This window comes from Ostrea edulis, chromosome 8, assembly GCF_947568905.1.
Source record: "Ostrea edulis chromosome 8, xbOstEdul1.1, whole genome shotgun sequence".
NCBI lineage: Eukaryota > Metazoa > Mollusca > Bivalvia > Ostreida > Ostreidae > Ostrea > Ostrea edulis.
In genome coordinates, this window is record NC_079171.1 from 45,811,432 (window position 1) to 45,883,520 (window position 72,089).

A 72,089-nucleotide genomic window follows, 5' to 3' on the forward strand; every position below is an offset into this window, starting at 1 on the left:
TACATGCATCCGCTACGGAAAAAAGTCCGGAAAACATGACCTGGGATGGACGGACTGACAACCAGCCAGCCGGATAGACGCACGGACAGCGCCATGACACAATACGTCCCGTCTAATGACAGGCGTATAGAAAGGAAAATATTAAATTGGAATCTCAGTCGCCGTGTTATAACATTTCACTTGAAATGGAGGAATGACGAAGCTCAATATGCACTTTACCTATTAAAACTTGTTGTTGGACTGCATTCTGTAAATCTTGAGTAAAACGTTATGGTGAACTTCTGACACCACTGTTTCAATTCTAGATATTGAAGACGTTAGCACAAGTAAGTGGCTCTCACCCTACTAAGCACCCGATACCAGAAAGAAAAACCACGGGTCTATCGGATGTGATCCTAGAAAAACGAGGGTCCCATATCACGTTACGTTTTGATATGAAATAAACTACCACAATGTCAGTAACACTGTATAAAGGCACATGATCCCATCTCTGGTGTGCCCAGGGGTCTGTGATTGTCCTACTCTTAATTTCATAATCTTTATAGGATTTATTACAGCTTAGATCTCGTGTAAGTAGATGCCGTCCGCGGTGGTCTAGAGGTAGAACATTCGCCCCACATACGGAAGGTCAGGGTTCGAATCCTAGCCACGACAGTCCATCGCCAAACGCTCGATATCAGGTATGAATATCACGGGTCCTCAGTTGCCCCGTGTCATAGTAGGTATACCAGAGATGGGATAATGCGCCTTTATACTGTCTAACTGACAATGAAGTATTTTTATTTTTTTTTATTTTTATTTTATTTCATGCCAAAGCGTAACGTGATATAGGACCTCCGAATTTGGTTTACATATTTTATTAGAATAATTTAACTTTAGTGAAACTTAATGCACGTGTCCACTTATTTCGTAACATCATATGAAATTTCAAAATCTTAAGTTGAAAAAAGTGCGGAAAACTACATTCCATAAATCTCTCGTAATCTTGAAAAGTCCACTTTTATGAAACTTAAAATTGATATGCAAACAAATGTTACTAAATTACAAAGTTTCAGCTTCAACATTCAAAAGATGGTGAAGAAACTCTTGGAAAACGAAAAGTTAAAGAAGTTAATTTCACCACAAAATTAAGGTTAACCAAATTTTTTGGTAGAATAGATCTACCGTTACAAAAGTGAAACTTCATTTGTATGATTGCATCTACTCATAACGTCAAATTTAAGATTTCTAAGTTGAGACATACTGGAGAAAAATCCGGAACACTGTATGTTGCATTCGTTTGGTCGGGTGGAGAGCTGCAAGAATGATTCCAATTTGTTCGTTTGCTGCTCGGAGATTTCCGGTAGAGCTTTATTATCTACTTCGCTAATAGTAATTAGAAACTGGAGAATGCTGGTGGTATCCTGGACCAGTTATGGACATGGGAAATGAATAGACTCTATTAGACTAACCACATAATGCCATATATCTCGTAAAAATTACTCGACGATAATGAAACGTAAATATGATGTGTAAACATACAGTAGTAAACCACATCAGAAAATTTCAGTTTTCCATGTTGAAAATAAAATAGACCAGACTGACTAACAGTCAATGATGAATTTCTAGTCGCCGTCGGTTTCAATAAAAGGGACATATTTAATGCCAGAACTATTACATTATGGTTATAGCGGGATATGAATATATTCTTTTTAAAAGTATGAAAATGCAAATGCCTTTTTTTTAAGGAATAAAAATACTCTACATGAGTTAGTTTTCGTTCGTAAGAGAAAGAGATGCTTCATCTGACTATAGATTAAAATAATATTACGGGTATAATTGACGATTCACACTGTCCGCGTCAGGTGACAGATACGTGTATTTATTGCGGTAATTAAATGTCAAAAGTAGAGAATATCTAATGCAGGGGTAAATCACATATAATATCCTGAGATATCCTCGCAACGCGATGTAACAGTGGTGATGTTTGCTTAGAGTACACTTGACATTGATGTAATAAAACTTTGGTAAATTTGATTTTGTGATTGTCAGCAAAGTAGTCCAATATTTCTGATTTATTACCACATGGTTAAAAATGAAATCTCAGTATAGAACAAAGTAAATGGCCTATTTTATTGTGTTGAAAAGAGTATCGTTTTATTTGTAATTAAATCAAGAAAATGTCTATTATAATTACAAATGGGGTAATTCATGGCTTAACCTCATGTGATGGGCGAGTTTTTGAAAACATAAATTTCTTTCTTAAATGCTGATAAAATATCCGAATGAGTATCTTCCTGATACAGTGGAACTGAACTGGGGTAAAATTTTGATTGCTATTATTTTCTTTATCTAGCACATATGTTTAGAAAAAAAGTGCTGCTCTACTACAAAATGGAATGCAAAGGTATGCTGAAAATCTTATCTTTTTATGAAAACTATTTCAAAATATGTCGGATTCCAGATTTAGATTTATGTGTATTAGCAATTAAAGGTCTTCAGGCCAGGTTTGAAAAGTCTAAAACTAAATGTGATATAAAGGTCGGTTGTAAACCCCGGTCATGGATGACCAGAAAAAAAATGTTTTTTTCATCAGGTGGATCTTTTAAAAGGATTTTACCAGCTGTGATAGGTCATAGTATGGTGTTCTTATACGAATAAACATAGATAGCGGTAGTTCCGTTAACCGCTGCGGTGGCTGAGAAGTTAGAGCATTCGCCCCGGTTGCGGAAGGCCGGGGTTCGAATCCCAGGTAGTGACAGTAGTTAAACAGGTAGTGACAGTGTTAAAACAGGTAGTGATAGTTCCATGGCCAAATACTCGGCATCAGGTGTAAATGTCATGGGTCCTCGGAGATGATCTTTGAAAACAGATGACCCGTGCCACAGTAGGTGTGGCACGCTAAAGAACCCTCACTGCTCAATGGCTGTAAGCGCCGAGCATAGGCCTAAATTTGAAGCCATTCACCGGTCTTAGTGAATATTAGTGAAAAATTCTCGAACGAGACGTTAAGCAAGAATCATTCAATCAACCTCGACAATTCTTTCGGATATGACCTTAAAAACTTCGGTCCCGCACCACGACAGGCGTCGATACGATAAATAACCTTGAAGGCTAAACATGTCGATATTTATGGTACTTCACATACAGTTGGTGACATCTCAATATGAGTGCAAAATTATCAACAGGGCTTAAACAATCACAAAGGTTATAAATACCGTGGGTAATATATTAAGTAATGCTTCCCCCTTATTATCGCAAGAAAGAACATTACAGATTTATATACGGATCGGTATGCGAGTTGAAAGACGTGATTTTCGACCACAAACAGGAAGTGCTGCAATGATTTTCATCGCCGTTCAGTTACTACAGCTTCTGACAATTATTGTGGCTTATGGTAAGATCTTCAATAGGATTTAGGTGTAAACTAGTGGAGAAGAAATTGAAAATTTTATATATAGAGCGGTTTTTGTCTTTGGTACTTGAGGAATCTAGTCATTTTGGTTTTGTTTTTTTAAATCTCCAGAATTATGAAATCGAACGAAAAATATGGGTATTGTTTATTGATGAGCGAAGTAGCATTGTATTTGACATTTTGAATTTTATATTTAGCCGATTCAAATAAATACTTGTTATTCGTCCGTCTTTAGAGAGGCGGTAATTCGGTTTGTGCTAGCTCGTCTGTCTATCTGTCTGTATGTTAACGTTTCCATGTGCGGGTCATAGTGAGAGACCTAGCTCTATTATACTTGGTCAGCTAATGTAGCTCTAGGAAAAGATGCGCAGTGTTTCCAAAGTAGGCAATATTGGCTGCCTTCTGGAAGACAATGGGTATATATACGCAAATTGGGCGTGGATAATGAAAGGTGCCGATAACAAACAGTGATCAATCTCATAATTCATGTAAGCAATACGAAATAGAGTTGGACAAACACAAATCCCCGGGAACATCAGAGGTGGGATCTGGTGCCCAGAAGGAGTGAATATCCCATGTCGACAAGGCAAATTGATGACTTGAAACGAGACTGTTGAAACCCCTGGACCATCAACTTGTTTGTCAGTAGCCTGCCCCAATTTCAAAATTGACCATACGTAGAACAAGCTTTTGTATATCGAACCAGTTGAGGTATATAAACACTATATGCAAGTGATAATGGAATATTGCTACATAAATATGGGAAGTTTACGAAGGAGAAGCTGAAATCATCACGTTTGTTAAAAAGTTAAATTGTTAGTTTGCCGTTAATATCTACTTTCAAGAAAATATCAAAGTATGAAGCAGAAGGGGGCAACTCTGTGGTGTCTTTCATTTTGAGTTCACATGGAGATATCGAAAAGACATATAAATGAAAATTATCATTGTTAATAGATGATACGTCGTCGATATATCTTAATGTCGAGTTGAATGCCACTGGAAGATATTTTTCTTCTTCTCATGTAAGAGTTTTTGAATAAATTCTGCTTCATGGGCATCTTAAAACAAATCAGCTAACAAAGGAGCACAATTCGTGCCCATGCAAATTCCAATAAACTGTTTGAAGACCTGATCACTACGAAGGTATTGCCAATGATGAACTTCAGAGTACTTGTGCGTGGAATAAAGTGATGTTTAACAAAGTCATTTTTGGATGACTGATCACTAGATATGAATATTTCCTTTGGTCATTTTTGTTTACAAAGCATATGTCTTTGACGTGAAAAAGTCTATTCTTTAATTTATCATGAAAAATGGTCGTGTAAAGTGTTGAAAAATCGTGCGTTTTGATGTTGTTGATTTGAGAAAAAGTACTTTTTTTTTTAGAATCCACATTTAATTTACACTACTTCTGACATATGTAGTCCCACAGTAAGTTTGAAGTTAATAGATAGTATGTCGTCAATACATCTAAATGTCGATTTCAAGGCAACACCAAGACATTTTTTTCATGTAGAAGTTTTTTTTTTTTAAAATCGGTTTTTTCAGAATACAAAAACAGGTCAGCTAATAAAGGAGCATGATTGGGAATTCAAACAGACTATTGGACGACCTGATCACCAAACACTGCGAAGATATTGTCAATGACGAACACCAGAATGCATTTTACTTCAACTTCAGAGTACTTGAAGTAAAATACATGCTGGTGTTCGTCATTGACAATATCTTCGTAGTGTTACTTCAACTTCAGAGTGCTTGATGGGGCCTCCATGGCGGAGTGGTTAGAGCATCGTGCTCAAAATCACACGGCCTCTCACCTCTGTTGGTACGTATTCAAATCTCGCCCGCGCCGGAAAGTGAGAAAGTTTCCCAGTTTACTTTCGGAAGGTCCGTGGTCTCTTCCCAGGTACATTGTATCGGGGTTTTCTCTTCCACCAATAAAAACTGGGCGCCACCAGATAACTGAAAAATTGTTGAGTGTGGCGGAAAATATCAATCAATCAATCAATCAGAGTACTTGTATGTGGAATCGGAGTTGTGTTTAAGAAAGTAATTCTCTGGATGATTGATCAGTAGATATGAAATTTCCGTTTTCCATATTTGTTGAAGAGGCAACTGCTTATGATGTCAAAACGTTTACCCTTAATTCATCGTGATGATATATTGCACATTGTGAGGCTTTGGTTTGGCAAACGTGGTCATTTCATGCATTTTGAGGGATGCACGACCAAATGTAGGTCACCGTGGCGTCATATTGGAATGTTATCGATATACGTGTTCAAATAAGGTCATTAAGCTTGTGAAATATCTGAAGCAGTGACTGTTATTTCTCCAATACCCGCAATTAGAATTGAAACTGAACATTGGAGAAAATCACATAGGTCTATATGTGTGGCGTAAAGATCGGTTTCATGTTCTTGGTGCGAATCTACAGGAAATGAACCTGATGAATGCCAATGGAAACAGCAATGCACAAACATATGTCAAAGTAATTGATATTGAACTGTGCCCAGCTGTTACCCAGAATTTCTCTCAAAATGACTAGCTTTGATGAAGATAACCATACTTTATTTCCGCCAGAGAGAGATAGCCCTTAAAAGAAATGTAAAATAAAATATTCGTAGAGGCGTGTTATTGTAAGCGAATCATCGAACACCGATAATGTTAATGCCAATTCTTGGGCATTAAATCTCCAGTTTAGAAAATGCGCGGGTAGATCATACAATGCAGTCATCCCTATATACTACACACAAAATATGTACCGACCATTTCATCAATGAATGACTAAACTTGTACTACATGTAGCAGAGTGGTACGTAACGAAACAATATGTAATATACAATTACATGAATCATTTAATGATTAGGAAATAAAATATATTGATGATTATAAAGTCAATGCTTTGGTTTTGGATCCGCCATATTTTAATAATGGTACGAGCCGCTGCTGTGCCGTGGTAGCTATTCTGTGACGATATTTTTTTCACAGATCTTTTGCTCAAAATTGATTAGTTATATGGATACTAATTAATTTTGTTAATTTTGTGACCATGATCGAATTATTGAAACTACAACTCTGACACATTCTGGATTAATAAATCTGAATTATTTAAAAGACGGAGTTCTACACAGGTAGTTGTTCTAATGAAAAGTATGAGGATAACGAGAAGTGATCATTTAATCAATCCTGTAAAGAATTCAAAACAGGATTTTTGAAATATCCACACTTAACAAATTCCTGGTATGTAAATAATATGTGGACATTTTCTCCATTGTATCATTCAATAGAAAATCTAGCACTACGGAAACCTGCATGGCAGCAACATAATTTTACTGGTCAAGAAGTAAACTGGGGAGCAGCAAAGGCTGTGGACGGACTGTATACTAACCGCTCAGCAGGAGGAAACCAATGTACTATATCTAACACGGGTGAAACAACAGCGACATGGAGAGTGGATCTGAAGAGTTTAGTCAGCATCAGTCACATTAACATCTACTACAGGACGGATGGTCGTCCGAGTAAGTACCCCTGTCGACCGACCACACCCGCCGTGAGTAGCAACCACCCCCCCCCCCCCATTTTTAAATTATTTATTTTTAAAAATTACCCCAAAACAATCAAAATCAGGTGTAATTACCAAATTTGAGTATGTTGAATCCAAATCCGAATTCCTTTTACTCCACTTTCTTATAGAAAATGAGGTATAGTGTCTTAAACATCCCTACCGTCAGGTTGTCAAAAGCGGAAAATGTTTCATTTCACATCAAAAAGTGACCCAACTTTATTTCTTGAAACATCATTACCCAAAACAATAAAAACGAGGTGTGATTACCAATTTTGAGTATGCTGAATCTAAATCTGAATTCCTTTTACTCCAATTTCTTACATAAAATGAGGTATATTGTCTTAAACACCCCTACTGTCGGGGGGGGGTGTGAATTGCACCATTATCAGAATTGACCGAAACACTGGTCTCTCTGGTCAGTCTGGGGGCTGAGTTGCATCAGAACTAACAGAAGCAGAACTCTCTGACCAGTCTGGGGGCTGAGTGGTATCAGAATCTGTCTGATAATGAATGGTTGAAATGTTTATTATTTATTCATTTTTTTTATTTTTTGAGAATTCAGAAATTTAAAAACTGGATGATCAGATTTTTTTGTAACACCAATAATGTCCTTTTATTGCAATGACCCTTCAAGTACAAACCATGATATCAAAAAAATGAAATGAAAAGGTAGATATGTAAATATTTGTCTGTAAGTTACTTTAAGTCACTAAGTGTAACTAGTGACAGTGCAACTTGCAGGTGAATATATTGTATCATATGTCGCTTATGACCCCTTTTAAATTTCCCTTGCCTTGTAATTAATATTGTTTAAAAATTGGCGTAATTCAGTGAGGAAGAAATGTCACTACCATATTTTGAATTTCCTCTAGACTATATCAATTTAAATACCGCACTACTATCAGTCCCAGATTGACACTGGTAGAGGTATGGGGACCTGGTCTGTGAGTGTGATGAAAAAGATTCCAATGAAAATATTCACTCATCATTCAGAAATACATGTGATATATAAACATTGTATTATTGTATACTTCCGGTACGTTGTGTGTACGTTAATAATGGGTGTTATCTTTCCTTGGATATTGAAATCAATCAAATACTATATGAACACGGGAAATTACCGTCCATGTTTGACCTTAGTATACTTTATTTATGCATAGAATTTATCAATATGTCACTCTTTGGTGCGTATTTCAGCGTTAAGTCAATGTTTACATATATTCGCTCTGCTCAACCGCTTCGATTTCTAAGGGATTTTCTGGAATGTGCCTAATCACGTGAGATACGCTAAATATAGCTATTTTAGATCCGAACGATCAACTTCGCATCATTCGTAGGCTCTAGATTTATCCATACCAGCCCGTTAAAAACAAGGTGGAACCTCATCCCACGTTTCCTGTAGAAACAAAAATAGAACATGGCGCGCCACCTAGCGAGCGCGGTTGTTGCTACGGCGTGAGCCCTATATCTTGATCAGGTAAACGGAGTTATTCGTAGTCAAAATCATTATGCGAACGAAGAATGGCCTAACAATCGGTATGGAATACGTCAGGCAGAATATATATTCTGCCTATTCGTTCGCAGATAGTATAACCATGATAATGTTCATGTATAAAACTTCACAAAGATGTCAGCGGTATTCAGTAGACTATGTTCCTTTCGAAGTGTTGCTAGTTGAAACCATGTACAAGTATGCATGTGAGTTTGGTAGACGACTGAAACAAAGAAACATGTTCAAATTACTAATTAATTCACAAATCATATTATAGTAGCTATTGGATGCAAGGTGACGATAACGAACAGTGATCAATCTCGTAACTCCTACAAGCAATACACAATAGATAGTTGGGCAAACACGGACCCCTGGACACACCAGAGGTGGGATCAGGTGCCTAGGAGGAGTAAGCATCCCCTGTCGACCGGTCACACCCGCCGTGAGCCCTATATCCTGATCAGGTAAACGGAATTATCCGCAGTCAAAAATCAATGTGCCAGAATACAATGAAACGTATGATAAATTGGTAATTATAATAATAAAGTCTGAAGAACTATCAAAAAGTACCAATATGAGTCCAAAATATGTATTTATAACACAAATGGCTCTCCAAAGAAAAAATGTTATAACCCTACTTTTATGCATATAAAGTTTATGACAATAGTGGTTTTCCATACTATTAGGAATGACTGAGAGCTTTAACGATACAGTCTAAATTCCTATTTGTAGCAAATAATAAGCATTGTCATGATATATAACAATAAATATGCACAAATATCACAAAAAAACTTGCATTCTGTGCCTGCATACGGATGAAAATCTGAAGAGCTCAGAGAGAACGATGAGTGGTGTGGGTCACATCCAAAACAAGTAAAAGGAAGTAAGGTACATTAACTCTTTTACACAAGAAAGATAACTAATTTACATTATCAGGCAAAATAACTCTTGTAGATGTAAAGGAAAATAACTGTAGGGAAAACGTATATGTAGCATAAAAAAAAATGTATATACAAAACATTACAATATGACTCAATAATAGGTTGTATTGGCAAACTAGATTGCTAGAACGACCATACAATTTGCGAAATACTTTCTTTAAACGAGTTCGTTCAAACCCTGCAACATTAACTTGTTTTTATTGTATCTTGATTAACATCTCTATTCACTATGGGCTTCAAATTTCGGCATTTGTTCGACGCTCACGGTCATTCAGCAGTGAGGGTTCTTTAGCGTGCCACCCTACTGTGTGTGTGTGTGTATCCGTTTTCAAGATCATCGTGTAGGACCGGTGACATTCATACCTGATGCCGAGTGTTTGACAATGGAACTAGCACTATCGGTTTTAACGACAAAGTCGTTCGCGGCCGGGATTCGAACCCCGCATTCTGCATGCGGAGCGAAATATTTAACTTCTAGACCATCGCGACGGTTCCTATATGTAACGATGATCATGTGTAATACATTACATCATAAAGTTGGTATTTTCTCCGATTGATGTATGTTTCCTTATAGATCCAAACTAGGTGTCTGAAAGAAGATGATCTAGAGTGGACTTGATTCTGTTACTTGTACTAAGGCAACCTAAAATAAGTTTATATAAGACATTTAACAATGTACATGTAATAAGTCGCCAATTTTTTTGTAAATTGTCTAGGGTTTTTACCTTTAGGCTAACCTGAAATAATCCCCACTTGCTCAGAAACGGTAAGTTCATTAATAGAATTGAACAAGTTTTTCAGATATATCCTTAAAAAATAGGGGGGGGGGGGGGGGGGGGGCGGGGTCAACATTATATCCATCACGAGCTCTAAATTTATTGTTAACATGTTTTATACTTCAAACATCTGTTTTGTCTGTTCTTTCAAGAGATTCTGAAATATATTTGTCCTATTTTGGAACATAATTCTGAATTACTTTGTTAAGATCTAAATCTGAAAGTTCTGAATCTTTATTCGTAGATCTATACAAGTACATATGCAGAGTTTGGTAAATAAATACATTAAGTATATCCGCCTGGTCATAAATCATACGATTTCCTTCAACTTCTAATTCTTAAGTTTTATTCAAACAATTTCGTGTTTCCATATTGCAGAAATATATTGTGGGTTTAAGTGGTGGGTTTTCTCCTTCCTATTTCCATCTAGCTATAGATTTTATAACATGACCTTTCATTTTATTTTATTTTTTCTCAAGTTTTCTAAACGTAACCCTTTTTCTTCATTAAAGGGAAAGGCAACCCAAACGATTTTTACATGATAAATGATAGGATTAATAATATGATAAAGATTTGTCATACAATTATATTGATATATGGCCTATATAAACTTCAGTACTGATTTGAAAACGTCAAAAATTGAAATTCCCGCTATCTTTAGAGGTTGCCATGATGTGTAACTCTTTTGTATTTAAGAACACAAAATTCAATGATTTTGACGTCACACCGTCTGTTCCTGTTTTGATGAGATTCTAAGATCATCCACAGGTGCATGTGTTCAGGACCCCCCCCCCCCCCCCCACTTCCTCTCTGAATAAGCTACATGAGTTGATTTAATTATTTTTTGTTCTTGAAAATATTTCTAATGCATGTCAACAACGTCCTGCATACCGATCAAGTCCAACATTATTCAGAATAAGCCCTTCAAAAAGAAATACCTTCACTGGTTATTATAACAGAACTTATAACCAATGAGGGTATATATATATATATATTTTTTTAAAAGGGCTTATTTTAAATTACATGTATTTTGGACTTTATGGATATGCAAGACGTTGGCATGCATTAGAAATATTTTCAACAAAAAATCAATTAAACCAACTCGTGTAGCGTATTCGGAGGGGGGGGGGGTGTTGTTGTCCTGAACTCACCTGTGAGATCATCAAAGATATGCATTCCTTTCTTTTCAGAGGAAATCCTCTGATTTGCTCAATTTTTGAAAAAAATTAAACTCTCTGGGTTTGATCTAAAGTGGCAGAAAATGATATTTTCCGAAGTAGGGTGAGGTGTTTTCCTCCCTTTATGACCTTTGGTTTCTGAGAAATTCAGTCACATCCCTGTGTCTTGTTTACAGTGCTGCTGATGAAATAAACCGGAATAGAAGGTGTGACGTAATAAATTAAACTTCAATGGCCATTCTCTTAGCGGCTGGTAATTTAAAATACATGATAAATTAATATTGATTTAATTGTTAAGCAAGGATTTTTGTTGTTAAAAACTGTAAATTACGATATCAGTAAGTAATACTTTATTCATAAAAGCAACTATGTGGTTAGGGTTGCCTTTTTCTTTAAGATGCAAGTCTATTTTGTCCTCAGGTTCTAAGTGACATTTATTATTTTTTTTCTTTATTTTTATTTATTTATTTATTTATTTTTTTTTTTTTTGTGGGACGAGTATGAAATAATGAAACCATTTAATTCCATAAGTAAAACCCCCAATAGCATACTATCATCAATATATCTTGTGTTATCCGTGTCACTTTTAATATACTGTCTACATACTTTTTGAAGAGTTTTTCTTTTTACTTTCTGTACATATTCGTTTTCTGAAAGAAGACTATTATAGAATTTTCAAAATCTACATCCGCTTTTAAAAGAGTTAAATTTTAATTCTACAACAACTATGGGGTGATGTGATCTATAACCAGGTTTGATTATGTATGTTTCCACAGATTAGAAGAAATTCTCAAGATTAAAATGAACTCTACATGACCCTATTCCAATGGTGGTTTTTTTTATTTCATGTACATGTATAAACCCTTCTATCAGGATTCAAATATCTAAATTAATCTAGAAGTTGCAAGTCATCTATAATTTCGGATATTTTCTCTCTCGCTTTTGGATTATTTATTGAAATATAATTAATTGTATCAATGTCTGGGATTAGCGGAATTCCCTAAAAATATAAAATATTAGACTACATAACCTTAGATACCAAATTTCTTATTTTTTAGATACTCAGTTTCGATATTTTTATTGTTAAATATTCCTGGAACTATGTTTCTTTAAATACACTGTAAATTCATGGTTTATACGAAATAACACATGGTGCTTAATCTGAAGTCGACTGACTTAAATCATAAATAATTCTATAAGTATATTACAAAAAGCATCAAATAAAAGAATATAGGGGATATTAGAACTATTAGACGATCATTTCAGCTTAGTTTTAGAAGATAATTAAACACAGCACTGCTAATGAAGCTGTGACTTGGTTGACAATGAATTTCTTGGGATATTATTCTGCAATGTTATGTCCAACTACATGCACTACTGAATATCACACACTATTAGATATGTAAGGGCTGACCCAGAAATTGTTCAACGAAGGCTGTGACACGTTTGTACATTTTCACTGAGAATGAAAGTTGAAAAGCCCAGCATAGCAAACTAATTTGTTAAATAATGGGTGTGTTCAACATAAAGCATGTTCTAACCCCTTGTAAAATACTACAGAAGGAATCTCAAACGTTTAAATGACGTCTCTCTAAAATGTACATGTGATCAGTTTTATAATGGAAGGGTGAATATAACGATCAACAGCATGACTATAATAATATGATAATGTCACCCGTTTTGTAACTTTTCACTACTAAATAATGAACCGGGTACATTGTATATATCTGGCTAAGTATTGTACACCTTCTTGTATGTAGATCAAAGCGCACTGAAATGTACTGATGAACTGGATATCATATAAAGTGTCATTGTCGTACATATTATAGTGCATTTTCCTTTTAGAAATCAAATACTTCAGTTACCATCGTTACTGTTTGTGTGACGATGCCATTTATTTAATTTATTCTTTAAATGGCACTGATACTGTGGTATATGAATAAAAACACAGTACTTTTAAAAAAAAAAATTACATATCATTTTGGCGACGATTTTATATTCTATGCATTCGATATCAAATATTGTATGTAGATAGGTAACGACATTGTCGTACACACTTTATCAAGATGTTAAAAGCTTTCTTAAAACTAAAAACAAAAACATATAATTTTGCAGAATAATTAAGAATCTGATGTTGATCATCAAAGTTATTAAAATCGTGATGTCATCTAATCCGTTCGCTGTAGACGCTGATTCACAATGCAAGAATGGAGGTGTAGATAATACCACCTTCACACTCACGGATTTTTCTAACGAGTCCTTACGGATCTCCGACTTGTAGTCAATCGCAAGCATTCGTACGTAAATCACTCGTCGGTATCCTTTAATAACTCGTCACAACCCGCACACACTCGTAAGGATCCATGAAAGTAGGGGCAAAGTTTTTGACATGTCAAAAAAAAAAAAAATCACGATTGTTCACGGATTTCATTTTCAGTAAATAACCCGTAAATAACTTGTAACAATCCGTAAGTATCGTAATCTGGTCGCAAGAACACGTAAACAGCTCGTAAGAAACCGTAAAACACTCGTAAAAAAGTTTTTTTTAACGAATATTTGTTGTTAGTTTATGATATGTTACGGATAGTTTACGAGTTGTTTACGGATTATTACGAATGTCTAAGTAATATTTACGATTTCATTCACGTCGGGTTACAATCGCTTTACGGATTATTCAGAGTCATTACGAGCGCTTTACGTATATACACGATTACTTTACGAGTATATACTTAAACTTTACCATAAATACCACCTTCACACATGCGGGTTTTTCGTACAAGTCCTTACGGATCTCCGACTCGTAGTCAATCGCAAGCATTCGTAAATCACTGGTCGGTATCCGTTTCTAAAACGTAATATTCCGTGTACTTTTACGAATTTGTGGAATACGTAAGGATCCGTAAGAAAAATCCGTGAATGTGAAGGTACCATAAAGCAAATACCACCTCCATAGTCACGAATTTTTCTTACGAGTCCTTACGGACCTTCGACTCGTAGCCAATCGCAATCATTCGTTACTAACTCGTCACAGCCCACACACACTCGTAAGGATCCGTGAAATTAGGGGTAATTGTTTGCATGTCTAGAAAAATTTCACGATTGTCCACGGATTTCATTTTCCGTAAATAGCCCGTAAATAACTTGTAACATTTTGTAGGTATATTTGGATATTTCAAAGGATTCTAAAATATTCATCTAAAATTTGAATTAATATCTGGATGAAAGTGATTTGATATGAAAATAACTATATTTAAGAAAATATTAATATTTGTTTCATATATGGATTATTCCTTGCGGTTACGTTAATTAGATTATGTGTCACGACGTGTAAAGTCACAACTTGAAAATATCTGTCTTTGGTTATAACGTTAACGGTCTGTGATCAATTAAAAAGATTTTAGAAATATGTTTTTATAATTTGTAAATATTTTTTGGAAGAGAAATTCAACATGGGATCTAGTTAATAGTCAAAGATACAGTGGTACATGTATCGATTACAATGAAAATTTGACTTTCAGAATCTTACAGAAAGTTGAGATATTCATTGAATGAAAGTCATTTAAGAATATATTTTAAGTAATATACACCTCATACAAATCATTTACGGAATGTGCAAATCGAAATGTCATCGCGACAAAACAATTGAGGTGGTTCCTTTAAGATTGGTGTGTTTTGGGGACAATCTACAGGGTCAGCATTGAATGCAGCACCTTGCCGTAATCGTATTATGTTAATTGAAATTGAATGACTATTTCAAATCAATCATCCGTATTCAATTAACAAAATTTAAGAAATTTTATAAATTTTAATTAATGTGCATCTCTTGAAAACGTGTTTTCTTTAATTCAAAATATATGCAATTTGATGATTACAAAATTCCAACAAAAATGTCAATTTGTATTGTCACAGACGGGAAATATGTGCTAGTACTTACTTTTATATACAGGTATATCAAATGGAGTATCGGTTTTATAACTAAACAACTTACTATTGTTGTGATACAATTATACAACACAGTGATATTTAAGATTGAATTTGAAAATATTTCGTATTTAGATGAATTCAGAAAATGTTAGAATGCATTGATTATGTATAGAGGTACATTTTGATATGTTATGAAATGTTATATTTACATGTATATATTACAAGAGGCACAATCACATGGATATTGACAGCTACTAATCGGATACGAATAGGTAAAGAATAAGAAAGGAGAAAAAATAATGGCTATACTTAATATTTTATTTTCCTATATTAACGGATTAATAGTATATGAAATTAATATTTCGGTGTAAAGGCGGGTGACGTGCTAGTTGTTAATCGCGCATACATATGTACCACATTACATAATATAACTATTCCTTTTTATTGTCATCATTTCAGATTAGTTTACAATAATTGTATGACAAATTACCGAAAATCAGAAGATGAGCGAAAACATTTTGAAGAGTTCTGGCATTATACACTTACTTTTAGAATACTGATAATATATTCCTGGTGGTTTAAAACAGAAAAGTTAATGAAGATCACGGAGTAAATTTAGACTAATTCCGATTAAGTCGCAAGTTTATTGTAGCCATTACCTAGATATAATGCCTCAGGAGAAATGTCTAATTCGTTTTATGCTGTAAAACTGTAAAACCCCTGGAATATCAATTGTCTATTTTTCTTTCATCAAACCTTACTCTAGCGTAATATATATTATATCAATGTTTTCTGACGTTGTGTTTTAAAGTCATTTTGACGTTACCAAAATTGACACCAAATAGCGTGCGCAGCGTCATAACGATTTAGAGCAGGGAGGCATCTACCAAAAATTGTAAATTTCATGATCTCTTGGGTAGAGGTTCTGACCCAGGACGTGACCAAACACGGTATATATGGTGTAAAACTTTTAAATAATATATTTTCTTAATCCTACCGATGCTAAATTCAAACTAAATGTATAATTAGAAGAAGATAGTCTTTACCGCAAAACCCATGATATCAGGTGATAAGGAGTTTAGTTCCTGAGGACTTAATTATCATAAGGATTATTGTCTTTATCATTTGAAAGACTTCTTGAAGTTTACTGATAAGGTATATACTAACTAAATTCAGATCCAAGAGAAGAAGAAAAGGATGTACCAAAATTGTGACTTTCTCCACTTTAGGGTTTTGACTCAAATCAATCATATCGTGTTAATGTTACATATATTATGTAAAGTCTTTCATCACTGTAGGCACATTCAGGGACATTCCAGTCTTGTACTATACTGGAATATTAGAATGTAGCCTAGATATGTAGTACAGAATTTGTTTTCCCTTCATTCCATAGCCCTGAGCTAATGATCGATACTTTTAACTAATACTCATTTGACCAATAAGGTTTGGGAACCTCTTCTTATGACACCCTTCCAGCTTATCTGATTAGACTTTACCTTCCTAATTCCCTGATATTTCAGTGAGATGGGACCTGTCATTTGCGTCGTAGTGAATTATAACAAGAATTATATCGGGTATCGTTACTGATACGATTGGGTGATCAAAGGGGGTCTTCTTTAGTATATTGAATATTCCTAAAATCGTCAAATTATTATCGATTTGGGCAACAAAATAACAGACACATTTGTGGAGTTTCACTTTTACTAACTTTATATAGTTTGTTTAATGTTAACATTGCTGCACGGATATTTGTTCCGTTCCATCAGGCGATTACTCACTTCGTGATAACACGAAGTCACTATCAGACTGCTAAAGAAAATTTAACATGATTCCACTTACAAATGTAAGGTTCTATCCAATATTTCATCCAAAACTTGCAACGTTTTGTTCGATTGTAGTTAGCATTATCATCAACATTATCAAATGTTTGTGCATTCAAGAGATATGTATTTCTTTCTTGTTTCAAACTTGTTCATCTAGCAATTATGTAATGTACAGCTTTGAAGTTGTGTTATATATTGAGGAAAATGTGGCATCTTCGTGTTATATTAAATCACACAAAGTGATTTTAGATCCCTACACAAATCAATTTGCTGGTTGTGTCCTCTCCGCGTGTAAATATACATATCACTTATTTACGGTCAATTTTATCTGCAGGCCCCGGTGCGTATTATGATCGATTTGCTGGGTTCTTCCTTTACGTGTCCAACACCACGTCAAAGGATGACGGTCATCTTTGTTTCCATGAGATACAGAATGTGAACGGTACTCCAGTAGAGAACCAGACAATAAGTTGTTCTGTTCATGGACGATATGTCATATACTACAACGAACGGAGGATACCGGGTGTTACGCATCCTACTTATTACTCAGAATACGCATTCAATGAACTTTGTGAGTTGCAAGTTGAAGGTAGGTTTAGAATAGTTACCTGACTTGTTTTCATTGACTTATTTGATTATGATCACTATTTGAATTATTTTATTAGGGCACAATGAAAGGCAAAGATATCGAACAGTGGTCACTTTCACAATTGGGCCAATGAAGTCTTGAATATTTCTCTTTCATTGATACAGGATGCCCTGACCCAACATTTTATGGAGTGAACTGTGACCAACTGTGTCCCGACGGATGTCAAGAGAAACGGTGTGACGTCAAGACGGGCCACTGTCTGGGGTGTAGACCGGGTTATCAAGGTCTCCGCTGTAGTCTGGGTGTGTACATTGTTTATCGCTGAACTTCATTGTGTTGTGGTGCACTAACTTACATATTTAGTGGTCGCATATCATTTGCATTTAGCAGCAGAGATAATTTGTTTTCTAACGGCGGTGATTATTATAATTATTATGTTTATTTAGGCAAAACATCAGATAAATTACAAATCATAATCATATAGATTGTAAAATACATTAATATTGTCAATTAGGGATAACAGATGAATTTTTGGCACAAGTCCTAAGATGTTATAAGTTGATTATAAATTACGTGTGACTAAGACAGCATATAGAAAAATAAGATTGAACATTATATTATTTTCGTAGCCCAAATTTATTAAAATTATGTACATTGTTTCATTAAATATGGATACAAAATACTTTTAAAAATGTATCATTATAAACCGGCGGTGATGTTAGCTTACTCGTTTTTTCTTACATTCACAAAACATAAGACCATCTCTTCTATAGAATGTGACGAACAAACACACGGACTGGAGTGTATACATTAGGTTCTTTATTATAATAAGAGTACAACTTTTGGGACACCATTACAGTGTGTGGTGTACAGACATACGGGCTGGAGTGCTCTTCCTCATGTGGTAACTGTAGTGATGGAGAGACCTGTCACCATGTCAACGGCACGTGTCTAAATGGATGTAACGAGGGAGTGGAGGGAGAGAAATGTCAGACACGTGAGTGTTTTATTAATAAAATGTAAGTTTTAAAATGGAGAGTTATTATTTTCATAATTCACATTATCTCAACAAGAGTGAAACTACTCACGCGTCAGTCTGCTCTCGAAGGCGGATTAGTATTCATTTCAATCCATTACCTAACTCATGTCTAATATTATTTTCCAAATCCCTGTCAAGATATCTTTTTCTGGTTCAAATATATACAAAAATACTATTAAACAGGACATGTGTGTAGTTGTCCTATCCGCAAAGAAACATCCCATTTGAAAACGTTACCACTTATAATTTCGCATGACCCATTTCGACAATCTTTGCTGCATATCCGTCGACTACACCAGAGTGTGCAATATGACACATGTTATCCATCGACAAATATATTTCGACAGAATGTCAACCAGGGTATTATGGAAAAGACTGTGAGGCGTTATGCAGTGACAACTGTAATGTGACCAATCGATGTAACCGATTTACAGGGGATTGTGATGGAGGTTGTAAACCGGGATGGCAGGGGACACGGTGTGACGACAGTACGTATGTATATAAATATATTAATTACACTTAGCACCTTCGCCGTGTAGTTTGGCTCTGCTCTTCAGAGAGTAACAAATTTTACAAAAACAGTACAATGTACTTGTTATGACATTGTAGTTAAGACATCGTTATCGTGTCGTCACAAAAACAGCATACTAAATTGGCGCAAGTTAAAGTCAATAAAGCGCTAAAAATAAAGCAATGACTTGAAATATAGCAGTTATAATAATTATAAATATTTAAAAACAGGAGATTCATTTACTTTAAAATGTGACAAAACGTTTACTATGCATACTAATATGTCGTGCAAATCCAGAAATTTAATATATTGCATGATTTGTACTTCCTGCGGAGAAAACGATATAGGACAGACCTAAACCAAAGTATCCGACCGTGTGAGCGTCCACAAACAACAAATACGGGGTCAGTCCGTCAGGAATACACACTGCAGTGAACATTTCCATTGATGCGCCAATGGAAACTTTTTAACATTTCCGTTTTATAAAGTTTTGGAAAATAATGAACACTGACGGAGAGCAAAAGAGGACTATTTTGTAAAGTTATTCAAACCTAAATTGACTAAATTAATTGCGAATCTTTGTCAGTTCTTTCCCCTATTTCATACATAGGTGGCACAAGACTCGTTTACGTCCTTGTTGACTTCCGGTGTACATAAGATTTATGAGAGAGTGTAAGGTTTTTGTTATGTAAACAGGGAGCGGGGGTAGAATTCCCGAGAACTGAAGCTTTTTAAAAAAACAATTGGTTCATTGTCATCAAATGTGACAGCGACAACGATCGTTTTAAGTTCCACTCAGCGCCGTGCGCTAGAAACACCAGTCTTCAGTTAAGTCCGACTTCACAGATATCAGATGACAACTTTGTTTACGGTGGGTTAAACATTTGCTCTGTAGATCGTAATATTCTGCATTAATATTTTATGCTGAAATTGTATCTATCCTTAGTGATACAGTCATCAATGATCTTATAAGTATATGACTCTCAACCCCCCCCCCCCTTTATAAGATTAGATCTATAATCGAACAGGGGAAATTTGAGTAATCAATATATAAACGAAGTATGGTACAAAAATATATATAAGATGTCATTTGAAAATTAATTTTAGAGCTAACCAAGGTCGTCAAAATATGAATGAACGCGATTGCTAACAGCAGCCCCCCCCCCCTCCCCCCCCCCCCCCCCCCGTCACTCGGTACGACGACGCGACTGTAATTAAGGGGTGGTTATAATCAGACTGTAACTGTAAGGCAGTGAATATTCCTAGGTCTTGTCTTCGTTTTTGATGACTGGATTGTAAATGAATTACACTTTACTTTCATTGTTAATTTTATTATAATTCAAAAAGTGTTGTAAAATATTGTTTGAACTTCAGGGAAAATGAGTCTGGATTCTTCAATACGTATAAAATTTATCAAAATATGCGATGAAATTGTCAAACTTTCATAACTTATCAAAGTTTGCATGATCATGGTTATTTTGTTATGTTATGTTGATCAACTGACCCACGGAAGTACAGTCCAATACATCAAAGAAATGAATACCAGGCCTAGCCTATTTTAACTGTTGACGCAAACGAGAAGAAATTTAATGCATCTCAAGAGATTAAGATATTTCTGATTTTTTTAGAAATAAAATTTGAATCATATCTACTTTTATCAAAATTAAATGTAAATTCATAAAGCTATACATGTATCCAAGTGAAGTAAATACAAATTTCACTGTCATATATACAATGTTGTGTTTATAATAAAAGCCATATATAGGCCTATTGTTCATTGTGGTTTTTATTTTAAAAATCATTACATTACATTATTCAATATTCACTTGTAACTTCGATTCCAATCTGAAGTATGAACATTCAAACTGACCTTCAAATTGAAAAGTATACTACATGTATTTTAGTATTATATCATGAACTGTCATGGTACATATAATCATGATAAATCCTTATACATTAAAGTAAACACGGGCCAAATTATGTAGGCCTACATCAGTTTCCTGCAACAGCATGGACAAACGTCATTTGGATACAACCATTGCTACACAGGATACAGGCATGCTTTTAACGCAGAGTACAACCAACTCAAAGTATATCAATCATAGTATATGTATATGGATGGAGACGTGAATGTAGAAGTTGAAAGAAAGCTTGAACTTCCGTCTTAAACTTGCAATCCAATTGTAATATTCAATTAATCATTATTATACAGCTAGCATATGGGGTAGTAAAATTTATTTGACCTGCCAATTTTTCGCTTGCCCTATGGACTAATAAAAAGGTTAATCGCAAGGACTGTTTACCAACCGTGACGTCATCACGTAAGTGATACAAGTTAAAACACGCAAATAAACTGTTAAATGTGAAGTTCAGGGTTATGCTATATGTACTCTACAGTGGAGCCTCGGTAATCCGTACGCCATTAATCCGGACGCTTCACCTTCCGGACGATTTTTCTAGGGAACGGAATTTTTATCCATTATTTTGTATCATTAATCCGAAAATTCGCGTTCCGGATCCGGACGGTCACTTTTTACTACAAAACGTTATAATGCATTGAAAATTGTACCGTTAATCCGGACGGTAATTTTGTTTAGGGAAGGTCTGTGTCGGACAATTTTAGCAAGGTGTAAATTATAAAGAAAACAAGCCAAACTGTCTAATTGAATCGATTACACGTACCCTGTCAACACCTCCCTCCAATTAGGTGGTGTGTGATGATAAGTCCGTTAGATAGCACGTGCCGATCGAGACATTGTATTGCCAATTTTTGCACATAAGATCTTTATTGCGTGTAGTGTTGAATTGTGTAAATAAATTTGTAGCATATTATTTTATAGTCTTGATCAATACCCTTATAGTATTAATAAATTAAACAGCATGCCGTAATGATAATTTCTTTAAACTGCTACACGTATCAGTTGTACTGATTCGTAAATTGATATCGGCTTATTCAAATCTAAAGAGTGTAGATTATACTTCTAGATTCTGGATTTTATTCTGTTGATTGGCTTGAAATATACATGTATTTTCATGCACATGTATATATAGTATAAGTTTTTAACGTTTAGAATGTCGCGCATGTAGAATGTACCTGTGTACGATTGATTCTTGTTACGATGTTGTAGAGCTTTATTGCTTTCGAAATTTTAAACTCTGCGTAGAAGTGAAAAATTAGCATTTTAAGGAAAATGACAATTAAATTCTGTATGTACCTGTATTTGTTAATTTCACCCGAGTTTTGTTCCGTTATTATCGCATCATGAAAATAATAGGTGCGCATGACTAGATCAAAGCAGTAGTAGGTCTTGATATCACGAGCTTAAATGATTTTGTTCTCCTGATATTGTCTTGGATAATTATAGAATAAGAAATATAAAGTCTGGCAGATTGAATTTTGGTTAAAGAATGTTGTCAACTGACATGATAATCACGAAATTCTTATATCAACTTTGGACGATGAAGATTGTTTTAACAGACCGCCGAACCCGTGAATCGTGGGAGATGAAAATTGCCGGCCTCTTTAAGAAGTAAAAGTGTGATGAAATGTTTGAGGTGTAAATGATTATGTTAGTTACTAATGATTTAATTACTTATAGTTATATAAAGTGCTTCATTGTTTGTTTTAGTGCATGCGGTACACAGTTTTGTATATTTTTTTAGGGATCATATGTATGTACAATGTAAGCACAGGCAAATACACTGAACACGTACATTAAATTTTAGTGCTTTGAAAGACATGTAAATGATAACATTATTATAATTTATTTACTAATGCAAATGGTTAAATCCAATGATAGAATGTGTTTAATTCACTATGCATCAATAAAGTAGGCACATATTGGCTACTTATGCAAAGCTAGAAAATATGCGATTCAATTATCCGGACGCTTCATTTATGCGGACGATTTTGCTGGGAACCAAAGTGTCCGGATTAACGAGGCTCCACTGTATATACATGTACCTTCTCTATCGTGAATTTTATCTTATAAAGAGAAGTTATACATATATACATTCACTATTACTACACATTTTAACAGCTTAATAATAGAAATTCAGAGATATATGGATATATTTAATAATTGATAGTCTTAATCATCGAGAGAGAGAGAGAGGGGGGGGGGGGGGGTCCGCATCTTATTGTTTTAAACATATGCAATTCAACAACTTATAAAGAATTATGATGTATTGTATATTATATATTCAACATAAACTACTGTTTAAGCATGTAAACTTAATCACGAAGTAGTTGATAGTGAAACACGTTCAATGTGTATTAGATGTTTTTATTTAATCGATGTGACAGAGAAAATTCGGTTGCAGCTGAAACTCTCAACGTGCTTTCCTTTCCGCCCAGAGAGTCTTGCATTGCGTTTTTTAAGTTGGCAGTGAGGTACTACTAACCGTAAACCGCCTTCGTTACTAAATATTCAACAGCTTTCAAATCTAAACCTGTCCTTTCAACGCTGTCTTAAAATTGAGGTTACAAACGCCTTCGACGTTAACGGATCGTGCACCACCTGTAATGAAGGGCGAGTAATTTAAAGTTTTATTTGCCATTATTATAACTTGGATGTTATATTTCAAGTCATTGCTTTATCTTGGCGCCTTACTGACTTTAACTTGCGCCAATTTAATATGCTGTCTTTGTGATGTCACGATAACGACGTCTTAACTACAATGTCATAACAAGTACATTGTACTGTTTTTGTAAAATTTGTTACACTCTGAAGATCGAGCTACACGGCGAGAGCGAGACGTGTAATTAATTAAATGTGGATCATATGTACTTAGTCATGGATATATATTTTTTTCTGTTTATTGTCTATAGGTACCATGACCATTTTGTTCAATTCTAATATATATATATATATATATATATATATATATATATATTTGTATCATTAGAACGCAAAATTGTACAAATCCCGCAGCAACATCATTATATATATATATATATATATATATATATATATAATGATGTTGCTGCGGGATTTGTACAATTTTGCGTTCTAATGATACAAATATAAAGAGCATCCCCTCGTGATATGAAAAAATATATATTTGAATTCATATTGAAGCATAAAAGTACAATGAAGATAGAAGTCTTTTGGGAAAATCAGGACAGAATAGTAGATGTGTTATGTATTTTCAAAGTATATATTCGTTGTATAGTATATACTCTCTTTCTCAGAAGATAATAAGTTTTTGTAACATAGAGTGACACATAAAATCACAGAAATAGATATAAACTTTTGTTTATATTAAAAGGTAAATGGTCTGTGTATATCGCGGTGTTCTAAAAATAAAATCATTGTTTTAAGAAATGTTGTCAAATGATTTTTGTTTAGATTTCAAAACGTAAAATAATAAACAAAGGCTCAAAATGTATTTACGTTAACATTTAGTGATACGACAAGTTACATGCAACCTTTATAATAAAGACATTGTCAGAATTACGGAGTTAACGTGTTTAATGTCCATTTGTGATATGTTTAGGCATGTTCAATTTTAAGTCGGAAATGATACACAAAGTCTAAAGATTTATTCACAATAACATTAAATAAAATGCGAAAATACACATGCACAAATTTAGCTCAACAAGTTACGTTCGTTGGATCAAAAGTCGCATGTCATACGGTAAGCACAAGTCATTATGTATTGTTAACTTGCACATAAATTCAGTCTTGTTATGAATAAAACATTCCATCAATGCCCTTGAATACGGTTCATTGCCAAAGTATGCAAATTGTGATCATTATCAGCTTTATGGTTCCCTTTCAATCTTGCCCAAAAGCTTTCACACAAACGAACACGCACATACATATACATATTTCCGAATGCTGTATCCCCTTCACAAACTAGTTGTGCGATGGGACAACTTAAAGGAAGTGCTTATTTTGATAAATGACCTGATGCAATGTGAAGATAACGAACAGTGATCAATCTCATAACTCCTACAAGCAATACAAAATAGATAGTTGGGCAAACACGGACCCCTGGACACACCAGAGGTGGGATCAGGTGCCTAGGAGGAGTAAGCATCCCCTGTTGACCGGTCACACCCGCCGTGAGCCCCATATCCTGATGTAATGTATGTTATATGAACACTGACAGACTATTACCTGTACTACGAAATTTGCGAAAGGTTGACTTTAAACGAGAGTAACGAAATAAACCTCAGTAATATGAACTGATTTGTCAGTAGTCAACATCGATTTAAACATTTAGTATACTAGAACATGCTCTCGTAAATTAAATCAAACGAGAGACATCAATATCATATGCAGGTGATAATGGCATATTTCAACATAAATTGAGTTGTTAGTTTGCCGCTAATATATATCTACTAGTATCCATGTATGAAGCAGACGAATAATACATGAGTGACAATAGATATCATCAAAACATAAAACCTCAATATGCATATATATAATACCGAGATGGAGGCTCATTCACAAACCGCCCCATTTTTATATTTTATCTCGTATAGTATGTAACGAACAGAAGTATGGGCCGGAATGTTCTCTGTCGTGTGGTAACTGTAGTGATGGGGAGATATGTCACCATGTCAACGGCACATGTCCACGAGGATGTGATGAGGGCGTGAACGGGGACGAATGTCAGACAGGTGAGTTATCATTTAAACTAAATGTGTCGCTTTGTTCATATAAATTACCCGGTGTCGAGGTTATAAAGTTTTGAGAAACATTATTGGTGCACCAATACGGACCACGGTAGCTCAGTGGTAGAACGTTTTCTTCGGAACCGGGAGGTCGTGAGTTCGAGCCCCGCGTGTGCTTGTGCGAACCAAAGACGATAAAGTAGGTAGTGATTACTCTTCGCCAAACATACGGCATTCAGAACTGACAATCACGGGTCTTTAGCTCAAGACCTTAAAAATTGAGGTCCCTTGTCGCGGCAGGAGTTTGCACGATTAAGAATCCTCATTGCTACTGCCCTGAGCACTAAGCATACATAAAAATAGGCCTAAGGCTGTTGTACTTCATTTACAGCTGGTGGCATCTCAATATGAGTGAAATATGCTCGACAAGACGTAAAAACAATCAATCAATCATTCATTTAACTTTAGACTACCCGATATCGAAGTATAGTCATAGTTTCTAGAAACAATGTTAATTGAAGATTTTTATGGACAATTAAACAATATATTACAGCACCTCACACAGGTATATTTTCATCGTTGATCGCAAACTAAGTATGCTGTCTCCGTTCACACTACGTAAAGCATCTTGGAAATTTATGGTTGGTTGTATATCATTTTACGTCCCACTCAAGAATGTTTCACTTTATGAATGTTTATGTCCATATATCGACCAATCGGAGATCACCCTTATAAATGTGTTTGATACAGATAAACACCGCGATATCATCGTGTGACCCGTGCATGTGGCCGAATGGGATTCGGGAAAACTGACGCAATGGCCGTCAAAATTAAATTATAGAGTTGATTGATACATTTTAACACATAAGTTTCACAAGAGTGAAACTAATCACGCGTATGTAAGCTATTAAAAGTACCTTAATATTCATATAAATGCATTACTTAATCCGTAGCTAATATCATCTTCTCCCTTGTGGATCTTGGTTTGAATAGGTCCTCAGAACCCCTTGCCTGTCGTAAGAGGCGAGTAAATGGGGCAGTCATTCGCAACAGGTGTGCCATCATATAGATCACACGAATCACCCTGCTCAAATGTCGTAGTCTTGGATTTCAAAGCACTTCACCGGCAATGGTGACGTCTCCATATAAGTAAACATTTCTCGAGTGGCACATTACACAATATACAATCTACCAACGTCATATTATTTTTCAAATCCGTGTTTACACAATGTTTGTCGTTTGAATATATATCAAAAGGCTATTGAACAGACCATATCCGTAACTTGCCTTCCTGTTAAAAAAAATATCGTATGACTCATCATATAATTGTAAATATAAATATTATGCCCACTGACTGGTATGGGTGTGCAATGTGTTACGTTTTACATAATCAACAATATTTTGACAGAATGTCAGCCAGGGTACTATGGTAAAAACTGTAGGGAGATATGCAGTGACAACTGTAATGTGACCAATCGATGTAACAGATTTACAGGGGAGTGTGATGGAGGCTGTAAACCGGGATGGCAGGGGACACGGTGTGACGACAGTACGTATGTATATACATTTATGTTGTCGCAAGGTTTTTAAAATGAAGCTTTAATATCAGCATTGCAATAATGTAAATATAACGAGCACTGTTTATCGAAGCATTCCATCACGATTTAGAATGACAACTTATAAATTCATAGCTTAATACGTTACATTCAGGCCATATTCTTTTTGGATGGATTGATCCAGATGGGTTATATATTTGCAGAGTATGTGTATTTTTAGATTCTCTCTCTCTCTCTCTCTCTCTCTCTCTCTCTCTCTCTTTATTTATCTCTCTAAGTCGATAGTGAGGTTTCAACATTTTATAGACACACAAATATATGATAAACATTATAAAGCAATAATAAATATCTTAAGAAATATGATCAAATAAGTTTTGTTAAGATTTCAAAACGAAACATAATGAATAAAGACTAAAAATTATGTAGGGTAACTATATACGGCAAAATGCACAGAAATTTCATCTAATAAAGTCATTGTCAAAATTACAAAAGGTAAAACTGATTAGACATGTTCAGATTCAAGTCAGAAAATGGTACATGATTTTTAAAGATTTATCAATATCAACATTAATCAAAATGCATAATAATCACTTGAGTTGGCTCACGAAATTAAGTTTCTGGGATCGAAGGTCGCATGTCGTAAGAAAAGCACAAGCCGGTCGTCTCATATTTTGTTAGCTCGCACATAAAATCAGTTTTGGTCGGAGCGATACATCTGTAACTAAATGGAAGACCCGGTTCTTTCAGCATTCATTTAGCTTCTTATTTTCAGGAACTCAAATGACCATTTAGGCCAACAATCTTTCGTTTTTGTAAATGTTTTATGCAAATCCTTTATGTTTATCTAGATCAATTCTATTCATATCGGGTTGTTGGAATTTATATCATTCACAAATCGCCCCATTTTTTGTATTTTATCTCGTATAGTATGTAACGAACAGAAGTATGGACCGGAATGTTCTCTGTCGTGTGGTAACTGTAGTGATGGGGAGACATGTCACCATACCAACGGCACGTGTCCACGGGGATGTGATGAGGGTGTGCACGGGAATGAATGTCAGACGCGTGAGTTTTTATTCAAATTAAATTTGCCGTTATTTTCATTTACCTATAGACTACCCGTGGTCGAAGTATAGTTAAAGTTTGGAGAAAGTATTAATTCACCTTTATTATACAAGACATGCGCGGATCTAGAGGGGGTCGGGGGGGGTGCAAAGATAAAAAAAAAATAATACAATATACCGATTTATAAGAAAAATGAAGGGTTGAACATTATATCATGGGTTCAATTTTGTGAAAAGTTTCGACCCCCCCCCCTGGGAAAAAATTCTGGATCCGCGCCTGCAAGATTATAATGGACAATTAAGAATTCGATTCATCTTGCAAGTAATAGTAAGATCATATGAAGAGCAAACTTCGTCTCAAAGAATGGAGAGATCTTACTGACTTAGAACAGAACCAAACAATGAAATCAATGTTTCAGAATAAACCACACCCATTAGTGTGTGAAAATAGTATCCTCTCTGAGTTGACGGTTTTGATAAGGGAGCCACTGTACAAACCAAATACAATTCCTGTAAAAATTGAACATGCATACGTTCAAAATGGTAATTCAATCAAGTTGGGTCTCGTGGGATGTAACGAAAATTGGTTTTGCTATACTAGGAGACTGGGATGGAGAATCAGAGGAAATCGCTGAGAAAAGAAAAACGCGGTGCCTCTAAAAAGAAGGCAAAGTGAAATATGGACTATCGATTTAGCGGAGAGTAAAAACCCTGCAAATTGTAACCCATTTAATAAAGCAAACCCGAAGGATATAACGCACGGGATTTTGGCATGAACACTTCATCTCTGAAATAAATTTCATATTTCATCGACAATACAGAGATAGCTGCATGTGGAGTACATGCTGTTTCTCAGTCCCGGAAAAAAGGCTAAAAAAAATCGGAGTTGAAATTTGAATTTTAAAAATGTCAATTACAAATACGATTGCATTAACTGGAATTTTGGTTTCTTAATATTTGTTTTGTATACGATGCATCAATACTTGATTTGGTTTGTTTTGCAAAATCAATAAACACCGCCCAATTTACAGTTTCTCGCAAAACGAACCAACCAAACACTCTTCAGTAACTGAAACATAGAACGTTTCTTCACCATGCAGGATGCATTCTTTGTGATATTTCAGGGAATTTGATCGGTGGAAAACGAAACACGAGGACATGAACTACGATACCTCTGACAAGTACACGTCCATTGTCAATCGCAAACGGAGCCTGTTGTCTCCGTTCACACTACTCCATAGCCATGTTTAAACCGTTAAGGAAACTTTTAACGTAATGAATATTTATGCCCATATATCAACCTATCGGGGACCTACCTTCATTATTTTTTTTTCGATGTAAGCAAAACACTCGGAGATGATCACGTGTAGCCGAATGAGATTGGGAAAAACTGACGTAATGGCCAATCAAAATTAAATAAGTTTATTGATAAACTTGTACACTTTATCGCAATACAAGTGAAACTAATCACACGTATCGAAGGTACCTCAGTATTCATTTCAATTCATTACATAACTCTTAGCTAATATTATTTTTTCCCGTATTGATCCCGGTTAGAATAAGTCCTCAGTATCCTTTGCTTATCACAAGAGGCCACAGAAAAATGGCGCTGTCCTTCGGATGAGTCCGCAAAAACAGAGACACTGCGTCACAGCAGGTACAGCACGATAAATATTCCTTCTTACTCCGTAAGCGCCTAGCATAGGCTTAAATTTTGCAGCACTTCAGTAAGAAATTATCCAGTGGGACGTTAAACAATAAAAAACCAACCAAGCATCATAATATCATTTTAAGATAACGAACAGTGATCAATCTCATAACTCCCATAAGCAATGCAATTATATATAATCGACTATATTTCAACAGAATGCCAGCCAGGGTACTATGGTAAAGATTGTAGGGCGGTATGCAGCGACAACTGCTTTGTGAACAATCGATGTAACCGCTTTACAGGGGAGTGTGATGGAGGCTGTAAACCGGGATGGCAGGGGGAACTGTGTGACGACAGTACGTATGTATTCGCATTGATGTTGTCGCAGGATTGGTAAAATGAAGTTTTCAAAGTTTGCATTGTAATGATGCATGTACAAATATAACTAGCCCCATAAGCGGAAAATCCCATCACGCTATGAAATGAATCTCTCTCTCTCTCTCTCTCTCTCTCTCTCTCTCTCTCTCTCTCTCTCTCTCTCTCTCTCTCTCTCTCTCAAAGAGTACAGTGGGTTTTATGCTCTTCTGAAAATTTCGTGGGAAGACATAGTAGCCGTCATGTCGGACCGTCCGTCTGAGCTCATCTCTCCTAAACCTTTCACTAGAAATTGATATGATTAATAACTTTGATAAATTTGAATGATGCAATTATATACATGTATCATATCATTTTAACTCAACGTCTCGTTAGATTTGATAACTCCTTTAACTATTAAGTCCGCACAAGGGGGAGGGTGTCCGGATCCCTTGAACCCCTCCCCTCTGGATTCGCCCTTGAACATTATATGTCGAGGTGTCGCTGGTTATACAGGAATGGCAGGTTCAGGTATTTCCGTACTCAGCGTGGCTAGTGACGATGAAATACCTCATGAAGTGTGTTAGCGTTGCAGTGTACGTCCTTATGCATTTCAAAACGCATACTATTCTATATTTACATTCCACCTTCCTTTCTGTCGGAATTCTCATCCGTTTATATAGGTTTCATGTATTTATCAAGATTTATAAGCCCATTAGTCCCTACTGCATTACATTTTGTAAAGATATCGATGACTTAAATCTTTGAAATGTAAATCTTTATGGAATATTATAATCATTAAATATATACCATAAGAATACGCAAATTTCAGTTATTCATTTCAGAATGTTTGCCTGGGTATTATGATAAAGATTGTAGGGCCGCCTGTAGCGAAAACTGTGTGAACACCTCTCGTTGTAACCGATTTAACGGGGAGTGTGAGGCAGGCTGTAAATCGGGATGGCAGGGAAAGCTGTGTGACAAAAGTACGTATATTCCACTTTGTAACATTATAGTATTACAGTGTAGCTCTAAAGTTTATTATTTAATTACAAATGTAACTTTAACTCCGAACCCAGGAACTCCCGGTTGACATAAGATTGAAGCATTCTCTTTTTTAAAGTTTTCACACGACATTTATTCATATAATAACAACAGTAACATGCCCTGACTTGGGGGCACATGGTATCTTATCTAACATTTATTCACACATCCACGCTAATAGTCATTCATTCAAAGATAGAAGAAGAGGAACATGGTAAGAAATGATTAAAGAGTTCTTCATTTATAACAAGTCACGTGATTATCAGTCAATGTCAGGAAAACCGTATGCAGTTTGTTCACAACAGTATGGTCAAGATTGACCATGCTAAAGAACAAATTCTATATAGGACTGGTCGTTCAGATATTTGTACACTGCGCTGGTAACGATTTCACAAACAAACTGCGTAAAGGAGATGCCCATAAAGTCATAACAATCTTGACATCTAATCATAAAATAGATATTACTCTGGTTGTATTCTTTTTGTAGTTTGTGTGGAAATGACTTGGGGGATTAATTGTAGCAAGACCTGTGACGATTCATGTGTGGGTCAAATTTGCAATCATACCACGGGAGTATGTTCGAAATACATTGAGGTCAGTAACCAAATCCCTTAACATTCTGATACTGGAATATCAAAAAGTTCAATCATTTTTTTTTTCAAACCATATTGACCATTGTAGCCTCCAGGTTCACCAGTACTTTCGATAGTCGGTGGAGTCATTGCAGCCATTATCGTAATCATCATCGCTGTTATTTCCTTGATATTGTTCCGACGGTAAGAGGGGTGCTAACTAAACATTGTAGAAAAATATGTTCAATTATGTTGTGTAATATCGTACCTAATCACTGTCCTTGGTTACCTCACCTCTTGTATGGGGGGGGGGGGGGTATCTGATGAGTCCTACATCAATCGGACTTTTAAACTTAAACATATTCTGTACTTCATTTTCCCAATGCTTAACATTTCAAGCGAAAACCAAAGTATTCGCCAACTGGATCAATATGCATAGTCTAACAAATAGTTTGATATATGTGTAAAAGTTAATATGTGTGCGCATACGTCAATTTGATTGATTTAATATTGAATATTTCATTCTCATGGAGACCGTCATCTTTACTGGTGAGGCGCTGCACAATTTAGCCCTATGTTCGGTGCTTACGGCCTTTGTGCAGGGAGGGATCTTGGTAGAGCCACACCTGCTGTGACACGGGACCTCGATATACGCGGTCTATTCCGAAGGACCGCCCAATTAAATGATCTCTTATGACAAGTGAGGGGGTACTGATGACCAATTCTAACCTGGATCCATACGGGAGTATACAACTGATATGCATATCTAGGTCAATGTTACACATACCTTCTCCGTAGTCCATGCTTCGAAAACGGACTGTAAATTAAACTTCTTGTTTTGAATCCGGTAGGTGAACGGTGTAACGAACAACTTAATGACGAATAAAAATGACATTCCGATAAAACTTTGAAATCACTAAAATTATTTTGATTAAACGAAATCGTATATGGGAATGAAAAATGTGTTCATAAGCAAGATACATATTTCACATATAGACACATTACTTTTGGAGTTTCAAGCTTTGACAAAGGTGAACCGTCTCACCAATAACATTATTTGCTACTTGGTATTCAGTTATTATGTAGAAAACGAGACGTCTATATTTATGTTAGAATGCAAACTACGTACAAGGACGTTGATGTTACAGGGAATTCAACAGTTCTGTCGACTTTATTTACAAATTCAACATGTCATTGGGACACATGGTGTCTGACATGTTTCAAACAACTTGTTAAGAAGTATATGTGCTTTACATATAACTTTTTACTACGCATTGTTTCGTTCAACTGGTAAAGATAGAGGGATCACGGCGGATGAGGCCGATCGATAGGCGATGTTTACCACTCTTAGGCACATTATCCCACTTTTAGTATGTTCAGGGGTTCATGTTTACCCTACTCTGAATTTGGATTTCTTTTTTAGAGGATAGAGTTTTGAGATTGATCACTGTTCGTTATCCGCACTTGTTTATGTAATTACTATATCAGATAGTGTGTCCTTAATCTGATTATTTTTTTGTTTATTCATAAAATGAGTAAATTATTAAGTCAGTATTCTATTATGATTTAACGTTCATTTACTTATAGATTTAAATCTCCGAAGCAAGAAAACCAAGCCAACGTGAACAGAGGAAGACGGACCGGAACTTCTTCTTTAAGCTGTAAGTCTGACATTTATACAATTCCTTAATGAGGCTTTTTGTAACGAATTATGGTGACCAATAAGAAAATTCTAGTTTTCAAACAGACTCACTGAATGCGAAAACAACCGTTTATTGAGCCAGTTTATTTAAATTAAAATGTATTATGTATTCCATGAAGCCGACCTAAAAACTTCCAAGATGGATTACACGAATATTTATGAAAACATTGAGTCAACGTCAAAAAAGTTTGAAGAAATCAAAGATTCCAAAATCAACCGGAAACCAGGTAACCCTGACATAAAGCAGAAATCGAAGAAAATCGATAAAGAAGACGATACTGACGTTGACGAGAAAGTACATGAGGATAACCCATATGGAGAGTACTTGAACGAAGAGATTATCCCGGATATATTACTAGAAAAACTGGAACATGTTATTAAAGAAAAAGCAAAAGACGATGACGATGGCTTTAAAAAGGAATACGCGGTAAGGCTAGTGGCAAAGCGTGTATGATGAGGATGAAAACTTTTACATGGGTTAGTAATAGTAAAAACAACGTCTCCATTACAGACATTGCCGTACGGTGAGAAACGCGCCTGTAACGCCGGGAAACGCCCAGAAAACACGACAAAGAACAGATACAAGACAACGTATCCATGTAGGTTAATATACAGGCATAATAACATATTGAAATTTTATATTTAATCTTCTTAAAATATCTTTCATTTAACTATTGATCACGATATGTTTTTAGATGACCATTCTAGAATCCGATTGAACGGCGGAAAGTCTGACTATATTAACGCCAATTTTATTGATGTGAGTAGAATGTCTACCAGACACGCCTTAACCATATCTGACGTTTTATATACATAATAGAAATTATGTTTGGTTTCCTTTCAAGTCATCCCCCACTTGATGGCAAGGTATGGATGTACATGTGAAAGCTGACATTTATACCATTGATTTGTTCAGTTAATTGTATGTACGATATATGTATATATTTCTGAGGATTTCAAATCACTCGTATTGCATGTGTATAGCAGGTTTATTCTGTGGTTCTAATATTTGGCGATTTGCTGGCTCAAAGGTATGCTAATATTTCTAGCGAAATAAATTTTGGTGGACAGGGAAAAGTTGTCTCTTTTTGACATACTGAAGTCGCAAATGGGTGTATATTTGGCGAGCGAAATTTTGGCAAGTGTAAAAAGATACATAGTATAACCAAAAGTGTTCCACTTAAATGAGTTTCTGATCTTAAGAACATTACCGCAGGTTTATGAAATATACTTTATTTTCAGGACACAGAACAGAAAAATGCATATATTGCGGCACAAGGTACATGTCTCGTATTTTACACACCCTAGCATTAAGCTGAATTTGTTAGCAAAATAATTTATGAAAAACACATTTTGTGACAGGACCTAAGAAAGGCACGTTGTCCGACTTCTGGGTCATGGTGTGGCAGGAGAATGTCAAACAAATCGTCATGGTCACCGGCCTACAGGAGGGATCCAAGGTAATGGATGGGAAAATATGTACAATTAGAGAGTAGAGAGAGAGAGAGAGAGAGAGGAGAGACCGTGCAGATTAAATACAGACGAGAACTACATGTACGATACTGAATATAAAGATATGTAGAGAGGTGGTACAGATTAAGTACATGGGAGGGACTGTGGTATCGAATATACAGGTATGTTCAATTATAGAAAAAAAAACCATAACATTATTGTAAATACATGTACAGAAAGAGAGAGAGAGAGAGAGAGAGAGAGAGAGAGAGAGAGAGAGAGAGAGAGAGAGAGAGAGAGAGAGAGAGTACCACAGGTTAACGCAAACAGCTGTAACTTTGATTTATAACCATATCATGGTTTTACAGATAAAGTGCACTCAGTACTGGCCAGACAGTGAGACAGTTGGTACCTATGGCGTGTTTTCAATACTAAACCAGGAAGAGAAACACTACGCATTTTATGTAATCCGGAGATTCAGAGTCACCCATACAGAGGTTAGACACCTACAACTATAAATCACAACAGCATAAGCCATAAGCACTTCAATTGGTAACATAAAATATCGAAATAAAAATATATCAAGGAAGAAACTGTCATAAAACTTTGTACATAAAATTGTCAGAAGGTTTTAAAACAGTCTTTGTCCAAGATTTATGAATTTATTACAGTGTTATAGAACTAAGTCAAACCTTTAAAATTGAAGAGTAACCTGGACGTATAAACATTGTAATGAATTACTGATTTCTGACGGAATTTAACGTAGGTTAGAAAATTACTGAAATATATGGACGTGATAAAATACTACACAAAGACGCCTTACATATATACATACATATAATTCTTAAATGCATTTATCAATTATCAGTTCGGAACCTCTCGCATTGTCACACATTATCATTACACCGCCTGGCCGGATCATGGGACACCGGAACCCCTGTGTCTTGTAGCATTCCATGACCACGTGACAAGGACACAGAATAAACAAATCACTTGTCCAGTTTTAGTACACTGCAGGTTTGTAGTTAAGTTATCGTATAATGTTTTTTTTTTCAAATTTTCATTATGGTATATCTAGAATAGCGCACTTGAAAGCATATCGATATTTCTTGATAAAGTTTGCAGTTTCCGTCTCTCTGACTTTTAACATTTTTGACTTTCTCTGGAACTGACTGGTTCCTTTCAATCAGCTGTGTATCGGTAGGCTTTGGGCCATGGACATCGGATTTACCTCGGAACGTTTGTAAATTATTATTTTCGTTTTACGTACGTCTTGCAGACCTCCGTGGTTGAGCGGTTAGAGCATCACGCTCAAAATCAAACGGCCTCTCACTTCTGGTCGGGGCGGGTTCGAATCCCACTTGCGCCGATAAGTGAGAAAGTTTCCTGGTTTACTTTCGGAAGGTCGGTGGTCTCTTCCCAGATACATTGTATATGGGTTCTATCTTCCACCAATCAAAAATGGGCGCCACCAGATAATTGAAAAATTTTTGAGTGTGGCGCAAAAAAGCAAAACAATCAATCAATTGTACATCTTGTTGTCGGGTACATGTACACATTTCTAAATAAAGATGGACATTAAATCCATACATTACAACTTAGTATAAAGATGATGAATGGATGAATATAAGGAATACAAAATAGAGAATAGGGCAAACCAGGCTCCCTTAATAAACCAGATGTGGGATCAGGTGACGAGGAGGAGTAAACACCCCTTATCGAACGGCTACACCCGCTATGAGCCCTACACCTTGATCAGGATGTAAAGAACAGTCTAACAATTGGTGTGAAACACGCCAGACAGCATTTAACCTATTGTCAGGATATATTGGCAAACTAGATCTTTATAAGGACTATATAATAATCGATATTTTTGAAACCCTTGCAATATCAGTAGCCGGACTAATCATACGCAGACCAAGCGCCTTGTATGGAATCAGTTAGAGATACTCTTTTAACTGAAGACTGGACCACATTTATAGACATTATGGATCAACATGTTTTCCTACTTCTCGATTGTGGTAGCATAGTGGTTAGGGATGTAGCATCATATTCTGAAGGTTTCTAGTTCGATTCTCGATCCCAACGTAGCGACAATCTCAAGACGTAGCATGGTCCCGTTCCAGATATCACGGCACGTGTCGGCATGATTAATACCCCGACCCCGATTACGGTCTTCAATGTTATCCATATATCAGATGTGACCCTTTACGTTAACATTATTGACTCTCTATATTATCGAATATATCTTGATTGGGACGTGAAACAAAAGCTATATATATTGAAAGTAAATATGTGAATCAGTAACCATGCATCAAGGTTCTCAGTGTTCCTTTTTTCAATCTGCGATTTAAGGTATACCTGCACTGATATCTGGTGTTTCTAGTAATGTAATGGTAATTATTTTGCTGGTATATTCGACTTTGGTATTTGCAGTGCTGGTATTGGTCGAACAGGGACCTATATTGCTATAGATGCTTTATACAATGCCAGCAAGACTTTAAGGAAAATCAACATTGCAGAATACGTGAAAGAGATGAGGAAAAATAGGATGAATATGGTCCAGACCTATGTGAGTAAAATTCGTGTTTGAGATTTCAAAATGAATGTAGTAGATGTAATCCGTAAACTTATGCAGTACCTGAAACATTCTACTTTCTCGTTGTTCGTTATCCATTCGTCACCATTCGCTTTAAGTTCATATTTAACAAAGTGTTCATTATTTGCGCACCATTCAATCTCTGCATATTCCACATACCTTGAAAGCTGACATTTATTTTATTCCCTTACCATTAGAAATGCATAAATAGCGACAGAAGGTAATATTGGAAGATGTACTACTCCCCGTTATTTTCATATGCAAATTTGGGTGGGCAGTAATACAGCGAAGTGGAGTGGTAATATTGCTACTGAATCGACCCCCATCCCACTTTCACTTTCAAAAGCGATGCAACGGATCTGTACTCGCAGTACTATCATTTCAGGAAAAAGATACATTTAATACTTCTATTATGTTTTGCTTATTGTAGGACACATGCAGTTCTTCCATTTTGGTTCATTTCATTATTTAGTCAGCAAATGAGGATTTTTTTAAAGCTTGGAACCCCCCCCCCCCCTTACAATTAATGTGCATATCCTTTGGCGAGTCATTAAAATAAACTTCTCTAAAATACCGATACTCATAATTAAACTACATTTAAAAAAGTGTACAGGTAGTTTTCATTAATTATAATCTCTGTCGACACAGGTTCGAATTCCGCTAGCGCCGTTAAGTAAGAAAGTCTCCCAGTTTACTTTCGGAAGGTCGGTGGTCTCTTCCCAGGTACATTGTATCTGGGCTCTCTCTTCCACCAATTAAAACTGGGCGCCACCAGATAACTGAAATTTTTTCGAGTGTTGCGGAAAATATCAAGCAATCAATCTTTGAAATAATATTAATTGATACAGTTCAACTCTAAATGCATCAATAAACAATAATGATATAAGTGTCATATCTCAACAATCGATGCAATCAGTTATGAATAGTCGCCGTTAAAGATGCTGAAGACCTTCTCAAATTATCCATTATTTATTTTTTTCTTTTCATTCATTTCAATTTGATTTATTGTATTCTAACTATTGTTTTCTTTTTTCTTCATGTAAGAAATCTTTCATTCAACAGCCTTCGAATAAACGTATATATTGTAAGAAACAAATACATAAATATGCAATGGACACTGTACCACGGTAGTTTCTCACGACACAACATGATTTTTATTTCTTTTCTTGTTCTTGACATTGTTTGCAAAATGTTTTAAATAAAATTTGGGGATATTGGTACTACAAAATTGAATTGGTACCATATAAGTTTTACATTAGATACAAATATTTTTTTTAACGTATCTGCTTATGAAGGAAGTACAACGCAGGGAAAAAATCTAAGACTTTCCGAATAAATTCTTCATATTGCGTTCGCTGTCCATTCACTTTGCGCTTTGTTCGAGTTCTCCGTTCGTTCACCAAGTTACATCCAGTGTTACAATGTAAAACTTATACGGTACCAATTTTGATGCACCAGATGCGCATTTCAACAATGTCTCTTCAATGATACTCAACCGAAATGTTTGAAATCCGAAATAACTATGAAGTTTTAGAGCTAAATATAGCCAAAAACAGCATGCCAAAAAAGTGGAGCCAAATTCGTCCAAGGATAAAGACTATGCATGAGGGAGATAATCCTTAATTTTTTTAATGAATTTCTAAATTTTATAACAGCAATTAAATATACATCCGTATTTTCAAGCTAGTGACGAAGTACTTAGCTACTCGGCTGTAGAGACCCTCGGGGACTAACAGTCCACCAGCAGAGAGCTCGACCCAGGGGTCATAATGTAAAACTTATACGCTACCAATTTTGATGCAAATCATTTGCTGATAGCACATTCATCGTTTAGGAAAGGAGAACGTTTCAGGGACTGTATAGAGATTCCATTTCCTAAAAGAAGCAAAATTTTATTTCGGGGTCTTAAATATACCAATCGCCGTCAACATGTCCCGATGGTTTTGCTACTTTTGTTTTTCAAAATACCTGATAATACCTGTACTGACTTTAACATCATTAATTCACAAAAAGATGTTACATCATATTGTATTGACATTTAGGATCAATACAAAACAATTTTCTTGACACTCAATGCTATGATCAAAGCACCATTCCATGTGCAAAATAAAACTGAATATATCAAGAAATTGGAGTCGATGACTAAAGATCAACCAGCCAATGAAAGTGAACTTAGACAGGAGTTCAAGGTCAGTAAAGTGATTCGCTACTTGTGTATGATGCTTGCTGCCATGTAGATTCAATTAGTGCTCGCTGGTTATTTGTTTTCTATTAAACATTTATGCAGAGATACATTTTATGTCCATACGAAATGATATATTCATTCACTGAAATTCAACAAATCTCTACATTCAGAATTTACTCAGTGTGCGGCCATCGTACACTGAAGTTGATTACAAGTTCGCTCTACATGCTGGGAATGAAATATCTTCCATCCTACCACGTAAGTGTAAGACTATAAAGCGCGTTGATAAAAATATTGCCCTTTCATTATTATAGCTCTGTTACACTTATATATCTATATGGTAACAGATTCTCACCATAAGCTATATTTTAGGGAATGTTAAAACCAGGTAGTGTATAGTACACGTGCTATATTTTTCCTCAGATTGAATTTCCTTATTACGTACATCGATAATTGTATAATAAGCTGCTTGTGTAACATTATTTTAAAGTTATGTGTCATTTCGTTTGCTTCGTTCGGAAATTGGTGCCATCTTATTAATTTCAGTTGACAAGTACAGTCTCTTCCTGACCTCCAGTGTACCAAACCGTACCAATTACATCAATGCAATTAATCTTCCTGTAAGCATGCTCCATCATCAACGTCATCATTTCGTCTTCATCGTCGTCGTCGACGATTTCTTCTTCTTCCCTTTCTTCTTCAGCTCTACCATCATCATCAATCTCAATAAATTCTATGTGGTTAAGAAACATATGCACTGATGAATACAATTCTTCAAAATTGCAACAGTTTTAAGATAAATTCAGTAATGACCAATGAGGTAATTATATCGTACTGATGTGGTATGTACTGTTTTCAGCCACAAAACACAACACTAAAAGTTCATTGTTGTTTGCTTCACTACATCATCTTTCATAACAAATATCGCAATTGTCGAAAAGTTCCATATTTACAAAATGCATTTGTTATATGTGTACCACTTCTTGATTTCTGTATCGACAGTCTTTCACCAACAACAAGGCATTTATTGTAACACATTATCCACCACCAGAGGACGCAGTTGACTTTCTGCGCCTGCTTACAGATCATGAATCCCAAGTATTGATTTGTATGGATCCCCTCACCAATGTGGCGTCAGTATGTGCACTTCTAACCTTTCACTTTTCGTTTCCATACCCTACACACATAATAACGTATGGTTTGATTTAATGCAGAGCAAGAATTGGCTGCCAAGGATGGGTTGTTCCCTTAGTGTATCTCCATTCACCGTACACTGCAAGCAAGAGGAAATCACGAAGTTTAAGTGCACCACAGTAGATATTGTTCGGAATGGGGTAAGTCACCTTCGAGGTGTTAAAACATAATTGAGCGCGTTTTAAAGCTACACATATGCCTTTATACACCATGCAACGTCAACGATGTAAACGAGTGATTGAATCCATTTTCGTTCGTAATATAGTTAAGGTGTTATTACGAAAATGCCTTACAACAGCACTTTACATTAACAACAAATATGGACTGTTTACGTGCAAGAAGGTATCTAAATCTGATAAGTCCATGTCATTGCAATATGATAAATCAATATCAAATGTGAAGTGCACGTACAGAAAAATACAACGGAAACATATTACTTCTTGTATTGAAAACTTAAATGTTCCTAATATTGAAAACTTTTCCACTATGTGTCAAAACGAAATTTGATGTAGTTTAAAATGTACCAGAAATAGTGTTAATTTTGATACCCGCTACTCGCATAGTAGACCAGTATTCTGTTAATGCCCGTATATAGTTTATCGAAATTATGAAATATTATTTTCAATAAATTATCATGCTGACAAAATCTTGGTCTTGTTATTTACATCGAAGAAGTTACTGTCTGATACAGCACATTTACCATTAAGTCTTCAGATTATGTTATTTCCATATTCATCAATAGATAATTTCAAGATTTCAAAATCGGCTTTTCCCAAACGTTTTGAAGAATCCAGCGACCTTAACAGTGTTGACCTCATTTAACCGTACCTTACACTGTGTGAACTGGATCTCTGAAAATATTTATCTTCTTTATAGATGGATAATGAAACATGTTCTGTTGTAATTGTGGAGCCAATCTGTAATCTGAAATCAAGCGGACATTCCAATCAAACATCACAGTTACTTAGTCTGGTGTCCTTTGTGCTACACCGGAAAGTTGAAATGCCCATCACAATAGCTAGCAGGTATTGAGAGTGAACAAGATTAAAGGGTGACATTTTTTTTCAATTTTGTTTGACACTGTTTAAGTGTTTAAATATATTTTTGTTTAGAAATTTTGAAGTGAAAGATAAACATTTTAAACGCCAAATATCACCAAAAAAAAAAACCTCTCACATTTAAATGTAACCAAAATAAATATTGGAATGGTTAAACACAAATGGAATTTTGAAGATGAGTATGATTGATTATGCTTGATAGTGATGGAGCAGAGATGTGTGGAACATTTTGTACTGTTCACAATGTAGTACAACAGCTGTCATTGGACGGACACCTTGATGTGTTTTCGACGATTCGCCAGCTGCAAATCAGACGTCCAGAGTTATGTTTCTCCATGGTAATATTCAGTAGCAAGACTTGTTAAAACATTTTTGTTTAAATCCTTTAATTGAATATCAAATGTAAATAAATTGGTTCGCACCTCAATTTGATCTACTGAAAAGTATATGATTACATATTAGAACTGATATAGAGGAGTAGCCTTATACAAAATTATTTCACCTGTTTATCAGATAATGTAAACGAAGTTGGTATGGGGCATTGGGTCTTCGTCAAAAGTTTAATTTTATATTTCTACGCAAATAATTTGGTACTGTTAAACAATATGTGACAGATTTGGGTTACATTGATTTGGATAGCCCGGTGGAGGGATGTGGTATAATGACACTTTAAATGATACACGTATTGTTGAATTAACGTATGCATTTCTATGATAGGATGAATACAGGATGATCCATGATGCTGTGTTGGAGTATATTCGGACACAGGAGAAGTCTTCTGATGCCAATCTTTACTTCAACCAATGAACGAAACATCACCTGATATCAACGTTTGCTTCAATCAACGAACACCAATTCACATTATAACAATATTTACTTCAACTAATGAACAACAAATTACAAGACATCAGTGTTTATTTTAACCAATGACGACACAGCACCTGCTATTAATGATTATTTCAACCAATGGACGTCAATTCACATTATAGCAATATTTACTTCAACTAATGAACGACAAATTACAATATATCAGTGTTTATTTTAACCAATGACGACACAGCACCTGCTATCAATGATTATTTCAACCAATGGACGTCAATGCACAGTATAACAATTTTTACTTCAACCAATGAAGGACGCAACTCCTGATATCAATGTTTATTGAAACCAGCGAATGTCAATAGTCATTCACATATGCTACTTACTTATATACTTTATTAAAAATAGATGTTAACGGTAAACCTACAACTCATTTTTATAAGAAATGGGATGATTTCATCTTATCAATCGTCAATTTCCAATAGCTATGTAGTAATATCCCATTATTACCTGCATGTGGTGTTTATATATCTCAAGTGATTCAATACGCATGAACGTGTTCTACGTATGATCAATATCGAGGTAGGCTACTGATAAACAATTTCATGTTACAGGGGTGTCAACAGTGTCTTTTAAAGGCAGCATTTTACAAATTATATGGTCTGCATGGTTGTTATAATGATCAAATTTGCCAATACAACCTATCATTGGGTCAATTGCTGCCTGACTTGTTTCATGTCGATTCGACACACTGATTTTGACCACGGAAAATATAAGGCTCACGGTGAGTGTGACCGGTGGACAGGTAATGTTTACTCCTCCTAGGTACATGATCCCACCTTTAGAATAACCGAGGGATCCGCGTTTGTCCAGCTCTCTATTTTGTTTCCTTATAATGGTTATGACATTGCTCACTGTTTGCTATATTCACCTTTCATTATAACATTATTTACTTCAACCAACGAATGATACGTCGTGTGATTTAACAATATTATTTGTCACGTATCAAAAACATGCTTATTACCATTCATAGTACACCTGTAGATAGCGAACAGTAATTAAACATATAACTCCTACAAGGAATACAAAATAGAGAACTCCACAAACACTAAGCTGACAGTGTTGTTTACTAAAGATAAATCTATCTGAAATGACACGTTGATTTTGTTCTAAATGAATGTTGACTAAATCCTGTAAAAGAATTTAAGTGAATAAAATTTCAGTTTTGATCGTATGAACTAGATAGTGAACGCCTGGAATTTAACGCATGTGTACAGATACAATGAATGGATGTCATAATAGTTGCACCAAACAGTAATTTAATATTATCGATAGACGTGGTACATATCCTCATGGGTATGTCATTCTGTTGAATAAATTATTACAGTTTGACGACTGATGTGATAACTTTCATTCAATGCTTATATAACATTCATTTAAATTTGTTCCTTTCATAACAGCAGTACTGGTGTGCGGGATCTGAATTGGAGATGTACCGTCTTTATAACCGTGTTGTTTTCCATATTTTGAGAGTCCCTCTGTTGTCTTCTATTGCTTATACCGTTTTTGTTGACAATTATTACACGGAATTTCCCAAATTTTACGACAGTTTAGAGATTAATTGTCTGGGGACGTACTATGCTGCTTCGTTAATCACATGCGCCGGTCTGTGTTCTGGTGATCTTTGTCCATGTTACGGATATAATTCCCTGACAAAGTCGTGTCGTCTGTACTCGGAATGTAGATTCGGTAATGTGACGCAATCACAAGGAAACTGGCAGTATTATACATCTGACAAGAACGGTTAGTCTATTTCTTGTTTTTCATTTATATAATATTGTTCCAGAAAAATACAGATTGATCACTGTTCGTTATCTTCACCTTACATGTAAGATGACTTAACACATCTGTGTGATATGGGAAAGTTTCTGTGCTGCAGGTTGCGATGGAATTCATCGTGTTGTACCATGTTTCGAGGGAAATACCTCGTGCTGCACCATGTTACCTAGGAATACCTTACAAGTCCATTGTTATTCGTTACAATTGTTTTGATTCCACAAAAATAAATCTAAACAAGAATTTACACATCAATGAATCAATAAAAAAAAAACACCACTAAGTGTACAGAAGTGTCTGAATACAAATAAAATGTTGTGGGGGAACTATTCCAATTTTTCAAACTGATAATACAGGGAACGAATTGGAATTATGAGAAACAAATGCTCTTTTTGAAAAATGTATCGATGTGTAGAATCATACCATTTTATTCAATACTGAACATAATAGTAATTAGCTCTTGTGTTCAGTTTGTGAGTAAAATATTCAGAGTTCACTCATCGATAAATCCTTCAAAACGAATGTTTAATCCTATAGATTTGTATGTGTGTGTTATGCAAACATGTATCAATATCTATGCTATTGGAGTAACACATTTTGGGTCATGGTTATAAAAGCATATTCTATGAGAAAAACCAAAGAAATATTCGAGCCGCGATATGGCATTCATTTAGAGATGCTACTTTAGTTTTATAAGTCTCTAGTTTTTATACGACCGTCATAGACGGGACGTATTATGGTACGGGATCGCCCGTCTGTCCATCTATCTGTCCGGACCTTGTGGACAGGATACAAACCGCACCTTAAGTCCAGGATATTGTAACTTAGTATACTTAATCACCATGGTGATATAAAGATGCCTATTGTTTTTCAAAGTCATAAGTCAAAGTTTAACGTCATAGTAATACTTAGCAGGAAACCCTTGTAAGCAAGATACAAACCGAGCCGTAAGCTCCAGAATACTGCAACTTTGTACATTTGATCACCATGATGAGAGGAAGATGCCTATTGTTATACACCCGTTAAACATGGGACGTTTTATGGTATGGCGCCGTCGGTCTGTCCGTCCGTCTTCCCATCCGGAGCTTGTGGATAGGATATAGACCGAACTGTAAGCTCTAGGATTTTACAACTTAGTATATTTGATTACCACGATGAGAGAAAGATGTATATTGTTTTCCAAGGTCAGGGGATAGGGTCGTAGTATCACTTAGTAGGAAAACCTAATAGGAAACCCTTGTTGGCAGGATACAAACCGAACCGTAAGTTTCAGTACATTAAAACTTAGTATATTCCATCACCATGGTGAGAGAAAGAAGCCTGCTATTTTTCAAGGTCAAATGTTACAGTATCAATTAGTAGGAAAACATTGTAAGCAGTACACAAAACGAACTGTTAGGGGCAGGACCGTTCAAGCTTGTACACATACACTTCATGCCAAGTGAAGAATGCCTATTGATATACGCACGTGGAAGACGGGTCTTATTATGATATGGTGTCGTCCGTCTCTCCGTCCGTCTATCTGTCTGTCCTTACTTTGAGGGCAGGTTACAAACCGAACAGTAAGCTCGAAGACTTTACAACTTGGTACATTTACTTACCATGAGAGGAATATACCTGTTATTTTTCAAGGTCAAGGTTGTAGTATCACTTAGTGGGAAAACCTAGTACGAAACCTTTGTGGGCAGGATACAAACCGAGCTGTAAGCTCCAGGATATTGAAACTTGGTACATTTGATCACTGTGATGAGAGGAATATGACTATTATTTCAAAGGTCAAAGGTCATCCCTTAGTAGAAAAACCTTGTAGGCAGTATACAAACCGTATTGATGAGTCTAGGACTGTCAAAGTTTGTACTCATACCCTTTTTTGGCAAGTGCAGGATGCCTATTGTTATTCACCCGTCAAAGACAGAACGTAATGTGGTAGGTTGTCGTCCGTTTGTCCGTCCGTCTGTCTGTCTGTCCGGACCTTGTGGGCAGCACACATACCGAACCATAAGCTTTAGGATTTTACAACTTGGTACATTTCATGACAATGGTGAGAGGAATATGTCTATTTTTCAAGGTCAAAGGTCAAGGTCATAGTATCACTTAGCAGGGAAGCCTAGTAGGAAACCCTTGTTGACAGGATGGTAGGATACAAACCGAGCCGTAGGGGCCTTTGTGGCCGAGTGGTTAAAGCATCGAGTTCAAAATCACAGCCTCTCACCTCTGGTCGGCGCGGGTTCGAATCACACTTGCTCCGGTAAGTGAGAAAGTTTTCCAGCTTACTTCCGGAAGGTCGGTTGTTTCTTCCCAGATACATTGTATCTGTGTTCTATCTTCCAGCAATAGGAATTGGGCGCTTTGAGATAACTGAAACATTATTGAGTGTAGCGGAAAACAGCCAACTCAATAAATCAATCAAACCGAGGCGTAAGATCCAGGATATTGTAACTTGATTCATTTTATCCCCATAATGAGAGGGAGATGCCTCTTGTTGGTCAAAGTCCAAAGTCTCAGTGTAACTTAATATCAAAACCTTGTAAACAGGATACAAACCAGACCGTAAGCTCCAGGATATTGGAACTTGGTACATTAGATCATGTAATGAGAAGAAGATGCATTCTATTAAAAAATTGTAGTCAGTGTAGAAACCGAATTTTTGAGCTGGGATAGTCAAAATTGTTACACATTTACTTTATGACAAGAGGACGATGTATATTGGTTCCGAAAGTCTAAGGTCAAGGTCATATTAGCAGGATATGCAGACCGACTCGTTGGGGCAAGGACATCAAACAAGGTACACATATATATGATGCCTAGTGAAAATATTACATAAAGAGTACCTGGTTGGTCTTGTTGGGTTTCTTTTTCGTTGATGCAAAGAAAGTATGTTAAACCCTGGTGATCCCTGATACTACTTGAAATCATGTTGTCAGAAAAGCCCATTTTATCTTAGTTTTTCACGGACGGATAATATATCGTTGGTTGTACTCCTGTTGATTCACAATAATATACAATTATTTTTAACAAATATTTTGAATAAATTACAGTATAGCTTGGTTTTAAAACAAATGTGAAAATCCCATACTTTTATGAATAAACCTGTTTTAATAAGGTATATCAAATTCAGTGTATAACCGGTATGGTCACCTTAAATCCACACCAGATAGCTGTGTCGCGCTGCGGTGCATCCTCCAATCAACATGTACCGTTTGAATTTGTTTATTTTATTCAAACTTCCAGCTCAAGGACAGATTGTTTCGAAGGGTACAGACACTGATTGCTTTGATTACTACCAAAGAAATATGACAACTTCCGGTGTGTACACCATACATCCCTTTGAGGACAACTCTCTACGAGTCCAAGTCTATTGTGACATGGATACTTCTGGTGGCGGATGGACAGTAAGTGACTACTACTGTCTATAGTGTCTGAATAATCATAAATCAAAATGCCTCCCTACTCAATGAAGTAATCAGTCTATTTATCTGTCTATCACGATTTAAATGAATTTGCTGGTAGGTTAAAGATTCCTTTATAAAATATCACAGTGCACTTTATGCCTTTATTTCTCATAACTACCAATATATGACGCCGTAATGGAAAATGACGTCAAGTCACTGCAAACTTGAGCTGTTATGACGGGGAGAGTGTCAAAAACTTTAGACCTTATTTCAAACTGCCTATAAGGTGTCAGAATGCTATTGCTAAATTCACATGTCTGAATTGTATTTTGATATCGTATATGCCCGAATATTTTAAAATAGTTTGTTTAATTACCCTGGATTGAAATTCAGCGTGTTTACACTTCTTTCTAAAAATATACTTTTGAAATGTACTTTGTTTTATACTAGTGATAAGAGGTAGAATGTATGATGTGTTTGTAAAAGAGTGTAGTGCAGGTAATTTATGAGGATTCATTTGAGATTTATTACGGAAATTGAAAGAGGATTTCGTCCTCTACCCGAATCTTGCTTGGTTAAATGTGTGATGGCTTTTTTGAATACAGATTACCCTCAGATGTGTAGGTAAGTGTGTGGGTAAGTTGAACTGTTCACGAAATGCATGTATTTTGTACGTAAGTAATACTACCATTTTTCCAAACACATTTCGGGTACACAAGGATATGGTGAGTTCATGTATCAAACAAAAAGTTAAAAATAATTGTTAAATGAGCTGCGCTGAAGCGATTTATGTGAAACACTTCAAACAATTATAAATGACCGTCACGTGATCCACCATGTCATGTGATATCATAATAGATATGCCAATATATAGCTGATATAATTTTCTCTATAACTTGTCTGTACTTAAGTATATAAATTACAAGTGAAAACCAAAAACTGACCTCGAAATCCAATGTATGATTTGAACGCATTTCAAACTCCGGGAAGCCTCAACATAGCTGTGTTTCTAATACAGTATTCTCTACATTGAAACATTACAACGTGGTGTAACAGTTTTTAAACCAAACCTTATATTGAAGTTTATTTGCAGACAACAACAAATCTGATCATCATCCGTCATGTATAATTATATTCAATGATACAACTTTGACGTCACTAGAATTGCAGCAGCCTAATGGTTATGACGTTCTCTTTGACGTCATTAGAATTGCAGTAGCGTAATGTTTATGACGTTCTCTTTGCAGGCGTTGTTTTCATTCTAGATTATAACATATGTAGTAAATGTTCTTTAGATGAACGTTCCATGTTAGAAATTAATTCCACATATTTTTCGGTAAGACCTTGAAAACGGAAGACCAGGTAGTATCACGGTAAACATCGGCAGACAAAGCATATTCACTGCCAAGGGCATTGAATCCACACATAGATAAAAAGCAAGTGTCGTATTAAATTCAAAGCTGGTTGCTTTTCAATATGGACATCGCTTATTGATGTAAGAGTAAAACAAATCACCCGCAATGTATATGTTCTATTAGCTCTGTTTTCACCATTATCTACTATCTCCTCTCACAAAATATTTAATTTCAGGACAATTCAAAAATGTTAATGCAAAAACATAAAAAGGAAATTAATGATTCATTTATCCCAGCGTTTGTCTTATATAACACATGGAAATCATCCAGCAACTTCAAACTCTCTTTTATATTGTACAATACTACTGCTTAGTACACGGAGATAACTGACAGACAATGAAATGATGATCAGGATGCTATTGTCCAGCAACAGACAAACCATTCCAAATATCTAATTACAATTCCAAACTGAATATTTATAAAGTCATCACTTTGGCAACAGAGTACCTATTGATTCATACCATATGTAGACATCTTGACTAAATGCATTGTTCAAATTACCTCTTCATGCGTCAGCATTAACCACATCTTATTATTTTGACAAAATGCATTGAAATGGTTGTTTGAAATGCAAGAATGTAGATCTTATACGGTACCAATTGTGATGCACCTGATGCGTATTTCGAGAAATAATATCTCTTCGGGGATGCTCAAGCCGACAATTTGGAAATTCGAAATGATAAAAAACTTGTAACAGCTAAAAGGAAAACTAGGGTGCCAAAACAAAAATGGAGCCAAATTCGTCCAAGGATCAGAGCTATGCATGAATAAATAGCAATGTTGTAGCCAGCGAAGCTCGCGTCGCGACGAGCTCGTCAAAATATTTACACATTTGAATCAAGTGATTTGCTCTTCGTCATCGGAAAAATCATAAATATTACGCGTAATGCTTATGGAAAATTGTTGTCGTCACAGCGGTATACTTCATGGACAACCCCTTATAAATTTAAAACAAATAAATAGTTTGAAAAGCTCCCTATTTGTTTTAAAATTCCAATTAATCTTTCTCATACATTTGTAAGTGTTGTTGTTAATTGACAAAAAGTAAAATAACAACAGCGCATCTAATATCACGTCAAAAATGCGCTGTTTTACATATCCCTCGCTAAATGAATAGGCGGATTAAATGCCTAAAGTGGTAGTGTAAGATGTTACATGTATGGGTCCTCGCTCGTCTCAGCGGTTACAAGGTAAAATATATAGTGCTACAGTGCCAATCCAACACTTTCAACTGCCCGATTCTAGAATCGCACAGGTACTACCAAAATGAGCAGGATGACTCACGGTAAAAGGTATGCCAGGGTCTTTCATAATAGCTTGGATCCATGATTTCCTAATTCCCAATATCTTGTGATAATTAAGTATCCTATAATTACCAATGTATAATGAGACATAGCAGTGATTGCAGACACTCCCATGCTGACAGATATTTTGGTTACCAACCATAGCCTCCTTTTTAAAGTATGTGAAAAGAGTAGAAAAGGCTCTATCTGCATAAATCTGATGCAATTGTTCTTAACGTCGCATACGACCGCTGTAGGAATATTCCATACTCGGAAGTGTCTTAAATTATGCATACACATCTTTCAGGTAATACAATCGCGCCATGATGGATCTGCATAAATCTGATGCAATTGTTCTTAACGTCGCATACGACCGCTGTAGGAATATTCCATACTCGGAAGTGTCTTAAATTATGCATACACATCTTTCAGGTAATACAATCGCGCCATGATGGATCGGTGAACTTCAGCAGAAATTGGACAGAATATAAAGAGGGATTTGGTTCTGTTTTTAATGAACATTGGATAGGTAGGTGTTTTTGTATCTTTTGTAAGAATTTCATTTTCATATATGAAAACGTAGCATTAATTCCACTTTCTGTAACCGTACTTATACTCCAACTGCCATTTCAAAAGATGAAATTCTTCAAAACCATGCTTCAGTTTTAGACACATTGAATATACCAGTCAATGAGGCGATTGAATATTAATTATCCTACCTATACGGGGTTCCTAAACTACATAAAACCCCTTACAGAGATACATTGCTGGATCCAGTAAGCGCTCTATCAAGGCTCTATCTTTGCTCCTCACGAAAATATTAACAGCTGTGAAGGAAAAACTTCAAACTTATTGTGCGACTACATATGCCAGAAGTGATGTTAATCAAATGTGGATTCTAAAAAATTCTAAACAACTTTTAGTAAATTTGAAAACGCATAGTTTTTCCCAAATCAATAACATTAAAACATATGACTTTTCAACACTATACACCACCATTCTTCACGATAAATTAAAGACTATGCTTTTTGATATCATAGACAGTTGCTTCTTCAACAAAAACGGAAAACGGAAATATTTACATCTAGTGATCAGTCATTCAAAAACTTGCTTTGTTAAACACCACTCTGATTCCACGGTCGAGTACTCTGAAGTTGAAATAAAAAATATACTAGAGTTCCTCATTGAGAATATCTCCGTGATCTTTAGTGATCAGGTCTTCCAACAGTCTGTTGGGATTCCCATGAGCAAAAGTTGTGCTCCTTTGTTAGCTGACCTGTTTCTATATTCATATGAAGCAGAATTTATTCAAACACTTCTAAATGAGAAGAAAAAATATCTCGCTGTAACCTTCAATTCAACATTTTGATATATCGATGACGTTTTGTCAATTAACAATAATAACTTTCATTTCTTATGTCGATGTGATATATCCTTGTGAGCTCGAAAAAAATGACAACACAGAGTCATCCACTTCTGCTTTATACTTAGATATTTTATTAAAAGTAAACATTAACGGCAAACTGACAACTCAACTGTATGACAAACAGGATGATTTCAGCTTCTCCATCGTCAACTTCCCATAGTTATGTAGCAATATTCATTTAACACCTGCATATGATGTGTATACATCTCAACTGATTCGATATGCAAGAGCTTGTTCTGAGTAAAGTCAGTTTTTAAATCAATGTAAGCCTACTGACAAACAAGTTGATGGTACAGGGGTTTCAACAGTCTCGATTGAAGTCAGCATTTCGCAAATACCTATCAGTGGGTTAAATGTTATCTGACGTGTTTCATATCGATTGTTAAGCCGTTCTTGGCACACTAATTTTGACTGCAGATAACTCCGTTTACCTGGTCAGGATATAGGGCTCACGGCGGGTGTGACCGGTCAACAGAGGGTGTTTACTCCTCCTAGGTACCTGACCTCACCTCCGGTGTGTCCAGGGGTCCGTGTTTGTCCAACTATCTATTTTGAATTGGTTATAGGAGTTATGAGATCGATCACTGTTCGTTATCTTCACCTCGCATTGTAAAAATGGTGATTTAGATGTGGAAGAATTTTCACTTATTTACTCCACGTTCATAGTTATATATGTTTGATATGATATATACTATATTATGTTTCTGCGTACCCCCCCCCCCCCTCACGTGCAATGTTGGGCGTGAAAAATCACGTACTTAACCCACGACGTAAATAATATCTTTTAATCTACATTAAGAACACGTTTATCTACATGTCGATCCCTCTATCCCCTATACCTATTTCTGTCAATAGATAGCTATACTATATCTCATTACCTATTATCTGAGGTGTTGGCACACTTCTATGCAACAACAATACATTAAATTTTTCGTGAGTAACATTTCAAAATTTCCTTTTTGCCTTCCTATTGTATAGTGGTATTTCTTATCACCATTTGAAGGTAATGATGTCATCCACTAATTGACTAAAAGCAACGACACCCGTATCTATTTCTCCGTTACCCTAACCAACGGCTCCATTTTATACCAAGAATATGACCGATTTTCTATCTCGGATGAGTCGGATGGCTATCGCCTATTTCTCAGCAAACCATCAACTGGGAGTCTTGGTATGAATTTAATTTGATTTTCGTAAACACGCCGGAGTGCATACATAGGTAACACTTTCCTCGGTTTATGGTTGACTTTCATTGGTATATAGTTTTTCTTCATGTTTTTGTTAATCATTTCTTTCGTCTTTTTGTCCGAATTAACATTTCAGATCAATGTTTTGATTATATGGTAACGTAGCACTATATAATTCGTACAATAGACTATGGTCTATTGGTATGTCTACTCGTAATATTGCTATAAATTCAATAGAAGAGATGTGGTGAAAGTCAATATCCACTCGCTGCATCCGTCATGTCAAAATAAATAATGTCACTTGCAGATTTTTATTTGTCATTGTGTTGCTACTTCTATGCTATTGAAACGCTAGCGCAGGGAATCTAAACTAGAGACAGGTAAAGGCGAATGTGTAGTGAATCATTGCCACCTTTGTTTCTTTTTAAAGGAGACAGACTTGTTGATACCGGTAGTAGTTCTGACAATGTGGTGGGCATGAATTTTTCTACAATCGGTCTTCACTCATGTGCAAGTGGTTACGGAGCCGGAGGAGGGTGGTGGTATAACAGCTGTCATGACGCCTATCTGAACGGTCCGTACAAATCAACCGCATGGAATCAACCCTGGGATCCACCCATACAAAGCGGAAGCAAAGTTTCCCGCACTAAAATGATGATTCGTAAATGCTGAAACGTTAAAGTGTTCTGCGAAACCAAATTCCATCAAACGAACACGAAGCAACAACAAAGAGACACGATTGCAGAGTTCTTATTTTGTTGGTTTTTTTTTTTTTGGTTGTTTTTTTTTTCATTGTTCTTTTTTCACTTACTGATACTTATTGATCTTTACTTGACGTAGATATTACAAGTAACTAATTGATACAATTTCCTTGGGATTTCTATACCTATATTATATTTTTCAGTTCAAACAAATTCACTGTAAACATATATCGTGTACTGCTATTGTACATAAATAATTGCGTGTGGCATCGTGGACGTAATCAAGATACATGTCCTGCGTATAGTCAGTTTTTAAATTGAGATAAGCTATTGACCAACAAGTTGATGGTACAGGGGTTTTGACAGTCTCCATTGAAGTCAGCATTTCGCAAATTCTATGGTCGTTAATACAACCTATCATTGGGTAAAATGCTGGCTGGCGTGTTTCATACCGATTACTAATCCGTTCTTGGCACACTGATTTTGACTGCCGATGACTCTGTTTACCTGATCAGGATATAGGGCCCACGGCGGGTGTGACCGGTCGAAAGGGGATGCTTACTCCTCCTAGGCAGCTGATCCCACATCTGGTGTGTCCAGGGGTCCGTGTTTGGCCAACTATCTATTTTGTATTGCTCGTAGGAGTTATGAAATTGATCACTGTTTGTTATATTCACCTCTCATTTAGAGGGTTCACAATGGGAATGAGCGATCAACAAGGGATGTTTACTCCTCCTAGGCTCCCGACCTCATACCTACTGTGTCCATAGATCCTGTTTTTGTTTCTCTGTTCTCGACTTCTCTTTCTTTGTAGGATTCATAACATTCACCATTTTCAAACAATTGAATTAAAAGGCAAATTGACGGAAACGTCATACTGCAAAATAAAATATTGAAATAGTATTCATAAAAGGTCATTATAGTAAAATTTTATTGAGTTTGGTTCTATTTATTTACGCCAATTCCAGAATTGTTCACTCACTGTTATGGGCGTGTGGGTTAAATCATTTTAAAGTTCATAATGTCATAATTTAATGTGATCAGGAAAACGATCTCTTACATAACATTTACTATCTCATTGAAATTAGATATTAACGGTAAATTAACAACTCAACTTTATGTAAAACAAGATGTTTTCAGCGTCACCATGGGTAATTTCCCATATTTATGTATCAATATTCCATCATCATCTGCATATGTTGTTTATATATCTCAACTGAGTCAATACGCAGGAGCTTGTTTTACGTATGATCAGTTTTCAAAACTAGGCAGAGTACTGACAAAGAAGTTGATATTAAAAGGGTTTCAACATTGTTGTTTAGTAGTTTGCAAATCACATGGTCGCTATAACGATTTAGTTTGCCAACACAACTTGCCTTTTTGTCAAATAGTGCCTGAAGGTTCCAATACCAATCGGTAGACCGTTCCGGCTAGATTAATCCTAACTACGAATTACCCCGTTTACCTGATCAATATATAGGGCTCACGGCGAGTGTAACTAGGCGAAAAGTGATGTAAACTTCCTCCAGGTACCTGATCTAATTTCTGGTATATCCAGAGGTCCATGTTTGCTTACCTCTCTATTTTATATTCTTTATATGAGTTCAGAGATAGAGATCTTTTAGTTATCTTCACATATATCATAAAGCATCTTCACACAATCCCCGAATCATGAGCAACACTGAATATATAGATATGATTAGAAAATAACATTTTTAAGAACTGTTGAATGCACGAAAGAATTGTGAACGCTCAGTTTCAACAGAGAATTATTGCCTCAAGTATCAGTCAAGTAAATGTAGACATCATATACCAACGTATCATTTTGCATTCAGATGAAATATTATAGTATCAGCATGTCGTGTTTTTAAATGTGTAGTAATCGATACTAGGATTTGTTATCCCAATATATTTCTTTATATCCAAAACAACTGAAATACATACGTCTCATTTCATCAGAGCTAAATATCTTCCGACCTAGCCTAGCTCTACAGTAGACCTTCAAGACCGCCCCCAGTTCACTACCCCCCCCCCCCCCCCGCACCCGTCAGAAATATCCTAGATCCGCCATTAACACTGTTAAGGTAAGTGAATAAATGATATTATGCATTGCTAATTGAGTGCAAATCAAATCTAATACAAGGTATTCCGTTTAAAGATGTGTGTCCGAGTACATGGGTTCTTCCAGAATGTCTGACAAGGTTTCTGATGTTTGGAGATTGTTAATGTGTAGGAGAACTTATCACTTATCATTTCACAATATTTGTTCCTGACGAAAAGCTTCGAACTCTGAATGCAAGATTTTTTTCAATGATGACACACGAGAATTCTGATATCTGCTTCCTAGAATCCAGTTGATTACAAATTCTTATAATTGATTTTGTTAAGTTTTTGCACACAAAAGAGCAATCGTAATTGAATACAAAACATCAATATTAATACAAACTATGTACTTTAGAAATATCGTGTGTTAATTTAAAGCAAATGACACATGTAGGAATAATTAAATTGCATACGCAATGGGGTGTCTCATCAATACTGGACTCCGCCGTAAAATAGCTGAAATATAACCGAATGATCAATCAACACTGAATCTCAATTGAATATGTTAGTTATCGAGTGCTTTCAAATGATTCGTAGAAAATGATCCAGGGAGTATCTAAATAGATAATTGAACTCTAGGAAAGACTAATTTCATACAGCCTCTATAGAGACCCATGACGCTAACCTACACCACCTTGCACAGACAGATATCTTACCGGAACATCAAATGTTGCCCAGTTAATACCTTCTATTCTACCACTCTATATTATAACTGTTCTTAGGTGATTATGCATTATTTTCACTTTTGAAATAAATCTTTCAAAATACTCAAAGCTTTTTATAGACATTGAAGCGTTTACTATACACCCACGTAACCTACTGTCATTATAAGCCGGTGTATGAAAGATAATGTATTGGAAATATATGCATGGTCAATGAAAGGTGAAGATAACGAACAGTGATCAATTTCATACTATAAATCAATACAATTTTGTACAGTTTTTATGGGTGCATTGAAGACGTGCATGTGCTTCTCTGAAAGTGATCGGGAAGATTGTGAAAAATTAGATGTGCAGACAGTGTCTATTTTTGTAATCAACTCCATTTACAGCATTTATTTGACATCCTTCAGACATTGTACAGCTGTGTTGGAGGCATTGGATATTTGCATGTGTCTTTTGAAAGTGATCGGACATTATTTGAAAAGTTTGAAGCTTATCATTAACATATTCAGATCTTGTATATTATAGAAGTTATATATATACTGAAGATATGCATATGCATGAGGTATATTAAAATTAGATATGCTTTTTTAGTGAATTCTACATTCAATATGTCATTTTCCAGTGTGTTTTGTACTGCTGTATCTATGATAGATACCATATTTTAAAACAACCCGGTCATTTTCGTTCTTGAATAGATTTTCAAATGCTAGGACCGTGGAATGAAGAACATGAACTTTACACTACATCGGGATATTTCAAATTTAACCCAACTCAATACTAAAGATTAAAAAACTAACTACACACACAACAAATGCTATATATATATATATATATATATATATATATATATATATATATATATATTTGTACAAACAATATCAAAACCCGTTTGTAACCATGTGTAGGACACGTTTAGTTTATGCAATCCTGAAGTGGTTGGATCGAATCGCACAAATGGGATGTTATAAACCAAGTGGGATATTATCCTTTAGAATGATATTGTGAATTTAATTGGAGGAGAGCTGATCGTGATGTCTCCCTCCCATGCATGGTGACACGTGTAACACGTATAGTGTCGCAAGCGAGATAACGAGTACTCTAATAAAAAGGAACTACAACATGAAGGATCGTTAATTTTAAATAGCAGTTGAGAATATAGATATTCCCAATTTAATGGAATTTTGCATTTCGCTTGATGGAACTTTTTTTTTATGAAATACGTTACAACATGTTTAAACTTCGTGTTAGACAAGGAATAAGAAATCCATGGACAAATGCAAAGTTGTATGGAATAGGAAAGTGAAGGAGATGCATCTCACATTGAGGAACACAATAAAGAATTAGAAATCACAATAATTAAATAAGGTCAAGGATTAAATGGATTGATGAAGATGATAAAACTACATAAAACTTTTGTACCTTAGAAAAACAAAACTTTAGCAGAAAGAAATATGCAAAGAATAAAAACAGAAGGAGGGCAAAGAGTAAAAGTAAACAGGATGAATTGTTAGAGTGCATATATGAAACTATATATCAAAGTTAAACTTTAGAAGAGAATGGGGACGTAACAATGTATTTCATAACACAAGAAAAATATCGGTAGAATAAAAAAGGCATAGGCTATGTTATTCATTATAAAGATTTTAATAACAATACACATCCAGGAAGTAATGGATATATTACGCAGTTTAAAAATAGAAGAATTTCGGACATTTTGTTGTCAGCTCTTTGGGTTATGCTCGTAGAAATGGCAATTTATCAGCCACTCTGAGAGAAACTATAATAGCGATTATACCAACTCCAATAAAACAAAGGATACCTGATTGGTGACCAACTAATTTTTTTAAACACTATCTACAAAATTGTCTCAGGGTGCATCGCACACATAACCGAATACGACTTACCCGTCCTTATGCCAGGAAAACAAACAAGTTTTATATCAGGTCGAACTATTACAGAAAATAATTGATTAATATATGACATTGTCTATTATACATATATCAAAAATATTCCTGGATCAAATTTACTTATGGACTTTGTAAAATCTTTGATACAGTGTCATGAAATAAGTTGGGTTAAATATTTTATAGAAATATTATTACAAAAATCAACCAAGGTGGAATTTTTCAGAATGTTTCAAGAATGGAAGAAAGTAGACAATAAAACCCAATTTCTCCCATTTATATTTGTTATATGCATATACCATTACCATCAATTTAAGAGGTAATAAGACACCCAGGAAATAGATAGGCGGATGTGACCGGTCAACATGGGATGCTTACTTCTCCTAGGCACCTGATCCCACCTATGGTGTGTCCAGGGGTCCGTGTTTGCACAACTATTCATTTTGTATTGCTTATATGAGTTATGAGATCGATCACTGTTCGTTATCGTCATCTTGCATATAGGGAGAAATTACTCATGTGATATCACAATTTGCAGATGATACCACTTTTCTTATGGAACCAAGCAATGTTTGGAGGCTAATTTTCATGAATTAAATATATTCAAACTAATATCAGGACTATCAGTAACCTTTTCTAAATCACGAGTTATATGGATGGGAAGTAAAATACATTAATGAATATCACAAATCTGACAATGCAAAATATCATGAAGTCGTAAAATGGCCTGCGCATATACTTACATATTAGATTACTAGCTTTTGTTTAAACTGATTTCACTGGAGGTATAAAACTCTGTTTGGGAAAGACGAAATCTTAACTCGATTGGTCGTAACACTGTAATAAAGTCACCAGCTATATCTAAACTGAAACATGTATTTAGTGCTTTACTCAATCTATCTAAATATATTATTCAGCAAGTAAATTAGATTCTAATAGAATTCTTATGAACGAGTCCGGTTTAAAAAATTAAGGAAAAAGTATTAACACAGTATTATGAAAGTGAGGAAACTTAAAAACATTGGTATTGAGCATTTCCAAATGTTTCATCAGCCACCAACCATGGCAATATCTTGGGTGAAAAAAACCCAAAAACTTAAGGGTTTTGCCAAATGGCAGTCATGGTGTAAATACTGGTGTTAATGAATTATTTAGAACCACTTTACTCTTTATATAAAGTTGAGAATTTAAAAATTAGTTTCGGTTTGATGCAAATCAATCTTAGAATGATTTTGTTAACTATTATCCACATTGTTACAACATATTCCAAGCACAGTTGTTTTCGGGCGTTTTATAGTATGAGAAAAACTGAAATCATAGCAAAAACTTAAAGACAATAGACAGGTCACGGTAGTTCAGTGGTAGAACGTTCACTTCGTAGCCGGGAACTTCGCTCGTGCCATGACCTCATCAACCTCAAGATGTTAAAAAGGTAGTGATTGTTCAGTCGTCAAAGCCCAGCAATTTAGAAGTGAAAATAAGGAGTCGTACGGATATGACCATAAAAACGGAGGTTCTGTGTCACGGCAGGCGTTGGTATGATAAAGAACCCTCACTGCTACGGTCATTTGCGCTTAGCATAGATGTAGGTCAAAATATGTGGTACATGTACTTCACCTACAGCTAGTAAGGTTTGAATGAGTGAAATATTATCGACAGAGCGTAACACAATTAATCATAACGTTTGATAATGAAAGACTATTTTGAAAGCATGGAGTGAAATAATATTAACCTTCTTAATTCACCCTTACCGGTAGTCAAATACGGAACAATATGAAATGCGACAAGTTTACATCGATATATAACAAAATGGAAAGCAACATTTTATAATGTTTAAGTGTAAATAAAGCCATCGTCGGAAACCCACTGTTGATTACGCTTCGTTGCTATCTCCATCTCCCATGGGTCCATCCCTACTTACTCGTTCTCATGAATAATTAATGAGGCAATTTGATTGGGCGCTTATAGTACACCCTGAGCGAATTTGTCCAATCAACAAGATGCTTTCAGCCCGATTTCGGTATACAACGATGACAAAGCTAAGTTAATGCTACCTTTGAAAATAGAAGAGTTTCGTTATTATCACGATTACTCTGATTGGACGATATTTAAAAATAGGCATGTGAACGAGCGAGTAGGAATGAATGTACCACGCTAGATGGAGTGAATAAATCAACAAAAAGCTTTTATTCGAACACACTTATTTCCTTTGATTTTAGACGAAAATGCAAATAGAAAAGTTTATAATACTTCTAATAATAATGGAGTAAAACCTGCTGGTATATTAAAATGACATACAAAGTTTCAAATATCCAAGATGAACGGTAAAACATTAGTACTAATGTACTCTTATCAGTAAAAGAAAGAAACATACAATGTTTTCAATATCCTGATAATTATAGGATATTGACTATCAACACCGTTTTCAAAAATTATCCACAAATCAGATATAGATTTGTGTGCTTTCTTTAGTCAACAAAGAGCAAATGTTGGACATCTATTATACATGAATGAACGTGAACTAGTTAAGATATTGTAAGACATGTATGTAGTAACTATCAAAAAAGGATATATTCCTGGATGCTCTCATAATGAAATCACCAACATTTTGAATTACCAACTTAGACATTATATATTGTTGTAGATGTAAAACTTATACGGTACCAATTTTGATGCACCAGATGCGCATTTCGACAAATAATGTCTCTTCAGTGATGCTCAACCGAAATGTTTGAAATCCGAAATAACTATGAAGTTTTAGATCTAAATATAGCCAAAACCAGCGTGTCAAACAAGTGGAGCCAAATTCGTCCAAGGATAAGAGCTATGCATGAGGGGGATAATTCTTAATTTTGAAATGAATTTCTAAATTTTATAAAAGCAATTAAATATACATCCGTATTTTCAAGTAACGAAGTACTTAGCTACTGGGCTGTAGAGACCCTCGGGGACTAACAGTCCACCAGCAGAGGCCTCGACCCAGGGGTCATAATGTAAAACTTATACGGTACCAATTTTGATGCACCAGATGCGCATTTCGACAAATAATGTCTCTTCAGTGATGCTCAACCGAAATGTTTGAAATCCGAAATAACTATGAAGTTTTAAATTTAAATATAGCCAAAAACAGCGTGTCAAACAAGTGGAGCCAAATTCGTCCAAGGATAAGAGCTATGCATGAGGGAGATAATTCTTAATTTTGAAATGAATTTCTAAATTTTATAAAAGCAATTAAATATACATCTGTATTTTCAAGCGAGTAACGAAGTACTTAGCTACTGGGCTGTAGAGACCCTCGGGGACTAACAGTCCACCAGCAGAGGCCTCGACCCAGAGGTCATAATGTAAAACTTATACGGTACCAATTTTGATGCACCAGATGTGCATTTCGACAAATAATGTCTCTTCAGTGATGCTCAACCGAAATGTTTGAAATCCGAAATAACTATGAAGTTTTAGATCTAAATATAGCCAAAAACAGCGTGTCAAACAAGTGGAGCCAAATTCGTCCAAGGATAAGAGCTATGCATGAGGGAGATAATCCTTAATTTTGAAATGAATTTCTAAAATTTATAACAGCAATTAAATATACATCCGTATTTTCAAGCTAGTAACGAATTACTTAGCTACTGGGCTGTAGAGACCCTCGGGGACTAACAGTCCACCAGCAGAGGCCTCGACCCAGGGGTCATAATGTAAAACTTATACGGTACCAATTTTGATGCACCAGATGTGCAACTTAGACATTATATATTGTTGTAGATGTCAGAATATAACTCAAGTATTGAATAGCTATAAGCTGACTTTGTCAAATGGATACAATATAAAATTGAATTTAGCTATGATAAAAAGCTATGTTGAATTTTTTTTCTTTAAAAGGGAAGTTATTTGAATAGGTTGTATATAATAGATAAAACTTTAGGATGCTACATGTATTAATATTGCTAGATTGTCAAGTACACAATTTAATGATTTAAAAGGCTTTCATCATATCACTGTCCTTTGTCTTTTAACCCTGCTATAAAACAGACGTTTGTATAAAGATATATAGACAGAGTATTGCTTACCGTCCTTCTTTCTCATTTCTTTATTGTGAGTTTTTAATGTATGAACACTTTTAATCTTGCATACTCTTAAAATGCATCCAGAATTCATTGTTTAGGTCGCAACCAAGGGGTTTGTAAATTCTCATCTAATAAATGCCAATAAACAGCATTTGCCCAAAACAACGATAGTTCACCCGAAGATAGTGCCCTGTAGTTTAGGTAGCATTGTATTTTTAAAGAAGAGAGACACATCAGATATATTTGGCATATTGATTTCTGTCCGAGAACAATATTTAAAACATATTTTTGGTTGTTACCGTTAACATTATTAGATCCTCAAAAAAGTATTGACGTCAAATAAAATCTGAATATTGATGTCGGGAAGTAAATTTTAAACCTTGGAATTTCACAGCGCTTGCGTACAGATACAATTTAGGTTATAATAGTTACACCATACAGTGATTTAATAGTATCGGACAACGTGGTACACATCATCTTGGGTATACCATTCTGTTGAATAAGTCATTATAATTTGACGATTACTCTACATTTTCAGAAAATATTAATAGAACTTTCATAAAAAAATTCCTTTCTCACAATAATTGCAAAACGTGTGCGGGAGCTGAATTGGACACAACGATGCACCATTTTCATAGGTGTGTTGCTTTCCATCTCTTCGGAGTACTTATGTCGTGTTCTATTGCGTATGCCGTATTTGTTGACAGTTATTACATGGCATTTCCTGAATCTTACGACAAGCTGGAGTTAAATTGTCTAGGGACGTATCATGCTGCTTCGTTAATTACATGCGCTGGTTTTTGCTCTGGTGATCTTTGTCCATGTTACGGATATAACTCCCTAACAAAATCGTGTCGTCTGTACTCGGAATGTAGATTCTGTGATGTGACGCAATCACAAGGGGACTGGCAGTATTATACATCTGACAAGAACGGTTAGTTCATTTTTTTCTCTATATCATTTTTTTCTTCAAAAATCAAACCTGGAAGGTTGTACCATTACAGTTGAATGTATCTTGTATAACCATTCTGCGAGGACAAAAACCTCTCGCTGAATTTTAATTTCAATTTATCTTGGAAAATTTTCGTTTTCCGGTTTTACAAGTGAAGCATTACACATATGAAGTAATATCATATATCCTTAATCTTAAAAACTGAGTTATGGGTTTGCAACATCCTCCAAATCTATTTTGCAAAAGTCATCTGAAGCAAGAAACTCTTGAGAATTTAAGTACAGGTATATGTTGCAATGGAATTATCTGCAAAGATAGGTTATGACATTTATCGTTTAATAATACAATTTATTTGTAACGAAAACAATAAAACTACATACATAGGCGTATGTTGGCACATATCAGGGAAATTCGAACAGCACCGTGACCAGAAGAAAGTGAGTTTAAACCCTGCTCGTGCCATGGTTTTCATGCTCAGAGGAAAGTGATATCTGTGTGTGAATGCTATATATATATATATATATGTATATATATATATATATATATATATATATATATATATATATATATATATGGTTATTAAATTAAATGCTCAGTTCGTTTAGTTTGTCGATAGACACAAAAATATAGGTCCCGTGACACAGCAATTGGCACGAATAAGATCCTTTGCTCATTTGTGGTATTCGCCGAATAAAGACCGCAATTTTGCAACCCTTTACTGGTAATGGTGACGTCTCCATAAGACTGAAAAATTCTCGAGCTAGACGTGTAACAATATACAACCAACCAACGAATGTATATACCTACTTGCACATAGCTGTAAAGTTTGTCAAAAATGAGATGTTTTAAACTCCATATATGATTCTTAAAAGACCCGAACGTATTAACTGCAACGTCTCTTGTCGGTATAGTTCGTGAAGCGCGTTAATAAAAAAAAATTGAAAAAAAAAATCGCTTTCATATTCTACTTTCGTTTCTGTCAGAATTCTGCAGCCGTTAATTAAAATACAGATGGTATATTTATCAAGATTCATACGATCATTGTTTACAACTGCAAGTCGTAAAGACACCAAAGTCAAACATTGTGAATGTAATTGCATATCATATATATTCGAATGTATATCATATTCATATTTACAATGTACCATCATCCTATTTAAACAGTAACTTTCTGTTTGACATCTTTTTGTCAATTGCAGCTTCCTGAAATATGTTAGTTTTATAAATGGTTGCAAATAAGGTTGTATTTCAAAGTGGTGAACGAATCTACACTACATTAAAATTGGTACCATATAAGTTTTACATTAGGAAGCTAAAAAGAAATATGATATATATGCTTATTTCTCTACTTCAAACTTTCAGTTCAAAGACAGACTGACACGAAGAGTGTTGACTGTTTCGATTACTACCAACAAAATATGGCCACTTCCGATAGGTACATCATATACCCTTTTGGGGACAACTCCCCAGTCCAGGTCTATTGTGACATGGATACTTCCGGTGGTGGATGGACAGTAAGTGACTACTTATGTGTATAGTTTCTGCATAATCTCATATAATAGCTCTTATCCTTAGACGAATTTGACTCCGCTTATTTGGCACACAGGTTTTCCTTATAATAGTTCTAAAACTTCATTGTTACTTCGTATTTCAATCATTTCGGTTGAGCATCACTGAAGAGACATTATTTGTCCAAATGTGCATCTGGTGCATCAAAATTGGTATCGTATAAGTTTTACATCACAATGGTTACTTACCCCCCTCTCTCTATATAATCAATCTATTTATCTGTCTATCACGAATTAGATAAGACTAGTTCTTATTACATTTTTGTACATTAAATACATTGTAATGAAAGGTGAAGATAACGAACATGATCAATATCTTTACTACTATAAGAAATACTAAATAAAGAGTTGGGCAGACACAGATCCCTGGATTTACCCGATGTGGGACCAGGTGCCTATGAGAAGTAAGTGTTCCCTGTCGACCGGTCATAACCGCCGTGAACCCTATATCTTGATCAGGTAAACGGTGTTATCCGTAGTCAAAAACAGTGTATCAAGGACGGCCACACAGTTTGTCAAGGGAAGCCCATTTAATCAAAATTGCTGTTGGCTCCCTGTTTGTATATATATATATATATTGCATATTAAATTGGTTTTAGTGTTAACTGATTACAATGTGATCATGTCTTGTTTAAGGATGCCCATTTAAGCAAAAGTGTTGCTGGCTCCCTTTGTAGCATATTGCGCATTAATTTTGTATATGACGACGTGATCACTTTGATTAGGGATACCCATTTATACAATTCGTTGCTGGCTCCTCTTGTATTTACATTGTGTTTGCAATCAGCTCATACTTGTTGTTTTTGTGTTCACTGATCATGTTTTGCTTGGATCATCCACGTGAGGCAATTGCTCTGTAGTTTGTTACTGCCGGTTTAGATGGGATGATCACAGAAATATGAGCTTTCTGCAGTTTTACAATTATTCTGTGTGTGTGTTTGGAGATGATAGTTCCAACCTATTATGGGGGTTTATCTTTTGTCTATGACTACCACTACTTGGGGAGGGTCAGCTCTACTGGTGGTGCAGTCTATCCAGTTCCTGCATAGCCTAGTGGCAGATATTCATCTTTCAAGTAGAGATCACCTGGACTTTTCATTTATTTAATTGATATTACAAATATAGATACATATTATCTAATATTTTCACGGGTGTATATCTGGTCCCATGGTTCACTTCGGGTTATGGTTTTTCTCCTTGCACTAGCTATGAACAGTCGTGATCATTAGCGCCATTAAATCTAATAAGGTACAAGTCTGTCTAATTTGTCTTGTGTGTACCAGTTTGCTTTCCCTGTGTACACCATATTTTGTCTTTGATAATAGTATTTAACTCGTGGAGGTTGTATCAGTTTATCTAAGCTAAATATCAATAGTATTCATTAATCTGCATCATCGGGGTAATTTCCTGCTGTCAACTATTCTCTTTTGGGGTATTAGTGATGTCATACATTACGTCATGGCGACCGTCCAAGATTCCCCAGCAGATCGCACATGGAAATCCACCCACCCAGCCCTCTCCGTAAACTGAAACTGTACATATCGTTCTTTTTGTCGGTGTTTTGCCTTTTTTTTTTTGTATTTTTCAGACAAGAACCTATTATGGAGAGCCATTCTTTCATCACGGCTGCCATTTCCGAATGGGCGGAGATTCAGCTTGCCAGTAGAGCTCATCTGGAGATTTCATTCATTCAATTGATATTACAAATATGAATATATATTATTTAATATTTTCCCGGGCTTACATCTGGTCCCAAGGTTCATTTCGGATTATGTTTTTTCTCCTTGCACTAATTATGAGCAGCTTTGTTCATTAGCGCCAATAAATCTAAGAATCTCCAAGTCTGTCTACATTGTTTTGTGTGTACCAGTTTGCTTTCCCCTGTGTATATCCCACTTTGGCTTTGATACAACTCTCGTTTAGCATTGGATGACATACATCCAAACAAGAATGTTTTCACTTTGTTTTCCAACCTTAGCCTCGTTTTCGAATTTTGTGAAAAGAGTATTTGCAATGTCCATGATCATCACCGTGTGTGCACAAATCTGACGTCAGATATGTCTGATATAACAATATTTCAAACCCGGAATAATAAGTGTCTTAAATTGTGCATGTACATATTTTAGGTAATACAATCGCGTCATGATGGATCGGTGAACTTCAAAAGAAATTGGACAGAATATAAAGAGGGATTTGGTTCCGTTTGTAATGAATATTGGATAGGTAAGCTTTTTGCGAGTTTTAAAACAATTTCGTTTTTGTTTATACATATACGAATATTACGTCCATCTATTTATAGAGTTCCTGGTATTTATCATTTTTTTTCTAGATAGAAACTGTTGTGATTTGTCTGTTAAATTTCTTGTGAGTAACAGTTAAATATTTCCTTTGTATTTCTTCTAAATGTATAGTGGCATTCTTTATCACCATTTGAAGGTAATGACATCATCCACCAATTGACTAAAAACAACGACACGCGCATCCATTTCTCAATCACTTTAACGAACGGCTCTACACTCTATCAGGAATACGACCGATTTTCTATCTCGGACGAGTTTGATGCCTATCGCCTATTTCTCAGCAAACCATCAACTGGGAGTCTTGGTATGCATTCAGTTTAATTTTCGCAAATAGTATTACGACACCATTCTTTATGTAAACTCTCTGGTGTCTTTTATTTTGAATGTACTTGGATGAAAGGTGAATATAGCGAACAGTATCATTCTCATAACTCCTATAAGCAATAGCAAATAGAGGTTTTGGGTAAACACGGGCCCTTGGATAAACCAGAAGTGGGATAAGGTACCTAGGAAGAGAAAACATCCCCTGTCGACTGGTCAAACCCACCGCCGGGCCTATATATCGATCAGTCAAACGGAGTCATGAACATAAACCGGTTTTTTTCACTTTAAAATCAGCTTCCAATGGGATAGGTGATATTTGCCTTCAGGTTTAGTTTAAACATATTTTGTCTCTTGGTCCGATTCAACCTCTCGATTCAACTTGCCCCTTTTTTATCACATTGAATAAATTCCGCTGCACAATCTGTACTACGGGAAAGGTCTGCTATCCTGTGACCCCCTTTTCTGCCTACCCGTAATATTGCTCTACAATCGAGAGAAGGGCCGTGCAGGTCAGTCAATAGTCGCAACATACTTCATGCCTGATAAAAAAAAGTCATGTATTGCAGTAACATTGCCTACACCATATTGACGTGGGTTCACACGTGCAATTATTTATGTCACTTCTTAATGGTAGTGAAACACCAGCGCTGGGAAGCTAAACTAGAGACAAGTAATGTTGATTTTGTATTGGATCAAAATGTGATGTACATTTATTTCTCATTCAAGGAGATAGACTGATTGATACTGGAAGCAGTTTTGACGATATAGTTGGCATGCCTTTTTCTACAATCGAACTCGACAGGTGTGCTAGGGATTACGGAGCCGGAGGAGGGTGGTGGTATAACAGCTGCCATGATGCCTATCTGAACGGGCCGTACAACTCAACCGCATGGAAGCAACCGTGGGATCCACCCATACTATATGGAGTTGAAGTATCTCGTACTAAAATGATGATTAGGAAACGTTGAAAAGGGATGTGACGAAATCAAACGGCTTCAAACGAACAGAAATAAAGCAACAACAAAGAGTAAAGTCCAAACTTGTGATTGTTATTCCATTGTCCTATTGTCACTTACTGATACTTATTGATACTTCCTGATATTTTAACTATTTTCCACCTAAAGTATGCGAGGTTCGACTTATGAATGACAGATTTTTCCAATGGCTATTAATTGTGACGAATTTTTTGCGGGATATCTCCATTTGAAATATATCGCTATTTGGTAAAACAAGATGTGCATACGAATTTCAGTTTCCTCTTTTGCTTTATGCATATGAAAATTCAATAAGTTCATGAACGTACCTCATAACGAATTATGTAGAACAGTGTTCATTTTATTCTGCCTTGAATTTTAAGATATCGCTTTAATTTGATTTGCCCAGACTGAGAAGTGAGAGAGGCATGGCGTGATTTCGTTTGAAATTTGAGGAAAATAATTTGACTAGAGAAGAACCTTATGCAAACAAATGTACAGTATGATCAAATGGGCCTATGTTTCTATATTTACAAACAATACCAATAGGAAACATAACACACTAGAATTTAACATTTTTATTATTAATTAAAAAAGCACACGTACCAACAATCTAAAATTATTTTCTTCTCAGTTTAAATCGTTAAATTAAAAGGTACAGACCATTGCACAATTGGGGAATAGTGCTGATAATCCACCAGTTATCAAGGCCCACTGTTTCTATAAAATAAAAAAAATCAAGAAAACCTGAAATTTTCAGTGAATCATGTACAAGTCATATTATGTACAGAAAGAGTCATTCTTTTGGAAATATGACAAGGTCACTTGACTTTCTACACGTATTTCGCGGGTTGTACTACGTACTATACTTAATATATTATGCACACGTTTGACTCAGTATCTAGCCAGTACGATTTGGAATGTCGTACATATGACTTAATATATTAAAACTATTTACGACATAGCAAATATATGTTTTCTGTCTTGAATTAACGTAGGTCACGGGTTAGCTTACGTCACCGTTCTCGGATACGCAAATTTTACGGCTCAATGTTTTGTTAAGTACTAAATGTGAGGTAACTATTGCCTTTATTCTTAATAAAGTAGTAAATGGTTTGTTGACTGAAAAAAGAACGCATTACTTCAATGTTATCATTTAAATGATCAACAACATGTATAATGTAACATTGAGGTAGATCAGGTTTTGTTCAATTTTGTTAAGGTCACCCTATCGTGACGTAAGAAATTTCGGCTAAGTACTACGTTTCATCCCATCATTTTATAACGTCTAACAACATACAGTTTGGGGAAGCAAGACAGCTTGCAATGATCAAGATGTCTTAAAAGCACTTTCAGGGCCCCCTGGAGAAAAATTGGACAGTGATCCCTATTTATTAAAGTTTTATTGAGAAATTCGACGTGTTTTGATGACTATTTTTAGAAATGCTAGAGACAGGGGGGGGGGGGGGGTGATCATGTTTTGAAATATTTATCTAGACTGAATGCCTGTATTGGGTTGCAGGAAGTAAACAATTTTCTAATAGAGATGAAACTTCCAGCTACCAACCACAAGACTCTAAGGTTACAGAGGATGGACATTCGTGGAAGATTATGAAAATTAGAAAGAAAAGTAGCAGAAATTTCAAGTGAACCTGCAATACAAACTAAATATGATTATAGTTTTAAAACTGGAGGATACTTTGGGTGGGTTAGATGACTTGGGAAAGTGTGCATGTCTATGCTTTTTGAAAATTGGTGGTCGTAAGATATTCAAATCGACATAAATATATTGTGAAATAGAAACAACTTTACTTATCTTTCTGGTTATAACAACAAGACATGGCTGGACAATATAGACTTAGAAAATTAACATTTATAGGATTCAAGCATAAAATAATTACTATTAGATTACTTCAGCCATTGTTTCTGCGATCATGCGATCGCAAATGAAGAATTTCATTTTATGAGTCGCGCAACATAATTAAAATATAGTGCAATAACTGTACATGTATACATCTTCAACATTTTAGCGAGCAATTCTATTGATATTTGGAAATAAATGAAAGTTTCTCCACACATGTTTTATTGGCACTGCAAGGTGTTAATAAAGCTGCTCTGAGTTGTTTTGAAGTTGTGCAAGTAAAATCAACTGAATAACGTCGTTGAATGGCGTCGCAAATATTCGTAACGTTATTCGTAAAATAAAAACTGCTGCTGCTATGGTTTTTATGAAATTTTGACATTTTATTGAAAATAATTTTTTTAAAAAACGAGCTCGACTACCCTGTCATTTTTTGGACATTGATGTTTTTCAGAATATTTTTGTTTCGTTTTGATAATAGTATTGATATCAAGATCTACAGCATCAAATTATATATATTATAAGACGATTTATACAATGAGTGACGTCATTCACTAATATTTACCATATAATCAAACGGAAACCAGTCCTACTACTGTTAAAACAATGCTATGTTTAGGACATAACTGTTGAAAACTATGCTCTTCAATGAAAAACAATTTTCACAGAGTAGTATGTACATTGTGAAGATACATCAGTCAAATTTTCTGGTGGGGTTGTCGAGTGAAAAAAGTATGTGAACCTGCGGCCTATGTTAACATTATTATTTAACCATTACAGTAAGAATCCCCTCCAATTGTCTCACTATAGGCCATTGTAAATCGTTACCTGTATCCCAATGCATTATATTCAGGCTTTAACGTTTATTTCTAATTTGTGTTCAGAGAGTTTTAAGTTATTGCAGCAGAAACTCTTCGAGTGACTATATTTGTACCATAAAGGCCGATTCCATTAACAATAATTATTAATAATCATAATTGAATACGAAAGATCAATATCAATGTTCTGTTTTATGAAATGCAAATTG

At 35.4% G+C, this 72,089-nt stretch overlaps 2 protein-coding genes and 1 long non-coding RNA gene across 3 annotated transcripts; all 3 read left to right on the plus strand.

Moving 5' to 3' along the window:
* The first annotated feature begins 3,273 nt into the window (after window positions 1-3,273).
* Window positions 3,274-43,946, plus strand: LOC125663281 (receptor-type tyrosine-protein phosphatase T-like). The gene is made up of 29 exons (XM_056147657.1): window positions 3,274-3,376; window positions 6,682-6,912; window positions 17,428-17,682; window positions 17,847-17,984; window positions 18,542-18,679; window positions 19,069-19,209; window positions 25,726-25,863; window positions 27,266-27,406; window positions 30,344-30,484; window positions 31,328-31,468; window positions 32,014-32,120; window positions 32,208-32,302; window positions 33,686-33,759; window positions 33,908-34,227; window positions 34,312-34,399; window positions 34,496-34,560; window positions 35,043-35,079; window positions 35,163-35,260; window positions 35,621-35,749; window positions 36,121-36,269; window positions 37,689-37,824; window positions 39,894-40,040; window positions 40,207-40,294; window positions 40,583-40,656; window positions 41,039-41,173; window positions 41,251-41,370; window positions 42,107-42,255; window positions 42,491-42,626; window positions 43,006-43,946. The coding sequence occupies exons 1-29, from the start codon at window positions 3,274-3,276 to the stop codon at window positions 43,093-43,095; spliced, it is 3,804 nt and encodes a 1,267-aa protein (XP_056003632.1). The 3' UTR covers window positions 43,096-43,946.
* A 7,525-nt stretch (window positions 43,947-51,471) lies between these two features.
* On the plus strand, window positions 51,472-55,408 carry LOC130049130 (uncharacterized). The gene is made up of 3 exons (XR_008797639.1): window positions 51,472-51,562; window positions 53,463-53,630; window positions 54,077-55,408. It is a non-coding gene; the product is annotated as an uncharacterized LOC130049130 (long non-coding RNA).
* A 10,114-nt stretch (window positions 55,409-65,522) lies between these two features.
* On the plus strand, window positions 65,523-70,851 carry LOC130049713 (ficolin-2-like). Its single transcript, XM_056147658.1, has 5 exons — window positions 65,523-65,549; window positions 67,730-67,826; window positions 68,040-68,207; window positions 68,954-69,166; window positions 70,724-70,851. The coding sequence occupies exons 1-5, from the start codon at window positions 65,523-65,525 to the stop codon at window positions 70,849-70,851; spliced, it is 633 nt and encodes a 210-aa protein (XP_056003633.1).
* The last annotated feature ends 1,238 nt before the right edge of the window (window positions 70,852-72,089 follow it).

What these genes read in the sequence shown, in the direction of transcription:
- LOC125663281 (XM_056147657.1), top strand. Translation starts at nt 3,274, where the DNA reads ATGCGAGTTGAAAGACGTGATTTTCGACCACAAACAGGAAGTGCTGCA. An exon ending in GGGGACACGGTGTGACGACA is followed by an intron (nt 19,210 to 25,725) that starts GTACGTATGTAT and finishes TATCTCGTATAG; the next exon opens with TATGTAACGAACAGAAGTAT. An exon ending in CCCATCACAATAGCTAGCAG is followed by an intron (nt 42,256 to 42,490) that starts GTATTGAGAGTG and finishes TATGCTTGATAG; the next exon opens with TGATGGAGCAGAGATGTGTG.
- LOC130049713 (XM_056147658.1), top strand. Translation starts at nt 65,523, where the DNA reads ATGGATACTTCCGGTGGTGGATGGACA. An exon ending in TTGTAATGAATATTGGATAG is followed by an intron (nt 67,827 to 68,039) that starts GTAAGCTTTTTG and finishes CACCATTTGAAG; the next exon opens with GTAATGACATCATCCACCAA. An exon ending in ATATGGAGTTGAAGTATCTC is followed by an intron (nt 69,167 to 70,723) that starts GTACTAAAATGA and finishes ATTGGGTTGCAG; the next exon opens with GAAGTAAACAATTTTCTAAT.